Consider the following 71894-nt stretch of genomic DNA (forward strand, 5'->3'; position numbering starts at 1 on the left):
ACGTGATTGTTGGGGGGAGGGCGGCAATGGGGGGAGGATGGGGAGGGGAACACCCATAAAGAAGGGGAGGAGGAGGGGTTAGGGGGATGTTGGCCCGGAAACCGGGAAAGGGAATAACACTCGAAATGTAAATAAGAAATACTCAAGTTAATAAAGAAGAAAAGGAAAAAAAAAAAGAAGAAGAAGAAGACGTTCTTGGTTTCCTTTGTGGAGACTGAAGGTCTAGAGAGGAATGAAGCTATTCCCAAGGAACCAGAGACTGGAGTTAGATGTCACTCCGCTGCCATCAGAGCAGTCCGTGGGAAGAGAATACAAAAAAAAAAAAAAAAAAAAAAAAAAAAAAAAAAAAAAAAAAAAAAAAAAAAACTGCAGTCCCCCGCAGAGGGACACCAGCAGACAGCAGACCTGTTCTGAGGCCCCTGTGCGCGCTTGTGAGCTGGGATGGGGGTGGAGATCCAAGCCGTGCCTGCAGACGAGTGAAGTAGCTAGACTTCCAAGGCACCAGGATGACGTGGGGCAGGCGGACACGCAGGGATGCAGCCACGCACGGCTCCAAAGCCCTTTAAGGACACTGCACAGCCTAGGAAAAGAGGAGGCAACCCCCACAGTACTCCAGAGGGGTCTGCCAGAGGAGCAGCTCCAGCAGGCCTCACTCTGCTGTGTAAATCTCCCTCCAAAGCACTCAAATTAATTTCAATAAGAGCTCCCTAGAGCTCCCAACTGTGTCACCCAGACTCCTCCTGTCCTGAAGACAAACAAGAAAAGGAACAGGCAGAATTTGTCAAGAAATTAATTGAAAACAGCAATGAGAGGCTCATGAATTTGTAATAAGCCGGTAATTTGCTTTCTCAAGGGCAGACTTGAATGCTTGTTTCTCCCCATCTGGGGCTTGCTGACCCAGGGCCCCCAGGCTTCTGGGAAGAGACTTCCTGCCACCAACAAACAGCTGTTCCTTGGCTAGCAAAGCCACAGAAATGCACATCCTTACCCCTACCCCAGCCCTACCCCAGCCTACCCCAGCCCTACCCCAGCCCTAACCCAGTCCTAACCCAGTCTAGCAGCCAGAGTCACAGGCTGCAAGTAGTCTGTGTCTAGGGTGTCTCTTTCAAGAAAAGCTAGAAATTTTTCTCTGGGTGTTGTGTGAGTCGGAAACATCTATTCATTAAGTTTGGATTACAAATTTGCATTGGTAGTGTCCTTTTTGTGCTGATGGTTAAACCAAACCAGAATCTAAGCACTATAGAGCTAGAAGGTAACAGAGAGATTGGATCCCAGACCTAGGGCGTAGCAGAACACTCAGCTTATCATTTGATGCGGAGAAAAGGAGAGTGCTGGGAGCTCACAGAACTGGCCATTGCCACTCCTGACTCACTCTGCCCTTCCCTATTTACTCTGCCCTTCCCTATTTAACAAGCCAGTTACGAGGTGAGGAAACCAAGATGAACATGAGACACAGTCCCCAGTCCCAAGAGACCAGTGGGGAAAATGGAGCATAAATGACTGTGATGTTAAGAAATAATACTAATAATTCAAGCCCTGGCAGCGGGGCCATGTGAGAGAACTGCTTGTGCTGCCAACCTCATTTGGGGCATTGTTTCACAAGCCTACCCGGGAACTGCTTAATGACCTCGGGGAATGCGTCTCCCTGCGAGGCCATAAAGCCTCCTCTTTATGAAACTGCATGTTACTCTGTATGTCTTGTCCAGTAAAAAAATTGTAAATTGTTCTATGACTAGAATTACAGAGCAGATAACACCAAGGAATATGAATATATATATATATATATATTAATTCCTCAGTTCTGCTGCGTTTTTAACTGTTTAATTGTGGTAAATGCACCTAACATGAAAGCTCCCGTCACAGCTGCTTTCCGTGTGCCGCACGGTGGCGTGAAGTACATTGGCATCGTTGTAACAACCATCGCCACCAACCCTCGTGGGGCTTTTCCATCTTGCAAAAGTGAGACTCACTTCATTGAATAATGTGTCCCTGTTCCTTCCATCCCTCCCTCCCTCCCTCCCACAACAGCCCCTGGAGCCACCCTTGGGCATTGTGTGTCTGTGAATCTGATTACTGACTATTCTAGGTACCTCATGTTAAGGGAAGCTAGACAGTACCCGTTCTATGTTACTGGTTTATTCTATGTAGCCCAGTGTTTCTACCATGCTGTGGTATGTGAGAGAATTCTCTTCCATTTTAAGGGCTAAAATACATTTCACTGTACATAATATGTCAATTTTGCTTTTTCATTCATCCACTGATAGACTCTTTGGGGTGCTTCTTTTAGCTAGTCTTCTGATTCATTTTTGTCAATTCAACACAATTAGGGTCATTCTGGATGAAAAAAAAACTTAGTTAAGAAAATGGTTCCTTGGGGCTGGAGAGATGGCTCAGCGGTTAAGAGTACTGACTGCTCTTTCAGAGATCCTGAGTTCAAATCCCAGCAACCACATGGTGGCTCACAGCCATCTGTAATAGTATCTGATGCCCTCTCTTCCAGCCTGCAGGCATACATGCAGGAAGAACATTGTATACATAATAGATAGATAGATAGATAGATAGATAGATAGATAGATAGATAGATCTTAAAAAGAAAAGAAAATGGTTCCTTAATATTAGCAATAGGTAAATCTATGTAGCAATTTTTTAAGCTAATGGTCTCTGGAGCCACACCATCCCGGGGCAGGTAGTCCTGGATGTACAATAAAGCAGGATGAGCAAGTCAGTGTATATGTGGGGGATAGAAGCAAGCCAGTAAGCAGAACTCCTCCATGGCCTCTGCTTCAGTTCCTGTCTCCAGGCTCCTCCCTTGAATACTTGCTCTGACTTCCTTGAATGATGGCCTGTAAACCATAAGTTGAATCAAACTCTCTCCCCCAAGTTGCTTCTGGTCATGGTGCTTCTCACAGCACCAGAAAGCAAACAAGGATGGCTATTATGAGCAATGACTACATACATACATACTAATGTGTACATGGTACACACAAATATGTGTGCAAGACCTTTTTCAAATCCTTTGCATATACCCAGAAATGTAGTTACGGAGTCGTCGAGTAATAATCTTCGTTGGATTTTTCTGGAGGAAGCATTATATTCTCCATGGTGATTTATCATTTAACCTCCCCTCTAACAGTTTTTCCACCTCTTTGTAACAGTTCATTGTTTCTGAGTGTTTAGCGCTACAGCAGTGATTCTGACTGTGGTCTTGATCTACAATTCCCTAACCATTAATGATGTTGAAGGCCGGTCCACATTTGCTGGCTCTTTGTCTACCTTCTTGGAAGGAATGCCTATTCAAGCTCTCTGCCCACTTCAAACTGAGCGCCTTGTTGCTGAATTGTAGGGATATTTGGGGGGTATTCTGAACATCAACCTGTTCTTAGATATTTGACTTACACATACTAGCCCCCATTATTGGGTGGCCTTTTCAATTCTGTGGAGTGTCCTTTGACACACTAAAGTTCTTAGTTTGGCTGTGCTTCCACTCACCTATTTTTCTCTTCTGTTGTTGTTCTTTTTTTTTTTTTTCTCTCTTCTGTTGTTTACACAAAACATTGGAGCTCGAATGTTGGATCAGTGAGACCCAATGTCATCAAATTTCCATTGTTTCTATTTTTTTTTTTTGTAAGAGTGTCATAGTTTTAACATGTTAATCTTCGATTCATTTTGAATTTAGTTTAATATACAGTAAACAGGTCTGACTTGATTCTTTGCATGTGGATATCCAATTTCCCAACACTGTGGTGAAAAGACCATCTTTCCTGCTGAATCATCGTGCTGCCCTTGTCAAGATAATCAACTGCATGTGCAAGGGCAACCGGTTTTGGTTTTAAACTGGAAATTAGTTTCTAACAATTTCCAAATGCACCTTGAACAGGCTTTGCTCTCTTACTCATGCCTTCATCAGTCCCTAAGCCCTTGCTAAGCCCTTGTCACATATCCTGTTCATATCTGTAGGAGAATTGTATCTTTAAATTCTGGCACAGTGCTGTGGGAGTCATGGCAAAGCTCACTTCTTACTGGCAATTTGCAAAGCTTTCCCTTTGAGATCAGCCTTGTGAGTAGGGAGAAATGGGGTTATGGGCATATATTTCAGATGCTAGGGATGGCAGAAAACTGTTTCCATCCTATTTTTTCCTTGTCGTGCCCAGTGGAAGCCAACGGCCAACAGAGGTAAGTACTGGGCTGGCTGCTCCTCTCCTGGCTGCCACACTTCCCCTAACCCACAGGCTTAAAAGAGCCCAGCCCTTTCCATCACAACTCCCTCCAACTCCCATTCGGCTTTAGCTGGGGAACCACATTTCCTGGCTGTTTCTACCCACCACAGAGAGCATCCATGAAATATTTCCTGACAGACTCTAAATGTTACCAACATCAATCTCGGGATAAGCAGCAAACAAGCGTGAGACAGAGCCGCCATCTCTGTCTGGTCCAAGGTGGTAATAATTAGGAAACAAGGATGAGGCCTGTAGTGCAGGAGTGACCTTGGCTTTGGCCCCAGCCGGGCCCTTTCCTCTGGAGGGAATCCCTCCCCATAGTTGGTATGAAAATCTCAGGTATTCATATTACTTGTTTGTTTTATTTTTAAATTCACAATGTTGCAGTCACCTAAGCTTTTTATCCCATGGCCACAGCATCTCCTCAAGTTCTCAGAGGCATTGTCTTCTGTGGCTAGTCGTGCTGGAGGCTCAGCTGCCCACTGCTCCTGGTCTCTATTCTTCCCTTAGGAATCCATTACATAGGCACCAGGAAGAAGCTCACCTCGATGAACCCGAAAAGCTGCTGAAATCCTTGGCCTGTGGCTTTACCCCTGCTGGAGCTTCTGCTGTGCAGGGTCCCTGCTAAGGGACGTGACATCTAAGAAAGGGCATCTCCTCCTTGAGCTGAGTGAAGCTGGCTAAAGACAGCCAAGGACAAATGAGTGGAGTGGGAAGAGGACACAAGGTTCTCCACTTTGGGAGATGCGTTGTTTTCACGACTTGTGTGTGGGGAGTGGCAGGCTCACGGTCGACCATCTTTGTCTGGTTTTACTCTTTACTATATGATGAACCTTGGGCAAGGCAACCTCTTAAAATCTGTTTCTTGGGTCTTAAAATGGTGCAATTAACACAATAACACAATACACGAAGCTTCTGAAACAAACCCCGATGTGTGACACAGCAACAGGTAGACTATAAAGTAGCCCCACAATAATGATGGGCTTCTGGTTACCTGCTACATCATAGCCATCTTAACATCTAAGAACACAGAACATGTTCACAGGCCTGTTGTGGTGCTGGTGAGACAGGTGGGAAGTATATGATGTTGGTAGTCCCACAAGATTATACCAGAGCTGAAAGTTTCCTAGTGACATCATCGTCACCTTCGCATTTGAATACAGCATGCATGTTTGTGGTGATGCTGGTGAAAACAGGCCGCTGTGTTGCTAAGCATAAAAATACCTACAGTTTGTACAGTAGATTCTACTTGATGAAGGGGATAGATGAGCGTGTCGATTAGCTTACATATGCACCGCATCATACTTTCCCTTATTTACTTCATCTATACAGTCTGTAGTAAGAGGGCGTCTCTCTTGCTCTGCCTGTTGGGCTCCATGCACCTGGCATTCACCTCCCTTTTGAGCACATCACTTTCCCTCTTGCTTGGTTTAATCCCACTTTATTTTGTTCATCATGTCCCTAAATATACAAAGGACACTATGAATGGGGCCCATAAGGGGTCATATTATGACAAAATTAAAAGTGACTTAGGACAACAAAAATGAGTCAACACGAATCATTCACCAGTCACGCACTTTAGCTATGATCCTGAGGATCGAGAGGTATCACAAGCCTCGAAGGACCTGTGTCACTGGACGGTGACACAGACACAACTTAAGAAGGGCCCTCATCAGTGCTGGCAAGATGGATCAGTGGGTAAAGGCCTTTGCCACCAAGACTGACAACCTGTGTTCAGTCCCTGAGCCCACACAAAGGAGAGGAAACTGATCTTTAACCTCTACACATATGCAAAGGCGTGTGCATGCGTGTGCGTGCATGCGTGTGTGTGTGTGTGTGTGCGCGTGTGCAGTGCTTGACAATAATCACCACTTCACAAGTGCCAGCTATTTCTTTAGTGTCACAGAGTTGTTTTTCTTCTATCTGCATGTTTACATACATTAAAAAAAATGTGATAGCTCCTGCCTATAATCCTAGAGCTCAGAAAGCTGAGACCACACACACACACACACACACACACACACACACACACACACACACACGAGGGGGGGCTGGAAGAAAGAAGGAGGATGAGAGGAAAAGAGGAATAGAAGGAAAGGAAGAAAGAAAAATAGAATAGTGCCCATCTTGAGACAAGTGGAGAAAGGGCCAGAGAACTTGCTGTATATCTCTGACCCAACTCAGAAAAGAGGTTGCAGTGTGCTGTTGGAGGGCATGTGCTGAACAGAATACTTGCTGCAGGACACAACAGTGAATGATTTTGTTTTGTGCTTACACTGTGAGTATACAAACCAAGAAAAGCACAACCTTGAAATGATTTATTTATTGCATATTCTCTTGTCCAGGGAATGAAAAACTCTCTTTAAAGTGATCCACAGTTCCAGATCAGCCCTCTCCACCTTGACAGATGGGATTATCCTCGTCTCCCTTCTCCTCCGGCAACTGAAATACCAATGAGACATTAGTCTCCTTGCTTCTGACTTTCTCCTCAGGTAAAATGCCAATGGCCTAGAATTAATGTGGCAGTTGATTTACTGTGTGGTGTCTGAAGGCACCTGCTCAAATCCTCGGATTCCTGGGATGGGAAATGAGAAGACAGGTCTTGATCGCTTTATGGGACTGACTCACTGGCCTGTGATATTTAAGCTGGCTGAGTAGATGCAGTCAAGGAGAGGCTGACTCACCTCAGATCAACATCCTGAACAGTAGACAGTCCCAGCCTCTGAGTCCCAAGGCCAGGGGCACATTCACGTTCTATGCCCTTGCCTGATAACCTTTCCATACCTCAGTTAATTTATCCACAATTCAAAGGTGGATCTCAGGGAATGACTGTAGGCTTAAAATGAGATGAGAGGTATGAACAGGTCTGCTTTGAAAAAATCGACTTTCCTCTCTAAATACAAGAGTGGACACCAAGTTCACAGATACTAAGATGGAGACCTAAGTGTGGAAAATCTGTAGCCATTAAACATTTTAGAAAGAGTGTCTGCCTTACTGGGCATGGTGGCACCCATCTCTAATCTCAACACTTGGGAGGCAGAAGTAGGAAGATTGTTAAAAGTCGGAGTTCAACCAGGTGAGCCAGGGCTACCTCAAAAATAAAATAAAACAGACAGAATATTTGTGGTCTTCTCTGCTGTTGACCCTTGTGGTGGCTGCCCTGTTTCTCCTGGTTCCTAAAAGCTTAGAGAATGCAAGGTACCTTGTGTGTGTTAGGAGCATACAGTTATCTATATTTCCTTGTCAGGACAAAATCTCAGGGAAAGGTAGGTTAAGGAAGCAAGACAGAGCTAATTTTGGCTCACGGTTTGAAGGTACAGTCCGCCATAGAGAAGGCTCAACAGCAGGAACATGAAACAGCGGCTCACACCACATCTTCAGTCCAGATGTGGGGAGAAGAGCACTGCTGCTCAGCCCTTCCCCCGTTTCCTTCAGTCTGAGACCTTAGCTTATGAAATGGTGATGGCCACATTCAAGGTGGGCCCCTCCTGTCTCAGTTAAGTCTACTCCTCCATGGTCATCTCCTAGGTTGACTTTAAATCCTGTCAAGTTGACAGTGAAGATTAACTGTCACAGGGAATAGACACTTCAGTCCAGAAGAGATCTTTGGCCAAGATATCTCTTCTTTGTTATTCCTCCTTCTTATCCCTTCTGAATCCCTCCCAGAGGCAGCCCTGTCCTTGAAAAACAGAGGTCTTGAGCAGCACACCTTAGAATCTGGTGCCTGCAAACAGCAGAAAGGGACCAGGCTTTGGAACAGACACAGAGCCTGTTCTTCATATCACTTCTGCAAGGGTTGCTTACTCAACGCTCAATGGAGGATTTGTTTTCATTCTCTAGCTTGCGTGTGCGCACATGTATATATGTGTTTGTGTGTGCGCACACATAAAGGTCATCCACTACCTTAGTGTGGTCCCTCAGGAGCTGTACATTTTTCTGACACAAGATCTGGAGCTCAACAAGCAGTCTAAGTTGGCTGAGCATTGAGTCCTAGAGGCCTGCTTGTCTCTGCCTCCCTAGCATTGTAATTACAAGTGTGCACCACCACTCCTGGCTTTATGTAGGTTCTGAAAGCTGAACTCAGGTCCTCCTGTTAGGCACTTTTGTGACTGAGCCATCTCCCAGCCACATCTCTAACATATTTACTATGTAGAACACAAGCTCCTTGAGGAAGAAAATCTCACTTGCTTTCCTATAACCCAGCACGGTACTTGGCAAACTAGGAGCAAAAGATCCATAAAGTAATTAAGTCTGCAGCAAGGCCACAGCATGAAGCTGGCTCTTGTGGCTGGACACACCACTCAAAATGACCAGCTCTATTGAACTTCCTGTACAACTGGCTTTCCCCAACAGAGATAGGAGTACTCTCTCTCCTTTGCCTGCTATGCAATGCTGCCCAATAAAGTTGCTCCCTAAGTAGTGGACAGACAACGGACATCCAACCTGAGTTCTCCCCTTATCAATGCAAACATCCCTTTGAGGTGACCCTTAAAGTTTTCTTTCTTAGTCACCGTTCTATTGCTAGGAAGAGACACCATGAGCAAAGCAACTCATATGAAGGAAAGCGTTTAACTGGGAGTTCAATTCCAGTGTTAGAGGGTTAATTCATGATCATCACAGCAGAAAGCAGATAGGCATGGTGCTGGAGCAGTGGGTGAGCTTAACATCCTGATCCACTGAGCCTGGCATGAGCTTCTGAAACCTCTGAACCCCCACCCCGTCCCATGACACACTACACCCAACAAGGTTCCCTAATAATGGTTTCTGGTGACCATAACAATATGAGTCTACAGAGGCCATTGTCATCGAAACAACCACATTTGCTGACCGGAATCGTGTAAATGACCTGACAATCTGTGTCCAGGACCTCTTAGAAACACTTGCAGAAAGAAGAATGTCTCCTTCACCACCTCGTTTACCTACACCGGACCTCAGCCCAGAGGCTCTGGGAGCTTTCTGCTTTGCTGGCAAGGGCTGTAGCATAGAGTGGGTTATGTCCTGGCTGCAGAGGGGCTTCCAGTGCTGAGGGTAGATGTGAGCAATGCCACACCTGTGGCGAAGGTATGCCCTTCACATGTAGTTTGGAGTTTTGTGAGTAGGCATTCAGGCTGAGCTCTTTAGTGCTTCCAACATTGCCTAGGCCGACAAGGTCATTGCAGAGATCCGATTCTGTAAGCCACAGCCAGCTCTTAACTGCTTACAACCAAGCCTGATTCAGTTTGCCTCTGCTAGATTCCTTAAGATCCCAACAACAAAAACAGCTTTCATCTACTCTGAATTTGTAAAGCCCTTGAAACTGTGCTTCTGTGTGTACTCTCTCCTGGAATTCTAGAATATCAAGAGATAGGTAGCAAGTTTTGCAGGACTTGCCCAAGGTCTCACAAGAGGGTAACTAGATGCTGCGATGCACGTAAAACCCCTTGACACAAAATGTGGGTTGCAGCGTAGACTGGAAGTCGGAAGAAAACGTACTCTGCTCCGTGTTGGAGTGGGTAGAACTGAGCAGGCCATCTGTCTCTAGAGCAGTGGGTCTCAACCTTCCTAATGCTGCAGCCCTTTAATACAGTTCCTATGTATTAAACTTAGTTTCATTGCGACTATAATTTTGCTGTTGTTATAAATTGCAATGTAAATATTTTTGGAGATAGAAGTTTGCCAAAGGGGTTATGACCCACAGGTTGAGAACCACTGCTCTACACCACCCTTTCCTCTGAGGTAAGAATCAGTAGTTCTTTACCGGGGGTGTGTGGGTAGGCAGTGAAATAAAGACGTGAAGATATTTCCCTGCCAACAAGGACTCTGGCAGGGCAAAAGTAAGGCTGGATGGCAGTGGTAGCCAATTGTTACCCCACAGACAGGGTCTCCGGAACCCACCTTGGGCTCACCAGAGTCAATGTCATTGGGTAGAGTGACACGTAGCCAATGCAACATAAGCCTGCTTTAGCTAAAAGTCTCACTGCCCAGGCCAGCCCTGAAAATATATTTAATGCAGGTAACTTCCTTTCCATTTATTTTCAAGAACTCATTTCACTTACCCAATTCTAAGCCAATAAATCTTAACATTAAGTCTGATTTGATGTGTGATGCAGACAGTCTAATTAAGGCCATGTATTTTATCAGCTCCTCTAAGCTGTCTTTTCTCTGGTCTGTAATTTTTTTAGGCTGATGTTGATCATCTTTTTATTCATAAGGGCTTCATTCCCATTTGTCATGGTTGCATTAACTGGGCATCTAATGAAGGCTTGGATATAGAAGGCTGTAGCTCATTTATCCTTGGGAGCAAAATTAATAAAGCAAAGGGAAAATTGCTTCCTGTTCCAAAATGTTTTTAGCCCACCTTGACTCATCTAAAATATATTTCACTGTGTCTTCTAGAATCAGGACTCAGCTCAGCTTTAGGACACAGTGGCTAACTTTATCCTTTACTTACTGACAGCTGCACACCCTATGCCCCTGCCTACTCCATGGCTGGAGAAGCTTGGATAAGAGTGGCCATCACCCTATTCCGCCACCCATTTGCTCAATACATATTCATTGAGTTCCTTCTGTAGCTGAGGCTCGGATATAAAATAGGTTTAAAGAGATGAGGGAATGGCTCATTGGTGAAGCCTTGAAAGCATGAAGACCTGAATTCAACCCCAGACATGTGTAAAAATGCTGGGTGTGGTGATACATGCTTGCAATGAGTGACAGAGACAGGAGGATTCCTCGGACTTGCTGGCCAGGTAGTCCAGCCTAGTTGGTTAATTACACGACAATGAAAGATGCTGTCTCAAAGTAGGTAGAGAAGGTTCCTGAGCATGATAACACACACACACACACACACACACACACACACACACACACGCACACATAAGCACATGGCACATATGTCAATAAAAATTTTCAAAGAAGATTCAAAGCCCAAGTTAAATAGGTTGGCCAAAGTCCAATGAGTTTTTTTTTTTTGTTTGTTTGTTTGTTTTTGCTCATTATACTTTATAATTTTACATAAAACATATAGCTTTAGATAGAAAAATCTAACAATACAATCAATGTAAGCATCCCACCTGGCACAGCGTTATAATGAAGCTATGTAGATTCAGCTTCGATGTCTACAGCGATCTCTTGGCACTGTTATTTTCTCGTGTGTGTCATCACCCTGAGGAGACAAACAGATTTTCTTATTCAAATTGGCTCTTGTAATGCGCCAACCTCTCTTACATAAGTAACCCATGTAATCCTCCCTACACCTTGATGAACCAGCACCCCCATATCAAAGGCTCCCCAGAGAGAGATCCCATGGGTGGCCAGTGCCCTGGCCAGACTTCAATGTATGCCTGACTCCAAGGCCATCCACATTTGATATTTGACCCTTTCCTTACCACTCTCTAACAACTCAGCCGGCTTATACATCCTCCTTCTAGCCCCTACCTCCTACACATGCATTCTCTCTCTCTCTCTCTCTCTCTCTCTCTCTCTCTCTCTCTCTCTCTCTCTCTCTCTCTCTCTCTCTCCATTATGCAGTTTTCTGTGGCCTTGATGCCCCCTAGTGGCTCATTAGGGTCCACTGCACTGAAGGCTTGTGACAAGGACTTGAGTTGTCCACAAGTCTCAAATGAGGTTGGGCCCGGGATAACACATCTCTCTGTACCTAGCTGGACCCATCATTAAAGATCTCTCTGTCTCTCTGTCTTTTATTTTTTTATTAAATTTTCTGTGTAGCTCTTCAAACTTACTAGGTAGTTGAGGTAGGCTCAGATCCACAGAAATCCCGAGTGCTGGGATTATGGTGGTGAACCATGGCCCACCAATACTGTACCTAACTGAGTCCCTCAGGAAGGCTATGCAGGAGTCAAGGCAGAAGAAACAGCACCAAGATAGTAAGATTGGGTTTCTGATCCTGTACCACTCCCAGGGGGAGCATGTGGACTTTGGCATTCTCTGTTGTGCCTACTGGTGACTCTCATTTCTCAGAGCTTGTTTGCAGGAAAGGGAGAAACAAAAGAAACTGAAATTAAAGACTTGATAGTCTTTATATCAATCTCACTCTGCAAAAGACGCCATCTAAATTCTCCTCTAGAAAGGAGATCATGGGGGTGGGGGGATAGATTTAAAGGAAGGGCGGGGGGGTGCGGTATAGAATATGCGACTTAAGAGTAGACATTGGAATATTGAGGGTAGAAGGGTACAGAGAGTAGGAGCAAAGAAATGGGGTATAGAAGTTGGGAAGTTCACCAAAGCAAAGTATTGTTACAATACCACAAAGAACCCTGATGCCCTGCATACAAAGATGTTAACAATGAAAAGTGTCCCAGGAAGCCTGTTGCGTTTTATTAAAAAAAAAAATAGAGAAGGAATATGTTTGGTGGATGTGTGGTCAGGTGTGGGAGAAGGGGGTGCCTCCTCCGGTCCATGCTGAGCCATCCCTTCCCCGTGAAGGATCAGTCACAAGACGACAGTATAGTATGTGGAGGGGAGTTGAGGGGGTAGTAGAAACAGAGAGAAGCAGAGAGACAAAGTAGAAGAGTAGAGGTCAGCCATGAGCATGTGGAGAGAGGGGAGCCATGAACATGTGGAGAGGGAATGGGGAAAGAGGAAGAAGGGGCAAGAGGGCAGAGCGATAACAAGAAGGCAGGAGAGCGAGAGGAGGGGGCAAGTAGCCCCTTTACAGTTGAGTCAGGCACACCTGGCTGTTGCCAGGTAACTGTGGGGCGGAGCTTAGACAAAATGCTAATATTGACAGCTTCTGTTCCTCCGTGGCCTCACTCCCGAGATGGAGAAGGCATTGTACCCATTTCTGCTAAGTAAACATTCGGAAAACTCCAACCTATCGAGGCCGAAGCTCCTCCGTGGTAGGTGCTTGGAATTTCCAGCCACCACTTCAGAACCGGCTTTCAGCATTCAAAGCTGAGGATAAAGAGCCATCAAGTACCAAGAATGCTAACGAAAACGGAAAGCAACGCAGTCACAGCTCCCCTGTAAGCACCTCCCATGTTCCCAGCACAGGCTGCTTCCACAGCTTTACTTCCCCTCCACCCTGCTGTGCAGGACAAAAGAAGCAAGACAGAGACAACTGCCTGTGCCTGTCACTTCTGAAATGCCAAATCCCTCCCTCTTCCTGATTTCTTCTCTTCCCCTGAAAGGCCTACCTTAGACTTTAAGAAGCAGCTTAATGCGTAGGCTTTCCCAAAATCCTTTAATCATTTTTCTGGCTTCGAAATCATTTGCGATACCCTGAAGACATATTCGACAATACTGGAGCCAGTGTTCACTCAAGGGACTGAATACTTGAAGTGTGGTCAGTGTGAACTGCAATGTGTCAAAGTGCAAAATATACTTCATATTTAAAAGACTTAAGACAGGAGAAAATAATATTTTTTTAATTAATTATATGTTGAAATGACTTCTTAGATACACAAAGTTGTGTTAAAATTAATTTCTTCTGTTTTCATATGTGGCTCCCCGGCTGTTTAAAATTACGAAGATAGCTCACATTGTATCTGTGTAGACAGTAATGTGATTTAGAAAGCCAGAACTGGGTACTCCCCCTCTGAAAATCAGTCTGGAGGTTCCTCAGAAAATTGGCCAGAGTACTACCTGAGGACCCAGCTATACCACTCCTAGGCATATACCCAAAAGATGCTCCAACATATAACAAGGACACATGCTCCGCTATGTTCTTAGCAGCCTTATTTATAATAGCCAGAAGCTGGAAAGAACCCAGATGCCCTTCAACAGAGGAATGGATACAGAAAATGTGGTACTGAAAGACCTCTGGAGAGGACCTTTCCCTCAGGAGGAGACCCAAGCGCCCAATGACCACTCGGATGCAAGAGAGTTTATTGGAAAACACAGGTACCTGCGGGCACACAGTCTCTTTGGAGGACTTGTGCGCCCAGCAGCTCCAGCATGAGGCTTTTATAGGTTTCGGGGAAGCAGAAGTGGGCATACAGAAGCAGATGCATAGTTATGGGGATTGGTGGATTCAAATGAGGCACATAGACATGTTCACATATGATTGGCTATTTCATATGATGAGGTAATAAGGTCTAGCTACACACATTGGCAGGTTCGGGGCGTCCTGAATGTCGGGGACTGGGGGCTTATCTCTTCCTGCCAGGTGGCCTGTGAGTCAGATCAGGTACTCCTGGTCTGTTCTGCATTCCTTTCCTTTTATGGTCTGGTAGTTCTAGCGGCGGGCGGGGCTGCCTGGACTTGCTTTTCACAGTGTTTAGCCCTGAGTCTGAATTTTGAAACTTATTCTTTTAACTTCATATTTTTAAACCTTAAATCTGTATAATTTTCCTTTCAGTACATTTACACAATGGAGTATTACTCAGCTATTAAAAACAATGACTTCATGAAATTCATAGGCAAATGGGTAAAACTAGAAAATATCATCCTGAGTGAGGTAACCCAGTCACAAAAACAAATAAACAACACCCCCCCCCAATAAAATCACACATGGTATGCACTCACTGATAAGTGGATATTAGTCCTAAAGCTCGAATTACCCAAGATACCATCAACAGACCACATGAAGCTCAAGAAGAAGGATGCCAAAGTGGGGATGCTTCAGTCCTTCTTAGAAGAGGGAATGAAAGACCCCAGAGCGGGGAGACCCTCACTCAAGTCTCGGATGATGCGACCCCCAATAACTCACGTGAGACCATCTTGCTGTAATAAACATGAGGTTTATTGATAGGAATCAGTGCACTGGGGTCGAGACTCGTATCCCACGCAGGGGCAGTGGAGTTCGACCCCCAGTAACTAAGGCAAAATGTCGAGAATACCAGTGAAAAAATCACAAGGAGGAGCTCCCTGTTTCTCAAGATTGTTTACTTTATGGTCCATCAGTTCATGGGAGAAGTTTCCTGCTTCTCAAGATTATTCTCTAAGATTTTAATCTAACTTTATGGTCAGCTAGTACAGGTAGAGGGCAGGGTCTGGAATTTGAGGTATTTAGGGCTTTTTTAAACTTTTGACTTCTTAGCTGCATTTTTTATTCTTTCAGGAACATTCACAGGAGGTAACATGGAGACAAAGTTTGGAGCAGAGACTGAAGGAAAGGCTATCCAGAGACTGTCACACCTGGAGATCCAGCCCATATACAGCCACCAAACCCAGAAAATATTGCTGATGCCAAGAAGTGCATGCTGACAGGAGCCTGATATAGCTGTCTCCTGAGGCTCTGCCAGAACATGACAAATACAGAGGCGGATGCTCTCAACCAACCATTGAAAGAAGAATGGATTCCCCAATGGAGGAGTTAGAGAAAGGATTGAAGGAGCTGAAGGGGTTTGCAACCCCATAAGAACAACAATACCAACCAACCAGAGCTCCCAGGGACTAAACCACCATTTAAAGAGTTCACATGGACAGACCTATGGCTCCAGCTGCATATGTAGCAGAGGATCAATGTGAGGAGAAGCCCTTGGCCCTACCAAGGCTTTAAGCCCCAGTGTAGGGGAGTGTCAGGGCAGGGAGGCAGGAAGAGGAGGATGGGTGAGTGGGGGAGCACCTTCATAGAAGCAGGGGGGAAGGGGAGATGGGATGGGAGGATTATTACGGGAACCGGAAAGGAGATAACATTTTGAATGTAAATTTTTAAAAATCCAATAAAAATAAATTAAGGAAAAAAAAAAAGCCAGAACTGGGCTGAGGGTAGAGCTTAGTAGTAGAGTATTTACCTAGCATGAGTAAACTCCTCAGTTTCTGCTTAGAGCTTAACAGAACAAAACAGAAAGGTCAAACCGAGCAGTCTCAATTCAGTAACATTTTAACCACTCGGGACCCCAAGGAGGCAGAGCTGATACTGTTTCCTTCCGCAAAGTGTTTGCAAGGAGCAGGCTTTCTCTGAAGGGGCGGGGGGTGGGGGGGTGGGGGGTGGGGGGTGGGGGGTGGGGGGTGGGGGGGTGGGGGGTGGGGGGGTGGGGGGTGGGGGGTGGGGGGTGGGGGTGGGGGGGTGGTTACGCCAGCCTCCCAAGTGCTGGGATTACCAGCATGCTCTACGCTATGCAAGTCTAACACTATCTTTCAAGGGTATCTCTGAAGTGCTATTCTAAAACCTGGACATCCCACATCGTGTTACCTGATAACTCAGGTAATTTCTCCAAAGCACGCACCCCCCAAAGCCTGGATTACACCACATAAATTGGAATCCTAAGAAAGTTAGAATACTAGAACCAGGAGCTGGGGAGATGTCTCAGACAGCATTCTTACCTTGCAAATGTGGAGACCTGGGCCTGGTTTCCAGATCCCATGGGTAAGTGCCTGGACAAGGTGGCACACAGATAATCCCCAACACTGAAGAAGCTGAGATGGGTGAGATGGGTGAGGACATGAAGATTCCTGAAGCTAGCCAGTCAAGCAAACCTAATCAAAGCCCCAGACTATAGATAGATCTTGTCTCAAACAAACAAGGTTAATGGCACCTGAGGATCAAGACAAGGCTGACCTCTGACCTCAGAGAGCACATGCACATACATGCATGAAAATCTACAAACACAGTGAACCCAAGCATACACATGTATCAAGACACACATGAACATACATTCAAACACACAATTCTGGAAGCATAGCCAAGTATGTGGCTCATAGCTGCAATTATAGCATTAGAAGGCTGTGGCAGGAGAATCACACATTAGAGATAAGCCTGAGCTGTAAAGTTAAAAATAATAATTCTGCAAGTTTCATTTTAACAGTATGGTAAACAAACAGCGATCAGGTGACCGGGTCTTGGCCTCTTCTCTTATGGGTACCAGATCAGAAAACAGACTGAGTAAATGTCAGAGGTCAGATTGCTAGAGGAAGCTTAGTGCAAGGCATGCTGCACAGGAAGGGGTAGAGATGAGCCATGGATACACCATGGTTTTCATAAAACCTTCGCAGTGAAAACCTTCACAGTGTAAATAACACACACACACACACACACACACACACACACACACACACACCATAAAAAAAAAAAAAGCACAGTATCGGGCTATAAGAATATCCAACCAGCACAACAATGGTACCACCAGGGCAGAGGGTGGGGAGGGGACACAAGAGCAACTTAACTGGTCACTAATAAACAGAAAATTCACTTTAGGCATTTGGGGTGTTTTGCAGCTATTACAAACAAAGCAAATAAAAACTTACTGCCATGAAAAGATACTTATAATAAATTCTGTGAAGAACCCTGCTACAGAATTCAGAATTGTATATATAATATGTACGTTGCTTTTGCATTAAAAAACATTACAAATAATACATTTGCATATAGCCATATGGAAAAGATAGTCTCCAAAACACCCTTATCAGTCTGCACAGTAGGACTGCGGCGGGTGGTTAGTTTATTCTAAAGTGTTGGTTGGGGATTTAGCTCAGTGGTAGAGCGCTTGCCTAGCAAGCACAAGGCCCTGGGTTCGGTCCCCCCCAAAAAAAGGAGAAAAGAAAAAAAGAAAAAAAAATAGTTTATTCTAAAGTGTTTATACTGGTTACCAGTGAACCCAGCATTTGGGAAGTAAAGGCAGAGAGATCAGTAGTTCAAGGCCAGCTGCAAAGACTCTGCAAATTTGAGGCAACGAGGAGTTATATGACATACTGTGTCTAAAACAAAAAAAGGAAATATAAAATTTAAAACTCAGTTATTTCAAAGTAATAATACATGGTCTTCACCATCACCTAAACCTAATTTCTTTTCCTAAAACTTCCAACCACCTAGCTATCAGAAGTATCAATGCAAATTAAATTTGGCACATGGCAGTAAATCAGAGGACGGAGGTGGGAGGATTCGAGGCCAGCCTGTGCACCATTGTTGTTAAGATTCTGACACTTTCCCACCATTTAGTTTGGGGTTTCAACCTGTGCCATCTCTTCCTTTAGTCCCTTGTGTGCACCCCTCTCCATCGGTCCTGTGTGATCGGTTATTTCTCCGATACTGGTGAAATGAGTCAATTTAAACCAGACTAGATTATGTTAAAGGTAGGTTTATTGGGAAGTTGCTCTCCGTGGGCGATTCACATCCCCAAGGACCAAGGCCAGGGAAGTCTCCATGGGGAAAGAGGGGGTGGGGGAGGGAGGGAGAAAGAGAGAAGGGGGCATGCATGCAGAGAGAGAAGAGAGGGAGAGACCAAAATGTCTAGATTATGTAAAGAGGAATCTCTGGGGGAAGGGCAGCCCAGACCCTGGGTTGCAAAATTCAGGGCTGGGAATATGGCATGCCAGCTAGGGATTGAGGGATGTTGTGAGAACCTGAAGTCCAGGTATGCTATGATATGTAAAGTATACACCCCAGTCTCTTGTCCTGGAGTCAGAAACCGAAGACTGTCTTCTTGGCGATTGCCCTATTGCCTAGATGAGACCCTGCCGGATCTGCCTGGTTACTTTAAAACTTAAACAAGATCTACCTCTGGTTAGGACTGGACATTGTTTGAACCAAAATCCAAAGGTTAAAAATCACTAAGACCAAATGCTAGGCCAGGAAAAGGCCCTGGGGCCCGACCTCAGACCTCCTTGCGGATGGAGAATAATCTGAAGGCCCATTACACCGAATCAAATGCCAGCTAATGCCGGTTCTGTAGTGGTAGCTATGTCTTTTCGTAAAGAGTGCGAACGCGGCGCCACGATGAATTTGTTCCCTCTGGAGACGCCGTCCGCGCGCCCGCCTCGGTCAAGTCACGTGACCGAGGCTTGCTGTGAAGGAGGAAGTGTTTTGCCGAGGGGTCTTGGGCTGGGGCGGACAGTGTACGGGATGGAGGCGACTTTGGAGCAGCATTTGGAGGACACGTGAGTAGTGCGTGCAGCACGTCCTGGGCTCGGGACAGGGGGCTGGAGTGGGACAAGCCGCATGGACCGCGAGTGTTTCCGGATGCCTTCGGGGCGCTGGGCGGCGAGCAGGTGACTTCTGCAAACAACTGGGCCGCTCGTGACTGGATATTAAAGTTTTGCTAGGCTCTGTGAGCTTCTTTGTAGAGCTAGAGTCTTGCGGGCCCAAGCGAGAGAGGCCCAATCAGCTGTCGTGTTGAAGTTGTCCTTACAGTCGAGTAGCTCTTCAGAAGTTTGGGAAACGGATTAAGTTTGGGGAAGGGTGTCCCAGGTGTGCTAAACTGAGCCCCCGCGGTGCAAAAGCACACGCACATCGTCCTGTGTTTGTAACCCATCAGTTACTCAGCGCTTGTGAAGTAAATACATCCGTTAAGTTTTTCGGCTATCTCTAAAATTTAAAATTGGGAGGTCTTACAAGAAGACGCGCTCCCTTCAGCTTCTTAATCCCTTCCAGGAGCAATTTCTGTTACTTAGATTCGTAACAGTTTTCTTAATGAGTTGCTGTCCTAGAGCATGCTTTTATACCAAGGACAGAACCCTATAGATAACTGCATTGTTTGTGGCTTTGTGAAGCAGAGGTACCTGGCTCAGTCTGTTGTGAAAAAAAAAATCCTTTCTTTATTTAAACTACTCACAGTTTTTCTTTTGGAAGGGGAAGAAGTTTTTTTAAGGACTGATTTGAAGTGGTTAATACTCGGTGCATAGAAAACCTGTTTGTGCTACAATAATTTGAAGTATTTTCTTAATATCATCTGGTTCATTTTTCTTGCGCTCCCAAAATTAGAATGAAGAATCCATCCATTGTTGGAGTCCTATGCACAGATTCACAAGGACTTAATCTGGGCTGTAAGTGTCTGCTACTAGCCTCCCTTTGGAGTTCACTGGGAGTCTTAACTTACTTTGCTACTATTTTGTAGTTTTATTCCTGTTACTGTTGGGGTACAGAGATTATCTCTAATTAAGAGTAGATAATTGAAGCCTTTCAGTTGTTTTTTAAAGGCAGAAATATTCCTCCCAGTTCTACCGTTGGTTCTACTAAAATGGTTTTGAATAAATTTTAAGTGGTCTGGAAGAGGGCTTTAGATAAGGAAAATCATTGCTGAATGCAGTCTCTGTGCAGGGACTGTGCAGTAAGTTATTGTCAGTAAAAAAAATAGGGATTTCATAGTTAGACACATTTGACTTCAACCCCATTCTCCTATGCTGTCTGCTAGCAATGTGAGTTCAGAACAGAGGGAGCCTCTTGGGGCTTCAGTTTCTTCACTGGGTTGATTTCATATATATATGTGTGTGTATGTATACATATAATTGTGTGTGTGTGTATCTTTGAAGAGTTACATGTGTTGGGCTCTTAATTACCAGACACCCTTATTATTATTATTATTATTATTATTATTATTATTCCTCCTCCTCCTCTTTTTTTTTTTTTTTTAAACTTAACTCTACATGACCCTGACTGTCCTGGAACTCACTTTGTAGACTAGGCTGGCCTGTAACTCAGAGATCTGCCTGCCTCTATCCCTTGAATGCTGGGAACAAAGGTGTGCACCACCACACCCAGCCAGGCACCATTCTTAGTGTTTTGCATTCTAAAACTTAAATATCCCCCCCCACACACTCCCAGAGTCCTTTATGGTAAAGAAATTAAACTTGGAGCTTAAGTACCTCACCCTGGGTCATAGAACTAATGAATGGTTGAGATAGGATGTTTTTAAAGCTGGCTCCAAAGCTTGAAACACTCGGTACAGAACCAAGATGTGATGTTCAATAAATTGTACCAATTACAAATAAGGAACTAAGTCCAGAAAGGTAAATAGCTAAAGTTAATTAATGTCAGAAACTCATAAACCCAGGAATTCTTATGACTGATGCAGATTTTCAGAGCTCTGATCTTTTGCTGGTATGATAACTGACAGAAGTAATACAGTTATGTCTTATACAAAAAGCAGCCATTTGGAACTAAGGTAAAAATTTTGAAGCATTTGCCAAGCCACTAATGAAACATCTTTAATGCGCATGTGAAAAAAAACTGAGTAAGTAAAACCTTGACGGTGTGAAGTGAAGTTGCTATTTCCAGGAGCCTTGCAGGCTGCACCTGGGCCTGTGGATTTTTGTGTGGTGAGTGGTGATAGTGCAGAATTTCTGCCAGGGTGCTATACTGTCTGCCTCCTTAGGTTCAGGTGTAAGCAAGCACCTGGTGCCTTTATTTCAGGAATCTATGATCGGCTTGGTGGTTACCTTTTCTACTTAGAACCTGATCTAATTAGCAATACAAGCTAAAGCAGTAACAGTAAAGAATCGGGGGACGTTTGAAAGGAGCCCAGCTTATGCTAGCAGAAATCGTTGCTCACAGGTCTTCACATATGCTGGCAAGGTGATCTTACAGCTGGACTTCTGAGTAATGGCTTGTTATTTGAGGTTGAGCATAGGAAAAGAAACTCAGATTTCATTTCCCATAAGGAATTAATTAGTGTCAACAAGCCCCTTATCCATATCGAACGCTTTTTGTCACTCTCGCCTTTGAATTTCTTGGTTTCGGCAAGGTTCCTATAAAATGAAGTTAGGCCCATCAGCTGACTTGAATTACAGCTTCCTTGTATGCTTGAGAAGGTGTTTAGAGACAGTATAGTGATGGGAATGACTCTGGAAACTGCGTGTCATTTACGACTTTGCTGATTTAAGAACAACTAACTGCCAGACGTTCTCACTGATGGAGTCAGCTGAGGACCAGGTGGGATATCATTCCATGTTAGAACTTAACATAAAGCAAAAGGCTGTGAGCTTTTTAACAAATAATTCAGGAGAAGGTACTAACCTGTAAGTTCATGTTAATTTTAGACACTTTTCACTATTTCCTAGGCCGTGGTACCCTGTCGGATGAGCATGCTGGAGTGATATCTGTTCTCGCCCAGCAGGCAGCTAAGCTGACCTCTGACCCCACCGACATCCCTGTAGTGTGTTTAGAGTCAGATAACGGGTGAGTACGTGTCAGCACACCCCTTCTTTTTGTTCTGACAACCTGACTGGGCTTCCCGCGCATTCAACCGTGGTTCTTTAGTCAGTGTTCCACAGAGCCGATGGACATCCAAGCCCCATGACAGACAGACCTTCATTCAAATGAGAAGAACAGTCATGAGCAGTCAGTTTGCCCCCCCAGAGCAAAACAGTAAAAACACAAAAACTGATTAGTTGCATAGAATTCCCTAAAGTACTGTTTTAAAGATATTCCTAGATAAAGGTCTTTATTCAAATGCTAAGTGATACAAGAAAACAAAACTGTGGGGCTGGAGAGATGCCAGTGCTTAAGATGAGTGTGTGAGCCACAGTCCTGAAGATAGCAGCTCACATTCTACACCCCAGCCACACAACAGACGCCTGTGACCAAGCTCCAAGCCAGAGAGGCAGACACAAGGGTTGCTGGGGCTTGCTGTCTTCCAGTCTAGCAGAGAAAAGGCGTCTCTGGCTCAGGGATAAGAGCACACAGAAGTATCACAGCTCCAGGAATAGATGCAGAGTGATAGAGGACACCTAGCAGCTTCTTCTGACCTCCATGCATGTACATAGTTGTGTGTGCATGCACACACTTGTATGTGCACACTTGCACAGACATAGAATGTATGAACCTTTAAAAATGCATACTATGATCAGTCAGGGGGAGGGGTGGGTGGGAAAGAATTGGGTATTAATATTAATGTATATATAATGTATATGCAGATTAAAATTAGAACCAGGAGCCAGCAAGATGGCTAAGCAAATACACGTCCTTGCCAAGTGTGATGACTGGAATTCCATGCCTGGAACCCACATGGTTAAAGGAGAACAAACACCTGAAGTTGTCATGCAAGCAGCACACATACAGACACCGAAAAACATACAATAAAAATTAGGAGCTGGGGAGGTAGCTCAATGGTTGAAAGCATATACTGCCCTTCCAGAGGACCTGAATCAGTGCCCAGCACCCACATTTGAAAGCTCACAACCACTTGTAACTCCAACTCCAGAGATCTAACACCACTTTCTGGCCTCCTCAGGCACAGACAGACACACACACACATAACAACTTCTCAGGCACATACAGACACACACATAACTTTTTTTTTAAATTTTTTAATCTAAAAATTAGGACCAGGAAGGAAGCCCGGCTAGTGATAGCATATTCAAGGCCCCGGAGTCTAACTCCAAGGATTCCACAAAAAACCTCCAGAAAAAATCAGAATCATGTTGATAGTAGGGTTAAGGATTACTTTGTTTTTAAAAAACTTCAAATGTGTAAAGGATTGATTTCCTTTTTATGTTATATTTACCCGTGATTCTCAGATGTTTCATGCCCGTCTGTGGTATCTACTTGTTTATTTTATTTATCTTATAGGAAGATGTGCCTCATGGTTTGAGAATGTAGTTCCCTTATGGATGGGAAAGCAGGCAGAGGTTATGGCAGGAGGAGTCTGACTGCCACTTCTCAACAGGGACTGTTCATATTTGCTTTTGTATGTAGATATAAATTGCTGTTGTTTTAGATCTTAAACTAAATATATTAAATATATTTAATCTTATATTCAAGATACATGTATTAAGAGTGTGCTGAATATTTTCTATTTGGCTTTTCAGGAATGTTATGATCCAGAAACACGATGGCATCACAGTGGCTGTGCACAAAATGGCCTCTTGACATCTGATGCCAGCTCTCCAGTGGTCTCCCACCGGGATTCAGTCATGCCTGTCTCAGTTAACTTGTAAAACTATTAAAGTTCCAGAAATCGGGCCATTCACTTAATGTCCAATGTGGACTTCTTATTAATATGACAGTCAGTTACCAAGACGTCAGTTAGGAGTGTGGTGGCCTTGTCTGGGCTTTTGTCACTCTGCTCTTTGGTGACAGCCACTGTAGTCCAGGATCATATCCCTCATGGCCTAGAACTGTGTAGCCCAGGCTGACTTCAAATTTATGGTCTTCCTGCTTCAAACTCCTATATCCTGGGATTTAGCATTTGTCATGGTCTAGGTCACTTTGTATATAGAACTTTGTTGTGGTCAATAAACCTATTCTGAGGGAAGTTTGCTTCATTTCTGGTCTTTTAAAATTCTTATTTAATGCTCATTTTTCTTTTTTCAGTTAACAAATTGTGAATTTTTTTTTCTCTAAAAGTTCTCTATCCCACACTACTTGCTTCTCTTTCAGTGTCTTAAAATGTCTGTGTTCTTATGCAAGGGCACATGGACCAAACATTTCCCTCAACCTGAGTGACATGGGTAATATTGTAGAGTCCTTAATAAGACAAGAAACTATTTCTCATTATAAAATACAGTAGGTGCTCCTGGTTTTGTATGTAACTAAAGCCTAGGGGTTAGCATAGTCACCATCTGAACTCTTAACTGAGGGGATGCCTACATCCTTTGTTTGGTTATTTGTTTGTTTGGTTGGTTGGTTTTTCCAAGACAGGGCTTCTCTGAGTAGCCCTCACTGTCCTGAAATTTGGTAGACCAGCTTAGCCTGAAACTCAGAGATCTGCCTGCCTCTGCCTCCCAAGTGCTGGGATGAAAGATGTCTGCCACCACTGCCTGGCAGGGAGGGACTACATTTTAAACATCACCCAGAGCATATCAGAAATAGGCATGTTGGACAATTTTTTTTTTAACCATTTGAGAGTAAAAATAATCTTCAGCCTTCAGTGATTCTCAACAGAGTACTGCACAAGAAGGTGAAAAGGAATTTGTGTGTGTGTTACATTGCTCCATGTAAGCTGTGTGTGAATTCAGCTTATATGTGTTAGGACCAGAAGACAGCTGTGGGAGTTTATTCTCCTACCATGGGTCCTGGGGACCCAGCTCAGGTTGTTAAGCAGAAACTTTTACCCACTGAACCATCCTGCCAGTCCTAGTTTGTCTATTTGTTTAAATAGCGTCTACTGCTCTTTGGCAATTTAATACTTCCCTATATAAAATAAATTCTAGAACATTAGAGTAAGGTGCTGTTTACAGAATAAGGATTTTGAGTAAGATGCTTGAAGGTCTTAAGCTGGTTCTTAAGTAGAAGGGTAGTCTATAATGTTTAGGTATTCAATATATATGTTTTATCTGCACCACTGTCAAACCCATTCTGAGCATGACCTTTGTCTTACATCCGAAGCTCTGCTGACTAGGGGCCAAGTATTCAAGCTTCTGAGCCTGTCAGGACATTCTCTGTCAAACCCCCACACTGGAGACAGATCATTTTCTTTTTTTTTTTTTTTTTTTTTTTTTTGGTTCTTTTTTTTTCGGAGCTGGGGACCGAACCCAGGGCCCTGCGCTTCCTAGGCAAGCGCTCTACCACTGAGCTAAATCCCCAACCCCAACAGATCATTTTCTAGTCTGTACAGAACTAAGGCTGAAGTGTGGTTGCACAGGGTTTTCCCCTGATTTGATGTATTAACTTGATTAGACTATGAGAGGCCAAGATACTTGAGTTAAGCCATTTCTGAATGTTTCTGGCAAAGGCCACTTGAATCAATATGTTTGTGAGCTTCCTGTAACCCACTGAGTCCCTGAGTAAGCTAAAGACCTGTTCTTTCTCCCTATTGTTTGATTCTTTGACCTAGGGTACTGTTCCTCCATTCCTAGACTGACTGAAACTTACACCTCAGTTTTGGTGGCCTCATTTGGAATAGAACCTGACCATTGACTCCCAGGACTGCAGTTTGCTCATTGCAGATGTTGGTCTTCTTAGTGTCTATAATTATACAAACCAGTTACTTAGAGTAAAATTTACTGTCGCCACTTCTTCTGCCAACTGTTTCTGGCTCTGAAGAACATTATTTCTTGGGGAAAGCCAGGCAAATTCCTCAGTATACTGGATGTTTTATGTCAACTTGACACAAGTTGAGGTCATGAGAGGAGGGAACCTCAATTAAGAAAATGCTTCCACCTGGGGAGACTGCCTCTTGTGGCCAGGCAAGAACGCCAGGGGATCAAGAGGGACACCAGTCCACCTACAAATCTTTCTACTCAAAACCTATCCTGTGTATAAGAAATGCAGGGATTGGGGTTGGAGCAGAGACTGAGAGACAGCCGGCCAATAACCAGCCCAACTTGAGACCCATCTCATGGACAAGCACTTGACACTATTAATGATACTCTGTATGCTTGCAGACAGGAGTCTAGCATGGCTGTCTTCTGAGAGGCTCCACCCACCAGCTGACTCAAACAGAAGCAAACACCCACAGCCAAACAGTGAATGGAGTTTGGGGACTCTTATGGAAGAATAGGAAGGATCACAGCCCCTAAGGGGATAGGAACTCCATAGGAAGATCAACAGAGTCAACTAACCTGGACCCTTGGGGCTCTCAGAGTCTGAACCATCAACCAGAGAATACCCGTGGGCTGGACCCAGGCCTCCCCACACACACGTAGCAGATGTGCAGCTTGTTCTTCACAGTGTTAGCTCCCTAAGGACTGGAGCACGGGCTATCCCAAAAGCTGTTGCCAATATGTGAGCTATGTTCTTCCTGCTGGGCTGCCTTGTCTTCCTCAGGAGAGGAAGCTCCTAGCCTCACAGAGAATTGAAGTGCCATGGTGGAAAGAAAGGAAGGTAGGCAGGAGGACCACCCAATCAGAGGAGAGGGGATGGAGTTAGGATTGTGTGTGTGAGAGGGGGATGTAAAGTGAATAAGTTAAAAAGAGAGAAGAGAAAAGGAAGGAAGGAAAAGAAAATGCTTTCATAAGATATGGCTGTAGGCAGGCCTTTAAGGGCATTTTCTTGCTTAGTGATTGACAGGGGAGGGTCTAGTTCATTGTGGGTGGTGTCACCCCTGAGGTGGTACTGGGTTCTATAAGAAAGCAGGCTGAGGGTTGGGGATTTAGCTCAGTGGTAGAGCGCTTGCCTAGGAAGCACAAGGCACTGGGTTCGGTCCCCAGCTCCGAAAAAAAGAACCAAAAAAAAAAAAAAAAAAAAAAAAAGAAAGCAAACTGAGCAAGCCAGTAAGCAGCACCCTCCATGGTTTCTGCATCAGCTCCTGCCTCCAAGTTCCTGTCCTGTTTGAGTTCCTGTTCTGACTTCCTTCAAAGATGAATAGATATGGAAGTGTAAGTCAAATAAACCCTTTCCTCCCCAGCTTGCTTTTTTGTCATAGTGTTTCCCTAACTAAGATACTTAGGTCTGATGATCCACTAGGACTCAAAAGATTCAGCATTTCCCTGTAATCATGTTTATTATAGTAAAAGGAGGATTGACAAAGAGAAATGGTGTTTCAGACAAACGAAAAAAGAAACAGGGCACGAAGTTCCAAGAACTCTCCTTTAGTCAAGTCACATAGAATGCACTTAATTTCTCCAGCACTGAGTTGTAACATTTATGAAATATCTTCATCTGGAAAAGTCATTATACACTCAGTGCCCAGAGGAGGCTGATCACATGAGCATTTTCTACTAGCAAGTGTCAAACTTGCAGGTTCCCAGAAGGGAGTGTTTAGCATAAGTCAGATTGTTTGCTCCCTATAGGAACAGTGATGGCAGAGATTCCCCCGAAGGCTAAGTTCACAAATGCCAGCTCAGGCCAATTCTGTAACCTGACTTTTGTTATGGTATGTTATGTTTTATTTATTTATTGGAGGGGGGTTTAGGGGTTGGAACAGGGTTTCTCTGCATATACTTAACTGTCCTGGAGCTCCCTTTGTAGACCAGGCTGGCCTTGAATGCAGAGATCTGCCTGTCTTTGCCTCCTGAGTGCTGGATCAATGGCCTGTGCCCCTGTGCCCCTGTGCCCCTGTGCCCCTGTGCCCCTGTGCCCCTGTGCCCCTGTGCCCAGCTTTGTGAGTCAACCTTTTGTTTGTTTTTTGAGACAGGCTTTTTCTGTGTATCCCTGGCTGTTCTGGAACTCACTCTGTAGGCCAGGGTGGCCTCGAACTCAAAAGTCCACCTCCCTGTCTCTGCTTCCTGTGTGCTGCCTGGCTCTGAATCAAGTTTTTATACCTAAGGACTGAACAGGACAAGGAAAGCTGGGTGACTTTCTTAACCCAGTAGAGTTGTGCTAAACTCTGAGTCCCAGGGCTGAAAAGTATTCATACGTTATCAGATAGCGGAACAATGGTAGTAAGAAATTATGGTAAATTCTTACCAAATAGCTTTAGGGCCAAGAGTTAAGAGGTTATTGGCTGAGATATTCATATGTTTAAAGACTCTGTAAACACGACATTGAGTCAGTGGGTATGAGTGCTGATATATTAACTAATATCCCAGATAGCTTAATAATTCTTTCCTCTAGTTAACAAGAGTGATTCGCAATTTTTTCCTTTTTGGAGGGAGAGGGTGGGAGTGAGGGCAGGGTCTGACTTTAACCCTGATTTGCTCAAACTCAAAGCACTCTTCCTTACTTCAGCAATTGGTGTGCTGAGATTATAAGTGTGAGCTACCATAAACAGCAGTAAGAAGTATTATTAATCTTAAACAATTTTGCAAAAATAGTATTAGCAACATTTTATAGCGTTGGAAACAAATCGGAAGAGGTTAACTTACTCAGAATTTTCAGACTTAAAATGCAAAGCTGAGATTCTATCCAAACCAGCATTACTCACTAGCCCTTGACAGTTTCTATATAAAAGGTTTGATGAAAGGGCTCATCTCTGAGGACTCCAACATCCTCTTAGCCTGCCTACACATTCCTCTCCATCTCAAACCCTGCCTCAGGGCTCCGGGAGGAGCTATCATATCAAGCTCAATTCATCTCTTCTAACTAAATCATAGGTTTGCTTTAAAAGAGTAGCAATCCTGCCACCAAAGACCTTGAAAACAGTTCCATGGATGGTCACTAAAAACATTTTCTGGTGTGTATAATTATCACAAAGCTCTCTGAAAAGCATGCCTCTTCCTCTGGGTTTTGCCTTCTGCTGAACGTTTATTTGGTCTTTCCCACCAACACTACATATCTGCACCATCCATCCATGATTGTATTCACTAAGCAGTCTCCCTAACTAAGCCATCCTTCTTTAAGAATTTTAATAAAGGTTGGGGATTTAGCTCAGTGGTAGAGCGCTTGCCTAGCTAGCGCAAGGCCCTGGGTTCGGTCCCCAGCTCCGAAAAAGAAAAAAGAAAAAAAAATGTTAAAGATTTTAATTAAAAAAAAATTAGAGATGGGCTTTAAGAGGATGAAAAGTCCTGTGTTTAAAAAACAGAACAAGAGGGCAGATTTCCAGATCAAACAAAGAAATCATACTTTGGTTTAAAATACACTCTGGTTTAAAATCTGGAATGTTGGTATTGGGAGATCAAAGGCACTTTTTTGTTGACTTTTTTTTAATGTGGAAGGTGGAGCAAAGAAAGGAAATTGGATTGGAATGTTGAATTATTCAGGTAATTTTCTAGGACTCAGCCTTAATCATTTCCAAAATTCAGTAAAAAAAGAATCATTAAAATTACTCTAAGTATATATCTTCAAGGGAAGTTAAAGTAATTGGGTTCAAAAAAGTAATTAAAATGGGGCCTGAAACCCCAAATTAGTAACCATACTATTTAGTCAGTGAGCACAAAAGAGCACAGAACAAGCTGTGGGTTTGCGACTGTGGACTAAACCCAAGTACACAGGTTAAGCATCACGGAGCAGTATCTCCAGCCCCAGTGGTGGTTGAATAAAAAGCTCCCCCACCTCTGGAACAGTTTTGTTTCTCTTACAAAGCAGTCTTGAGACTCCCTGAGGAACTTTGGACAAGTGTTTCAAAAATCTGGAGTCCAATACGCCCCGCCCCCACCCCCACCCCAGACATGAGATGTCACCGGGAGGATTTTCTCAGTTTACTCCAGTGGCTTTTGGCCTGAGGTTTAAAAGAAAAAATCTACCTTGTGGGCTGGCTGGAAGGCTGGCCTGAGCTGCTCTCAAGTTACAGCCTTTCCTCCTCCCTCAGGAAGTAAAGTCCACTGGCAGGAGCGCCTAAACCTCCGTGCTGCCCTGCTTGACTGCAATGCCTGGTTGTTTTCACCAAGTAGCGGAATGAAAAAGAGTAGAAAAAGAGTAACGCTTTAGGAAAAATAACTTAATTTTTCCTCCAACATTTTCTTGTCTTCAGAGGACTCATTTGCTTAAAGGTAAGGTGAAGTGGAGTTGGGTGTTGGGTTGGTCTTCTCAGGGGCCTGGACTGACTAGAATCTTTCTATCCAGCCTAATTAATCATCTAAGAAACATCACATATCTCACACACACACACACACACACAACACACTACACACACACCACACACACACACACACACACACACACACCACACAACTGGCATATTTCTAATCTTCTAACAGACATTACTTTTTTTAGACACTACACACACACATATGGACTACACACACACACACACACACACACACACACACACACCAGCCAGCCAGCCAGCCAGCTTTCACAATAGAGAATGAGAATAGCGTCCATTCCTCAGGACACAGACATTTTTTTCATTCTTTCTCAATATGTAGGTATTTATTTACTCACTCCCTATTTGAAGGTCGCACACTGTGACATTCTAATCTTGAATGCTTAACATCTTCTCCTAAGGCGGAGACTAGTCTCCTGCAGATTCTAAGTCCACCATCAAAATCAAAATATTTAACCTCTCTATTTAGTACCCTCTATTTCAAATCACTCATATTTCCTAAATGGGTTTCCCAATTTATTTTCCTGATCTAGTATCCTGTTAAGAGATAAGTCACTTTGTTGGGGTATCTAATTCCTTAAAATACCTAAACCCCATATAAAAGGGCTGTCCAAACCCAAGAGCCCCCTCCCAGTTTACTTTTCTTTAGAGTTAAGGGTTACAGGACTGGACTGGTAACACATGGCTTCCTCCAAAATGGGCTTATAGCTGATGGTGACCCTGACACAAGTAGAGTGGTCATTCCCATCAGGGACATGAGATTACTAACATCAGGCAGATTTCACACAGAACTACGGAGGAACAAAAAAGTAAAATCAAAGAACAATTGGTTTTATACAATGGAGAAAAATAAAATGTACTAGTTTAACATGCACACCTATAATCAAAGCCTTCAGCAAGTGAAGGAAGGACAGCCATGAGTTCTAGGCCAGGTCAAGCTACACAGCAAGACCACATCTTAAGACCAACCAAAGAAACCAATAGAAACAATCCCCTTAAGTTTGCATCACTTTCTTGACTACTGGATCAACTGTTCTGGTCTGTCCCAGCAGTCTCTGTTCGTGACATAAAGGAAGTCTCATGAAGAAGAGGGAAGAAAAGCCCTCCCCTTACACCAAACCCCTGGATGGAGGATGGGGATGGATGGTTGTGCTTCATTTTTTCCTGGTAAGTGTTTCTTTCCCCTTTCCAACTACTGAACTGCCTGAAGAAAAGCTCAAAGCAGCTTAACAAGATCACTGAAGAAATCATGAGATTTGAGTAGACAGAAAACCACAAACTTCCCCAAATTGCTAAGATCAGAGTCCATCTTGACTGAACCCAGAAGATGAGCTGTTCCCCTTGAGAGAAAAAAGCATTCTAACCTAGTCCTCTCCTGCCTGCCTATCATCTCTTAATCCGCTCAGGCATGATTGGCAGCTCTACTTTGGCAGCATGGCAACTGGGATTTGGGGATATTGTAGTTTTGACTGTGTAAGAGCTAGCACAGGGCATTCCTAGAAAGTACTCCGCTCTGACAGGTGTGAGAGTATGCTTATAATTCCAGCACTGCGTGGGGTGTGGGGGGTGCTGAGTCAAGACGATTGCTGTGAGTCTGAGACCAGCCAGTTATACATGGCAAGACTTTATCTCAAAACGAAGTGCCCACCCACTCAGCATAACATGAACACAATGTTTCATGCTACTCATGCTGTTTTTGTCTGCTTGAGGCAAACCTAGATGTATCTGGAAAGAGGGACTGTCAACTGAGAAACTGCTTACATTGGACTAGCCTGTGGCAAATCTGTGAAGACATTTTCTGGATTAATGATCAAGTTGGAGGGCTGGGGAGATGGCTCAGCGGTTAAGAGCACGAGAGGTCCTGAGTTCAATTCCCAACAACCACATGGTGGCTCACAACCATCTGTAATGGAATCTGATGCCCTCTTCTGGTGTGTCTGAAGACAGCTACAGTGTACTTATATATAATAAATAAATCTTTAAAAAAAATGATCAATTTGGAGAGCCAGCTCACTGCCACACCTAGACAGGTGATCCTGTGTTGTTTAGAAAAACCAAACTGAACAATCAAGGGAAAACAAGCCAGTAAGCAGTATTCCTCCATAGCTTCTGCTTCAGACCTCGCCCTGACTTCGTGATGTTCTGTAACCTGTAAACTGAAATAATCCCTTTCCTTCCCAAGTATTTTATCATAGCAATAGAAAACCAAACAGAGAAGTCCCCTTCATTAATAGGGGTTGAGGATATTTCAGCCTGCTGCCCACACTCCCCGCCATAACTTAAACTCGAATTAAACTCTGTATCTGACATGTATTGTAAGGAAAGACTTCTTGCCCTTGCCTCCTAGCCACTGTTGGGGTTGCTATGCAAAAAAAGTGGTGATGTGCATTATCAACATGTCTGTTCTAGAACACCGGTGGATCCCCTCACTGTTGTGCTGCAAATAACCCTGTGTATAGTGGCACCAGCCCTATAATTCTTTAAGCACCCCTAGATCATTCTATTAACTATGAGACACACTGACAAAGACATTTTCTTCTTCACACTTGATTTACAGTAAGCAGTGCACACGATAGGAGCACAAGTCCAGATGAGTGACAGGCAGTATGAAATTGAAGGGGGAGGGAAACATAATGCATTACACCTCCCTAATGATAGGAAAGAGGGAGCGAGGGTAGATAGAGGTCCTAAGCTAGACCTGTGCATTATAAAACTTAACAAATAAAGTACCATTTGTTAAATTCTGGCTTCATTACTGGAGAACAGAATTTCTTCTCCCCTTCCATAGAAATATCAATAATGGGGAAACTAAAGATGCTTAAGCATGAAAGCCCTGCCTGGGTGGATCTGTCAAACAGTGTACACTGATGGCGTGGAAGTCTGGTTCTCCCACCCTTTTCTGCATTATTCTCAATGGATAACAAGTTATTTGATTAGTCACTGCTAATTAAAAGTACCCAATAGTTAGGTTACTAATGTTATTTGAGTCACATGATGATGGTTACTGAAGCACGAAAACGTTAGCAATGAGCTCAGCTAGCTCACTGCTCATAGAGGTAATAATCATCTGTACAGAGCAATGCATTCATTTCCATGTAACTACAAGAGTGCTCTTCTGTAAGATTTAAGCTCCCAAAAAGCAAAACTATTCTCAGTATGCTTTGTGAGCTCCTCCACCAAAGCAGGTCACACTGTAACTCACCATACATTATATATAACTGTTTCTGGGTTTAGTCTGTGTCTTAGGGTTTTACCACTGTGAACAGACATCATGACCAAGGCCACTCTTGTAAGGACAACATTTAATTGGGACTGGCTTACAGGTTCATAGGTTGAGTCCAGTATCATCAAGGTGGTAGCATGGCTGTGTCTAGGCAAGCATGGTGCAGGAGGAGCTGAGAGTTTTACATTTTCATCTGAAGGCTGCTAGGATGAAGGTCTTAAAAGTCCACGCTCACAATGACACATTTCCTTCAACAAGGCCATACCTCCTAATAGTGCCACTCCCTGGAGCAAGAATATTCAAATTATCACAGTATATCTTACCTAACTGTCCAGTGACAGTAGGGAACCACATTCATATTGCTCCTCAGTGTGTGTTCACTATTGTATGCCTACTCTGAATATCCAGCCCGAAACACAGTAGCCACGCATTAAAGACCTGCTTTGGCGGGGCTGGAGCAGGGAACAAACTCATAGACACATTTATAAGTAGCCAATGAGATGGATGAAGCCAGGGGTGGAGGGAGGCTACTGAAAACATGTTAACAGCCACGTGTGATGGTACAGTTGCAGGTCATACTCCTGTACTTGCAGCAACTGGGAGGGGGTGGCAGATGAGGCTACACAGTGAAATAATCTCAGAAAAATAACAGATAAAGACCATTGGTTGTTGGACTGGAGAGATGGCTCAGCAGTTAAGGGCACCGACTGCTCTTCCAGAGGTCCTGAGTTTAATTCCCAGCAACCACATGGTGGCTCACAACCAATTGTAATGGGATCTGATGCCCTCTTCTGGTGTGTCTGAAGACAGTGACCTAATATAAATAAAATAAATCTTTTAAAAAAAAAGACAATTGGTTGTTCTGAAGTTATGTAGTTTTAATGAGGCAAGTTAATTGGTAAAGTATTTCAGATGAAACCTGGACACAGGGTGTTTATTGGACAAACTACAATAAAGGCAAGAAAACAGGCCCAAAATTTAACACAGTAGTCAGAAGTAACTGAAAATACAGATCTGTGTATTTTGGGAGAACAGACCACTAAGGTTTGGAGAGGAATCTGACAGCAGGGAACATCAGAGTCCAGAGTTGTTAGTTTAAGTACTTTGGTAAGTTTTAAATGCCAGTCACTAGAATTAGGAGGAGGAGGAAGAAAAACTCTGAACAGTTTGACTGGCTTAATCTTGGACTGGCTTAATCTTGGACAGAGTCTAAAGGAATCTTCTTAGAACCAAAAACATGCTTGCTATAGTCTTTGTGCACCTGAAGTATGCTACCTGTGTGTCCAATATACAGAATTTAACTTTAAGGCAAAAGGGAAAAAACCTCCAGAGAAAAGGGGCACAAGACAAACTCATGGGGGAGATCAAAGTGGGGAAGAATGGAATCATCCACAGAGGAAACAAAAGCAGAGAACTAGGCAGATTGCTAGAAATTATCAGGAAAAATGATGTATGGACACTGCTGAGGTCACATGACAGAAATGGCAACAATCTGACTTAGCAACAAGGAAGTCTTTGAGAATCTTGGTCAGAACACTTAGATTCTCAGTGGAATAATTCAGTAAGAGGAAGTAGACACAGTAGACTTTGAAGAAACTTATCTATGAAGGTCAGGATAAGCTAGGATAACCTTACAGAAGGATTAGAAAGAAAAGAGAGCTATTATTTTTTTTAAATATTTATTTTTTTATTTATATGAGTACACTGTAGCTGTCTTCAGACTCACCAGAAGAGGGCATCAGATCCCATTACAAATAGTTGTGAGTCACCATGTGGTTGCTGGGAATTGAACTCAGGACCTCTGGAAGAGCAGTCAGTGTTCTTAACCACTAAGCCATCTCTCCAGCCCAAAAGAGCTATTATTAAATAGAACTAACCCTAACAGGCACTCTAATTTCAAAATGAGTCGAGCGTACACACAGACACTAGGGGCGGCGGGGGAGGAAGGAAGAAGAAACTTCCAACAGCCAAGGCTACACAGAAAACCTATGTTTTGAAAAATAAAAAAAATTGAAAAACAAAACAACAAAACACTAAAACTAAATGCTTTTAAGTTGGAAGTCAGGGATTGGACCATTCCTAGGTTTTTGATTGATTTGGAGGTGAGGCAATTACAATGTCTGATGAAGATGAAGCAGGACTGAGTCCTACCAAACTTAATGCAAGGCATGGGATCAAGACAAGTCATTGTCTGCTTGGTTAACTAAGGGAAAGTATAGATATTGGTAAAGATCTTTAGCATCTTTTTAAAGTCTAAATAGAAATTAATTAGAAAATTAAAAGAAAGAGAGCTAGCTGGGTAGACGGTAGAGCTCTGCCTTTGCTTTCCTGATACTCAGTGAATAGCCAACACAGCCTGTTACTGAGCAGGCCACACCCATTTCACAGCTGTCATAGCCAGACATCAAGAAGAGAACAAAGAAAAGTTCTGATTGGAGACCAATAACCAGCCAAATTCAAAAGATTAAGAACAGAGATAAACAGAAGTAAAATGGTAGCATATGTCTTTAATCCCAGTACTTGGGAGGCAGAAACAGGAAGATCTCTGTGACTTCAAGGCCAGCCTTGGTCTACAGTGAGTTCCAGGACTACATAGAGTGGCTGTGTCTATAAAAAAAAAAAAAAAAAAAAAAAAGCAATCACCAATCAACACACATAGCTCACACATACAGGACAACCCCTCACATTAGTGGTCCTTGTTCACTACTAGGTACACTGTATTTTGAACTGAAATAGGTCTAATACATTTGATAGTTATATTTGATAGTACAGTTTGATATTTTTTAAATTAATATTATATTGTGGGTGCCAGGAACTGAAACTGGGTGCTCTGGAAGTACAACAGGTGCTTATAACTGCTAAGCCATCTTCGCAGCCCCAAGTTTTGTTCTGTATTTGCTTTCAAGTGAGAATGAGAAAAATGCTTAGGACTCTCTTAACTTTGGAAGCATCCTAGGCAGTTACCAATTCTTGGTCTCTTGCCTCCAAATAAGAAATACCACTATTCTGAAATAAGACTAGAAATGATGATTAAAGTGGGGGTGGGGGTGGTCACAATTCTTTACAATTAGGAATTGAGGAATAGTTGTATACAAACAGAAATGTTTTCCCCCCAAAAGGCACCTGTAATAAATAACTGCCAGAGGTAGTATATTTAAAACACAGTAGTGGTGAGTCAAGTCAGCCTAGGGTCTAAGTCTCTGGGCCTGTACCATTGTCAGCAACTTTTTTCTTAAACTTCAACTCTCAATTATAAAACAATATGACATATCCTTTTCATAAGCTTGAAATGGGAACTAAATGAGATATTTTCATGAATATGTCCTGCCACTTTAAAGAGGAATCAACTGCTTCTCCTATCCCTATTATATAACCAGAAAGCACCCATAAGATAAATCGGTAAGTACTGAGACGCTGGAGTTCTAGCCCACTTTGCATCTAACAAGGGCTTTATGCTTTTAGGTGAATGTGTTTGTGATGGGAATGACCAAGACATTTGCAATTTTCTTTGTGGTTTTTCAAGAAGAGTTTGAAGGCACTTCAGAGCAAATTGGTTGGATTGGATCTATTATGTCATCACTCCGTTTTTCTGCAGGTATGAAGCTGGCAATAAGCTTGTCGTCTATGGAGAATGACCACAAAGGTCCATGACAACACTGTCATTCCTTTAAGGCTGAACTAATGTTAAAGTTCATCTGTTAATATGTACTAATATCAATATGATATAATGAGACGTCAGAATTTAAGTTCTATTTAACTTGGTAATTAAGTGGGAAAAACTAAGGTTAAGAAGGTATTAAAGACAGGTATTTGTGGTTTAAGCCATTAATCCCAGCACTCAGGAGGCAGAGGCAGGTGGATCTCTGAGTGGGAGAGCAAGTTCTAGGACAGCCAAGGCTACACAGAAAAGACAGGGAAAGGAAAAAGGAATTAAGAATCCAAGTATTTGGGCTGAAGAGATGTCTCAGAGGTTAAGAGCACTGACTGGTGTGTCTGAAGAGAGCAACAGTGGAAAAAGAAAAAGAATCCAAGTATTTAATTAATGATTGAAAATTTTCATGCCTTGTGGTTATTTGAGTTATGTCTGGTAAGGCTTTAAACTCAGTGAGCCAAGACTTCAACCTGAAAGTGAAATCATTCAGCTCTAATTATGTGATCATAGTCAAAACAAATATTAAATCGATTTCTCCTTTTAGTTCTAGTTGGTGTTGTAATATGGAGATTAGTGATTCAAATAGTGGTAGAGCGCTTGCCAAGCGCAAGGCCCTGGGTTCAGTCCCCAGCTCCGAAAAAAAGAAAAAAAAAAACCCACATGGTTTTATTTAAATTTTGAGTATACGGTATCTTAAACCAATTGTTTCCCCCCAATCAATCACATAACACACAGGTTCTAAGGGATGCCTGAGAATATTAACTTAGCAGCACTTTCCCTTTCTTTTCTCAAGGTCCCCTGGCTGCTATTATTTGTGACATATTTGGAGAAAAAACTACCTCCATTCTTGGGACTTTCCTTGTTTCTGGTGGCTATCTCATCAGCAGCTGGGCCACAGGCATTCCCTTTCTTTGTGTGACCATGGGACTGCTACCTGGTGAGTTCACTACTAACAGTCCCTAAAGGATCTAACAGGAAACCTTCCTACTTCCCATAGACCCTAACTATATTATCTGATCTACAACATTTCAATAATATGATCTAATTTCTAACTTCTGTTTTTAGGTTTGGGGTCTGCTTTCTTGTACCAAGTAGCTGCTGTGGTAATTACCAAATATTTCAAAAAACGATTGGGTCTTTCTACAGCAATTGCCCGTTCAGGGATGGGACTGACATTTTTGTTGGCACCCTTTACAAAACTCCTGATAGATCTTTATGACTGGACAGGTGAGTCCATCTAAATTTTTAAACTTTCAACATTAAAAATGTAATATTTAGCCCTCCCTTTGAATACTAGAAGTGTAGGTTTAATAAATTTCTTCTCGTGGATCCAAGGTCACTATGAGACTCTGGCAGGCCCAGAACTTGCTTTGTAGACCAGGCTGGCCTCAAAACTTGTGGCAATGCTGAGATTACAGGCCATCATGCACTACACCAAGATGAGAGGGAAAATAAACATGGTACTTAATGGAAGCACATCCCTTTCCTTAGGGAACACAAGGGAGAAATCTTCCTTAACTTTTGCTGGCCCAGTCAGAATTCTCTTCAGAATTCCATGCATGAGGTGCAACTAGAAACACTGTGCAGGAATAACAGCCTTAGAAAAACAATGTTTTCTTTTTCCTCCACTCTTTCGCTAAAGCATCATCCTTCTAAGAAAACAAAAAACAAAACTCTGCACTTAAAAACAAATCTAAGAGATTAAACGGAGTATTTGTAAAAAGATTATGCTCCTACTGGACAGTCTTTATATATATTATCAACTAGGAATTTTCATAAAGTCATTTCATAATTTTCTACCTGAAGTATTCTAGTGAAATGTACTTGTTTATTTCTACCTTTATAGTAATTTTGACTACTTTCCTATGTACAGCACTATTCAGTAGTCATACAGTAAATGGGAACCTCCAGCTGATATGCCTCTAGGAAAGCTTATGCACGCTTGTTCTCTTCAGAAACACTAAGTCATGGCTTTGTTCAGGGCACCATGAAACTAACCAAGTACTCATCGTCAAAGGCAATACTAGCATGTCTAGCATGTCTTCAAGGGAAAAAAAAGTCTAAAAGACTTTCCTAACATGTTTTCCCCATGATTCCTGTGAGCTAATTCTATTATTTCCTACACCAAAATCCAGTCACTAAGATTTATTTAAAATACCCATTTTAAATTAAATTTGTGCCATTCAGATTACCAACCCACCTTCCCATCCCCTCCTGCTTTTTTAGCAAAAACAGCTTCTTTCCAATTTCCTGTTTTTTCAATATCTAAAGTATTACTTCTTTTTGCAGCATGTATATTGTTAATAGATTTACGTGCCTTCAGTTAAAATTTGGGAGGCAAGGAAGGACGGCTCAGTTAAAGGCATTTTGTTCTTCCAGATGACTAGAATCCCATTCTCAGCGTTTACATCAGACATTTCACAACTGCCTGCAATTCCAGCTCAAGGGGATCTGATTCTCTTTTGCCTTCAGTGCCCCTCCCCCAACACACATACAAATAAAATGTTTAAGTAGCATGGGAGGTAAAGTAGTATTTTCAAGAATTATTGGTCTATGGAGGTTGGCCTTTTCCGAGCCTATGAATAGACAGACAGTAGCATGAACTGAAAGGTTGTTCTTTAAAAACAACAAACCTAGAGCATCCTGTACTTAGCTAGTCAGAGTTGACCAGGATGGGCTTGAAGTGGGGTTCATTTGCCTCCTAATGTTCAGATGCCCTAGAGGATGTTGGCACCCCCAGCCTCAACAGTACTTTTCTTGTTCCTTTTTCCTCCTTCATGACCTCTGTCCTCCCATTCCCAAAGCCTGGATGGGGAGTTCAGTGAAGACTTAGAAATTCTGTTCAGCTTCAGATCCATTCCCATTCTATCCTGTTATCATGGTAATAAGGATGACGAGGATCTAGGGCTGCTGGACCCCTGTGTTTCCTTACAAACTTGAACTGAATACAGAACTGATGGGTCATTGTTCACTAAACCTCAAAGGAAGTACTAGTGGCTACAGACCCACTTCAGGGGCTGCTCAGATGAAGATGACTGTGCTCTGCCTCTTGGAGCTGGCCATCTTGTTGAACAAAGCTTTGAAGTGTAGGAGCAAATGTCAGTTTGAAGATGACAATCTTGAGCTGGGGCAGAGTGATGGATGGCCTAGTATGCACTAAGTCCTGGATTCAATCCTCAGCATGAACTTCAGTGTGTGTCTGTGACCCCAGTACTTATAAATTAAATTTTCTATTTACTTGTAGTGCTGTAGATGGAACCCAGGGTCTCAGGAGAATACTGAATGCACCTGACAAGTCCTACCTTTCTTATGTTCTCAATTTCTCTCCCACTTAGGTGCTCTTATATTATTTGGAGCTATTGCATTGAATCTGGTGCCTTCCAGCATGCTCCTAAGACCTGTCCACATCCAATCAGACAGCAATTCTGATATTAAAAACAAAGGTAGCATTTTGTCTGCAACTGGACCAGAGTTATCACACAAGACAGAAACACCAAACCGCAATAAGGCACAAGAGTCTCTCATCAAAGACAGTGCTGTGAAGAAATCTGGACAACCTACTACAACTTTAACTGTCTTAGAAAATCAAATTGAAGAGATTAGCACTAGGCCTCATAGGAACAGGCCGTTACTTATGAGCAATGACAAAACTTACAAGAAAAAGTTTGTTTCATGGAACTGCAAAGAAAAACTTCTAGATATTTCTCTCTTTAGAAATCCTTTCTTCTACATATTTACCTGGTCTTTTCTCCTGAGTCAACTAGCATATTTCATTCCTACCTTTCATCTGGTAGCCAGAGCAAAAACACTTGGAATCGACATAATGGATGCCTCCTACCTTGTGTCTGTAGCTGGTAAGAAAAACCTATTTCAACCCTACCTACCTACAAGGAAAAATGAACTTAGCTTGATAAGTTTATTAAATTTTATTTTAAAACAGAAGGAAAGAGGGGAGAAAGCAAGAGAGTGTGAGTGAACTATGGAATGGCTAGGAAGAGCACGTTTTCTGAGGTTAAACAGTGTGCATTTTCTTATGCAGATTTAGCAACTGCTATCTTTCAGATTCTAGTGGACCCTAACTCGCCTTACTCACTTTCAGGTGTCTAACAAAGTAGTTATCAATTGTTCATTGGGAAGAAACGTTAATTTCAAATGCTGGTGCTTGCTAAGTGTCAACAGCTAATCTGGGAAGAAAAAATTCTCAGCTAGAAAACATAGTAACTTGAAGGATTTTAAAGCTTGATTTCCCAGGCCAGCTCTTGCTCTGAATTCTCTTCTCTTCTCTCCCTCCCTCCCTCCCTTCCCCCCCCCCCTCTCTGTCTCTCTGTCTCTCTCTCGGCTATGTGACCTTGGGCAAGCATTCTCCTCCATGCCAGGATTTCCTTTTCCCATCTATAAGATAGGTATAACACACTGCTTTTCCTCCCAGTTGTCACTATTATGAATGTAATGTAAATGTAATTTACTGTAGCACCAGGCTAGCATAATATTCTCCTGGTATTTGATGCTAAGCAATTTTCCTGTTGAAATAATTTAAGAGACAAATATGACTGTTGAGTTAATCACTAACCCATAAGCTCATGTTTAAAATAGAATATAGGCTTAAAACACAAAACTATTCTACGTAATCACAAAATGTTGGGAGATAAAATACTTAAGTTGTAGATTCTCTCAATTGACAAAGCAGGGAATCAGAAACAAAGAATGAAACTGGATGTTTTGCTCTAATTGAACAATTCTCAGCATTCGACTTACCTTTTCTTCTACAGATTTCTTGGGGAAAACAACTCACTAAGCACTTACAAAGCTGGAGACACCTAGTTTTAAATGTTCTCACTGAAGAGATGCTTTAGTCAAAAACTGCTGTTACACAAGAGCACTTTCAGTTAACCTTTGTCTTTTACTGTCTGAGAGAATCCATTTGGATCAAACTAAAGCCATACGGATTAGGCCAAATAGCATAATAGTCTCAATGTACATACTAGGAAACTACTGGAAAAATACACAGTAGCATCACTTTTTAGGTGCAATTTATGTTTGAACCCCTAAAATTCAAATCAACTGGAGAGGCTACTGTGTTGTTTTGTTTGTTTTTGTTTTTGCTTTAATGCAGGGCCTTACGTATGCAAAGGAAGCACTGGACTGCTAAGCATTCTATCCCCAGCAATATTCATGCTAATTTTTTTCTTTTGTGAGACACAGTCTCACCATGTAGCTCAATCTATCTTAGAACTTAACCATGCAGACCAGGGTGGCGTGGATTTCACAAGCAATCTACCTCTGCCTCTAACTGCTGGGATTAAAGGCATTCACACCACACCAGGCTTCATATTCTTGATGAAGACTATTTTTGGTATTTTTAACTGATATGTCTTAGAATAGGGTAAACAAACAAAAAAAAGTGCTTCTTAAACTTTACTCATACCACCTATGTCCCAAATAACATATTTAAATGAATTATGAATTTTCAAATTAACTTTAACAACCATTGGAGATCTTAAATTCCAAGCTTCATTAAAAAAAAAAATACAAAAGGGCTGGAGAGATGGCTCAGTGGTTAAGAGCACCCGACTGCTCTTCCAGAGGTCCTGAGTTCAATTCCCAGCAACCACATGGTGGCTCACAACCATCTGTAAAGAGATCCGATGCCCTCTTCTGGTGTATCTGAAGACAGCTACAGTGTACTTATATATAATAAATGAATAAATCTTAAAAAAATACAAAATTTTAATTTTTCTGATTTTACCATATGACTCCTCAGGACACTGAAGTTTCATATCACTTGTAGGATCTTTGGAGAGACTATAAGACCTCTTCAGATCATGGTCTTATCAAACAGGGATTCCACATACAATTAGAAAATGCGCATGACAACTTAACGGCTTCATGTTCAGCTGGAGGCAGCATTCTGATATTTTATTAGATATTTAGAGGAGAAAAGTAAGGTACATTTTCCCACATGTATTCTGGCCTCAGGATGGCGTCCTATTACTTGGGCAAAGATGCACTTACACACTCTCTTACCAAAGGGTTTAAGACACTGTCTGCCTTTGTATTCACTGTTCCAGGTATCACTGAGACAGTCAGTCAGCTCATTTCTGGATGGATTGCAGATCAGAATTGGATCAAGAAGTATCAATACCACAAGGCTTACCTCATCCTGTGTGGTGTTACTAACCTGCTTGCTCCTTTAGCCACCACATTCCCACTCCTTATGGCCTATACCATCTTTTTTGCCATTTTTGCTGGTGGCTACCTGGCACTAATACTGCCAGTATTGGTGAGTAGACTCATTCATTAGTAATAAGTGACTTAGTCCAAGTATCAGTAACAGCCTTCCCAAGAATTCAAATTTTGTATTAACTTTTATGATTAGAAATTATACAGGACTTCAGAAATCCTGCAGCTAGTTATATCCTGTCATGATTCACCTAACCATGTGAGGAATAGAAGCTAAAAGGACTAGCCACACAGGAAAAGGAGGAACACAAAGACCAGCAAAATTCCAACTATCCTTGTGTTTACTCCTATCAGCTCCAGGGGTCTCTAGCTCTTGCTAGAACACAAGTATCTAAGTCTGCTAACAAGAACTGTGTCTGTGTACTGCCTTGAGACCTGTGTACTTTAAGGACATTGTTTGAACAAGTTCTCAATTTTTACCTCAAACTGGCTTAAACCCTGAACTCAAATGGAACTAAAATGGTTTTTAAGTTATGTAGGATAGTGTATGAGGCTTAGGCAAAATCCCTGGTTCTCAAAGCTGAAATCAGCTCCTGTGTTACCAGATCTCATTTAAACCCATGGTTGGTAGTTGGCCATGGCTGGATTTAATATTACCTTAAGCTCAGATTGCAAAATACTATTTCCTACTTGAGAAGGAAGATAATTAAGGTTTGGGAGGTAAAAACACTCGAACCACATAAAAGGTTAACCTATCAAGACTAAACACCAATGTTCCCCCACTGATAAACTGAAAACACTTGTGTTGCCTAGCCAATCCTAGTTTCCTAGTTGACATCTATTCCCTTTCCTAATACTGGGGATGAAAAGCCAAATCATCCCAGGAGTCAAACTATTCAGTCTGAGAGTTTCCTTTTTAAATGGTATTTGCTACTCCCTTTGTAAACTAAGACACAGGAGAAGTTCATCCTTAAAATGGCTAACACTAAATTCTCATTCCCTATAGGTTGACCTATCTAAGAATTCTAGAGTACACAGGTTTTTGGGATATGCCAGTTTCTTTGCTGGGATGGCTGTTCTTTCTGGACCACCAATAGCAGGTAACAACTAAGCCACACCATGAGCAAATTTCAATGAAGAATATAGAAATCTACATCAATGGCTAAGGTTTAAATGCTGTACTTGATTTCACCATGTTTGCTCTACCCTGATCACCAAATCAGGAAAATCTGATAGTTAATTCTGTAAATGTGTTGTATTTTACTGAAAATAACCAGTTTCCTAAGTGATATTTTCTGTTTGCTGATTTAAAAATTTGACTTACCTGCATAGAAAAAACTATTCATTGGTAAAAGGCTTATATGGTAGATTCTCACAAGACTCAAGGTCTCATCTATTGATCTTACTGACTGCTACGGTGTTTCCATTGTCCACACACAACAGGGAACTCACCTTAAAATTACCTTTGCTATTTTTAAATGATTTGTTTTGTTTTTAAAACAAGGTCTCATTTCCCCAAGTCGGCCTCAAACTCCCTATTCACCCAAGGAACCTTAAGAACTTTCTGATCCTTTTGTTCCTTCCTGGGATTACAACTGTGAAATCAATTACCTGGTGTATGCAGTGGTGGGGAGGCAAATCAAGCTCAGGGCACTCATGCTAGACAAATCATCTGCCAACTGAGCCCATCCTCACTTTTGCTACGTTCAGACCATAGTTGAAAGCAGTGGTTCTACCCTATCATTTAAAAAACAAACAAAAAAATATGTATAGTGACATTAAGTTTGTACTCTTATTTGTTTTTGAGGCAGGATCTCATGTAACCTACGCTGGCCTTAAACTCACTACCCTAGAAGATGCTGGCTTTGAACTCTTAATCCTCTTGTGTCTGTCTCCCAAGTGCTGGAACTACAGGCATGTGCCACCATTCTTGGCTTCTATTTCCTTCCCTATTTTTTTTAATGAAAAAGAATAGACTACAACACAGAATCATTTTATTGTGATACTTTTATTTCATGCATACACCTAATGCATTATAAAATATATTTGTTTTTAGTTAAGTCAGAAAAAATGTTTATAGTTTTTTTTCTTATCCAAAGTCTAGAATACTTAGAACTATATGTAAGGATAAATGGAACTCCTTTAGCCACTAATCCTAAGAATTTCACTTGGGCAGTCATAAATTTTCTAAGTACTAACAAGTCAAAGGTGGTGGTTAGGCCACAGGTAAAGGCTCCCATCGATTTCTAGTCAGTGAGTTTGTTGCTCACAGTATCCCAAGTAAGACTACGATCAGACACAACTAAGACATCTCCCTGAGAGTGGTTATGTGGCTAAGCATCTTGTTAAAGGGAGAGGTTTCAGGAGGCTTTTATTTCTCTAAGTCATTCCTCTATGAAATGATAAAGAGAACTTTATAAAGACCATTAGGTCTCTTCCCAAGTTCCGACTTCAGCAGCAACTACCAGAGAAATACTGTAAATGTTGGCTTTCAAATTAACTCAGTTCTTCGGACTGGAGCTGTAGCTCAGTGGTGGACCACTTGCCTCACACACATGAGGCCCTAGGTTCAATTCCTAGAACTTAAAAACCTAAACTAAAAAAGAGGAAACTTGATTATTGAGAGGTATGGGAAAGTCACATAGTGACTGTTTTCCCTTTAAATCTAAACGTCTAATGGTAATCTTCAAAGATGTGAGAGACTCTCATTGTTACTTACCCATATCTATTAACAAATGAAAAGCTGGAATTCCTATAAAAGAATATAGGCATATTTAAGTAGGAATCTGGCAAACAGTAAATCCTCAGTCAAAATGTTTGTTTAAAATGGTACCAATGAGTAAATAAACAATATACTTCTCTTTCCTGTATGGGAATGAAAAAGAAAAGAAAAGTTAGTTCTTTTTTTTTTTTTTTCTTTTTTTTCCAGAGCTGGGGACCGAACCCAGGGCCTTGCGCTTGCTAGGCAAGCGCTCTACCACTGAGCTAAATCCCCAACCCCCGAAAAGTTAGTTCTTTACAATATTTTAATAATCCAGGAAAGAAAAAAAGCATAGGAAAACCATAGAGATCATGTATTTTTTTTAAAACATGCACAATTAAAAATCTATAAATAGAGCACATGGGCAATATTAATTACTTATATACTTTTATCATCATGAATATGACAAGAAATATAGCAGCAACAAAATTCCTTAAGAATTCAAAGGACAAGAAGCCAAAAGGCTACCCTCCCCACATGTACTTCTCCACAGAACACTCCCTTGGCCCCTTCCAACTAGATTCTTTCTATCCTTTTCTATAACTAATACAAATCCAATTGCAATTAATATGGCTCAAATCAGACCCAGTTTCTGGTTGAGGATGGTTACCAGACTAAGAGTGGGTTAAATGTCACACAGCACATTCAAACCTGCTAGTTTTTGCTGGTAGATAACATCCAGAATTATACCTTAGTACCAAGATTTTAACTTTGAAAGGTTGTGGGGATATAATAATTAATTTGAAACCCTGTCATATTTCTAGCATCTGCCTCCTTTAACATCCAATATTGAACATCTGATGAAATAGATAGAACCCTAACTCATCTATTTCCTTAACTTGAAATGTGTGTGGAACAGTTCAAATGTTGAACTCAAGTTATTTCATAAAACTAACCTGTTTTGGACAAACTCAAAGAAAACTTTAAAAACTTAAAAAAATTTTTTTCGGTTTTCTAAGACAAGGTCTCATTGTATAGTGCAGGATTCCTAGAACTTGCAATGTAGTACAGGGTGATCCTAAACATAGAATTCTCCTACCTTTTTTTTTTTTTGGAGACAAGATCTCAATTCTCCCAGGCTGGCCTCGAACTTCCTATATATAGCCATATACTTCCATTTCCAGAGTGCTGGGATTACAGGCATGCATTATTGTACCTGAGGCTGGGCTCGAACCCAGGACTTTATACGTGCTAGGCAGGCACTCTACCAACTGAGCCACACCCCCAGCTCTCCTACTTTTTTAAGTGCTAAGATTATGGGCATGGGTCACCATGCCCTGCTTCAGAAAAATTTCTCTCTCTCTCTTTTTTAAAGATTTATTTATGTATTATCTATATGTACACTGTAGCTGTATTCAGACATACCAGAAGAGGGTGTCAGATCCCATCATAGATGGTTGTAAGCCACCATATGGTTGCTGGGACTTGGAACTCAGGACCTCTGGACGAGCAGTCAGTATTCTTAACTGCTGAGCCATCTCTCCAGCCCCAGAAAAATTTCTAATCCCTAAACAAATATAAGTTGGTTGTGTTCCAGAAGAGGCTAAAGTCCCTAAAGAAATTCTCCATAGATATCTAAATATTCATACACACATTCACACACACACACACACACACACACACACACACACACACACACACACACACCCATTCTCACGTAACATATTTCAACCTTGTATGTCAAAGATCACAAACCCATCCAAGGAGGTTTCTGTCTCTTTAACAGGAATGCTGTTAAAGCTGTTATGAACTGTCAGGCCATTCCTAGTCCCACTCTATCTTCAGTTCAAACACAATACTGAACAAAACTTCTAGCTGATCCTTGCTCCACCATTTACCAAATTAACCTCAAAAGTTTTATCAGTTATGCTGACTGATAGAATTTCTTAGAATAAAATATGGCTCAATCTCTGGTCTGTTAATAGTTCCATTGTGGAGACTGGAATGAGTGGAAGACTACTGAGAAGGCAGAGCAAAGTTCTCTGTCTGTACAAATAAAAGGGAAAACATTAACACTGAAGAATATGTAAACTGTTCATTATCAGGTGGTTAATTTGCCTCAAACCATGCCACCCACCCAGCTTCACTCTGACTCAGCATCCCTAAGATTGATGAACATCTATGAAAACATCAAAAATACATTTCGAATACCTCTATTGTGGCTTAAAAGGAAGAAATTATCATTCTGCTGTTGGAAAGGCCAAGACTAGAGTGTCCAAATGCTAATCCTCTAATAAAACAGCAGAGCCAATGCTTAAGTGCGCCTACTAAATCTTACTGCAAATTTCTATTTTGGGGCCTTTAATGAGATCTTATCTTAAAAAGGCCCCAAGATTTTAATTTGCTAAAGCATATTTCCCAGTATTTATTCATATAATGGCATATACAGAACATTTAAATGGTTTACAACACAACCAAGGTAAGAGATAAAACTGCTATACCCAACCAGTGGCCCTGAGAGACAAAAAGATCAGGATCTTACCAGGCATGGTAGTATATACCTTTAATTCCAGTATTTGAAAAGCAGAGCTGATAGATCTCTGTGAGTCTGAGGCCACCCATGCTGGTCTAGACACCTAGTTCTGGGCCACCAACTGGGTTTGTCTGATGAGACACACATCTCAAAATAAAGAAATAAAATCACTGTGTCCATACACCTTGGAAGTTTGCCACTGTGCCTCTTACCCAACAGAGGAAGTTCTCATTAATCTGGCCATTTTCAGAATTTTCAATCTCATAATTGAAGTTTGATGGAGCTTTGGGATTAAGGACTTCCTGGATATATTTTAAATTCTAACATGATGATAAATGGAAACACAACAGCAGGCCTAATAACAGAAGCCTTCTCTTCTTTTTTTTTACATTTATTTCTTTACTTTGTGAGAACAGCCTATGGAGTCAGTTCTCTTCTTCCATCACGAGTCCCAGGGATAGAATTCAGGTGGCCAGGTTTTGCAGGAAGAACCTACCTGTGAAGCCATCTTATCAGCACCCTAAAAGGACTCTTAGCTCAACATTCTGAAACACATGGTAATGAGTACTGCTGAGCATATTAAATTCCCTTCCCCACGACTTCACTCATAAAATCACATAGAAAGTTTGTTGGTTGACTATCTTTAAATCCAAAATAATAAATCTTTGGGGTAGTGATATGTCGTCATAATGGCAAAATTTCCTACCATAAGTGATTCATGCACAAAAATATTAAAATATTATATAAAATTATCTTTAGGAAGATAGAGAGATGATGGCTCAGCAGTTAGGAGCATTTGACCCTTTCAGAAGGTCCAGATCCAGTTCCTAGAATCCATACAGCAGTTCATAACTGAAACTCCAGTTCCACAAAATCCAATGCCCTCTTCTGATCTGAGGGTACAAAGCATGTACATGGTGCACACACATATACATACATATGTACATAACATACATTTTACACACAGAGACACACATGCAAAATATACAAACATAAAAAGACGAGTACATTTTTAAAAATTAGCTTTAGGCTGTGTATATAAAGTATACAAAATATAAATAAATTTTCTGTTCAGACTTGGGTCCCATTCCTACCGTATTAGCATGTGTTAAAAACAAAATACTTAAAATACTAGGTATCTTGGATAACCCTTCTTATCCCTTAATAATCAAAGATTTAGATTTAAGTGGCCCCCAGGTAAGGCAAAAATTCAAGCTTGATTGGTATTAAAACTTGGAGTAGTGAACCTTTGTCTACCATTAAAAATTAAAGATTATATATTTGACTCTGGATCTCAATTAGAATTTTAAAGATGTTGGCATTTCAAATAACACGTATAAAAAGAGGTAAAACATTCAAAGCAAATTATCTCATCCAACTTGAAATATGCCAAGTGATTCCCTTTTCTGATAAAAATACTAAATATTTTAAGCCTTATGTTTCAGATACAACATTCTTTTTTAAAGGTGTATGCAAAAGGAAAGGGTATAATGATTTGCTCTTGAACCAACTGCTGTCTGTGCATCCTTCTACTAGCACTATCTACATCACTATCAAGAACCCTAGTCTTTTCCTATCATGCTAACATTTGATAACCATCAGAAATTCACCGGACATGCACACATACACAGAAGAGGAGGTGCTGCTGCTCCACCTCCCCTCCTTTCTAGAAAATCCCACAACTCAGATTAGTCACCTGTTTCTTAGGAGGTTATAGGTCATTCATGTCCACAGAATACAAAGACTCATCCTAGCTGACCTCATTCTACTCCCTCAACTAGCCCCTAAGAAACTTAATTTAGAGGTCACTAATCAAATAAAGAATCAGTAAACAAATTACTTAAAAGTTAGCTGAATTTAAAGATCTATAAAGCATGCCAATTCATGTATTACATTAAATTAGAGAACATAAAACTACCACAAAAGGAGCCAGAGTTTAGCTTAGTAGTAAAGCACAGGCTTAGTTAGCTTGTCTATAAATGAAGCCCTGGGTTCAATACACAGAACCAACTAATATAAACTCCACACCCCAGAAGTCAGAGCTAAATAAGAGAATAAGAAAAGGCAACAAACAATCACACTAAATGGGATTTGGGGGTGGGGAAAAAAAACCCAGAAAACAAAAAACAACAAAAAACATAGCCAACAAAAAACCCCGTAAGCACAGTATTTCCTCCCCTCTCTTCACCAGAATATCATCTGCAGTCCCAGAACCATACAAGCATACGTCACATCACTATCTTTGTAACACTAAGATGTTTCCAGAGTATAGACTTCTATATGAACTGTTAAATGTTGATTTCCTCCTATCACACAGTGAAAGTCATTTCTAAGATGTCTGACTTAGGTTCTGGTATGTGTCATTGACCAAAAGATTTCAAGGCTTCTCCCATTCTATTTTAAAGAGCATCCAGTTAGGAATGTAGCCCAGAGGCAGACTTTCAGGAAGAACTCATTTGCTTTTAAACTTAACATATTTATCAAGCAGTTCTTTCTCTTGTGATCACAGTCCCTACCCCAATCTTCTTCCCTTTATAGAATTTACCAAACATATAATTTAAATGATTAATATCTATTTTCTACTAAACTATAAACTATGAGGGCGGGAACCATGTTTATCTAAGCTCAGTAAAGGAAAGAAGGTTCAGTTTTTTTTTTTGAAACAAAACAACTTTTTTATGATTACTTTCCTTTTAAGAAGGAACAGTACCATGTAAGAATCACCATAAAATGAAGTGCTGTGTCCCTAATTTTCTCCAATCTCTACCCTAAGACATGTTTTAGAGACCACAATGATTTTTTTTTTTAAATATTGTTTCTATTCAGATGAAAACGATCCAGTTTCAAGTAACACAGTGAGAAGCTCTAGTCCAGTGGCTCACAATACAGACTAAGAACAGGAGGCACCTTCCTTCAAAGTCGAAGATTTGCTTGACAGTTACAAAAGGGTCGCTTCATTAACAGAAATCGTTCCTACCTTGCAGGCTGGATATACGATTATACACAGACATACGTGGGCTCTTTCTATTTCTCTGGCACCTGCTATATCCTCTCTTCAGTTTCCCTTTTTTTTGTACCACTGGCTGAAAGATGGAAACTCAAGCAGTCTGACCTTCTAAGGACTACAATCAAGTAAGAGCCTAACAAAAAAAATCTAAATAAGCTACTGTAAGTAAAAGCTTAGAAGAAAAAAAACTTTGTTAAGAAAGTAAACCATATAATTTTTAAGATTCCTTCCTACTTTATTAGCACTGCCAGGAATGTCCAATTGGTGGAAGGAGTAATAAATGAGTAACAACTTAAACTGTTAGTATTTAATCAAATAAGCTAAAAATTGAATCCATTGAAGCAGCTACTTTACTATTAAATGACCAAAGGAATATTCTACAATAAATCAATCCAATTTTTCATTTGTGCTATGGTAATTCTGTCATTAAAATATGCAACAATTGTAGACTACTTTTCTTTTATTTAAATATAGTAATTGGTTAACCAGAACTCTGGAATCTGAATAAAGCCTTACTTAGTGACAAGAAGGATAATACCCTCTCCAAAACATTTATTGTTGTTTATTTATTATAAGTACTTTATTTTATTACTTTGTCTCTTAAATTTCTATAATGTACTACTATCTAATAAAAATAAAATTGCTAAAATAATCTTTATTTGATCATTTGAATGGTATTACTGTCCACTTAAACAGTATTACTTTGTTATACTTAATTCCCTAAAATATATACATTAGGCATCTACATGACTCTTCAGAGTTCTAAGTTTCATATGGAAGCTGAAGAGGTGATTTAGGAGGAAATACATTTACATCAAAAGGGATGTGACATTTATGGCTAATTAATAATGGCTCTTACACTAAGCATTTACATGTGACTAGTGAACTCGAGGCTGTTTAAGAGAATAAAAAAAGGTTTCTGAGCAGGGCATGGTGGCATATACTAGAAATCCCAGCAGTCAGAAGACTGACCTGACACATAAACATCTTGAGTTTGAGTCAGTGTGGCCTACACAAGATAAACTATGTCCAAAATAAAAACCATTTTCTGGGGGTTGGGGATTTAGCTCAGTGGTAGAGCGCTTGCCTAGCAAGCACAAGGCCCTGGGTTCGGTCCCCAGCTCCGAAAAAAAAAGAAAAAAAAAAAAATTAAGGGCTCAAAAACCATTTTCTGTAACACAACCTCCTTTAATCTCTTTCAGAACATTCCAACTACTATTTTTGCACCCTTACTCTTCTCTGTTTAAAACCATCTATTGGTTCCTTAATAAAGAAAAACCCTAAACTGAAAGCTTGAATTTGTTCCCAAGATGTGCATTATTTGATATTTTCCAAATAAGCCTTTGTACAAACTTTACCATCTGTACAATTCCTGAGGCTGGCCTTCTTTGACCTGGCCCATGCCTACATATCAGTATAATCCAACCGACTCAAATGAACACTGTTCCCAACATGTGGAATTTCATCTAATGTCCTTTACAGTGCTGGAGACTGAACCATTAGCACCACAGGCAAGCACACTATCACCAAGCTGCATCTCCAGCACCCTGTCTAATGTTAAACTGGGCACAGACTGAGATGACACTTCAATCTTCTCTACTGGTTTTGTTGATACAATGTTGATGATGTGTCCTAAGGCCTGCTGTAACTCAGGAACCAAATGAGTATGAAATCTCACCTATCTCAAAGATAGTAAGTTGCTCTTATTTAAAAGGCCAGTTTTTACATTTTAAAAAATTTTACTTGTCTATTTTAAATAAGATGTGTGTATCTATATACACACACACACACACAAACGCACACCTGAGTGGCCTCAAATTCACAATCTGCTTAAACATCCTAAAAGTATAGGTGGTATATCATCATTACCAGCTACAGGTTTTTACATTAAGAAAAACTGTCTAGTATCCTTTTATTTTTTAAATTCAACACACACCATAACATAAATAAAAATAAGAATATGGTGCTAGAGAGACGAGAGGACCCAGGTTCTGGCAGGTACCCATTTGCATGCTCTCATACACAGTCTGGAGCTCCAAACATAGGGATCCTATGGCTGCTTCTAGCCTCCATGGGCACCAGGCATGCACAAGGAACACAGATACATGCAGGCAAAACACCCATGCATATACAATAAAAACAGTCTAAACAACACACACATACATGCACGCATACATGCACGCACGCACGCACACACGCACGCACCTTTTACAAGCAGGGAACAGGAATCAATCTTGGCTCTACTATTTTCTACCATATGATCTCCTAAATTGTTATCTGAGCCCCAACTTTCTCCTCTGCAAAATGAGGATATGATTACCTACCCACTTATGGATTAGTGTGAGGATTAGATGAAAATATACTTTCCAAGCAAAATATCCTTCATAAAGAGTAATCACTACTTTCCTTTCTTCTGCCTTCTATGTCAAAAGGATAAAACCACTAGGAACCAATCTCAGTTTCCTCTTTCATTTGAAGCAACAATTATTGTCAAAAGACTATAGCAACTTAGAGTCTTTCCAAACCTCAGGAAAATTAAGTAAGACCTACTGAAGAATCCCACATTGGGCTGGAGAGATGGCTCAGTGGTTAAGAAAACTGACTGCTCTTCTAGAGGTCCTGAGTTCAATTCTTAGCATCCACATGGTGGCTCACAACCATTTGTAATGGGATCTTCTGATGTGTCTAAAGACAGTTACAGTGTACTCATATATATAACATATATAACATAAATAAATCTTAAAAGAACTCCACATTGATTTAACTCAGAGTGGCTTTATCAATCTCGAACACCGAAGTTTTTCATCCTGCTAAATGATAACAAGGCCCTCAAAACCTTCAACTTCTGAACCTCCTACCACTACTTCCCTGGTACTGGGACTCAAGTATGTGCTACCATGCTTACCATAATCCTTTGTTTGGGAGGGGATAGGGGGAAGGATGAGGGAGGGGGTAGGATTTCTCAATGTAGCTCTAGCTGTTCTTGAAATTATTCTGTAGAGCAGGTTGTCCTTGAACTCAGAGATCCACCTGCCTCTGCCTCCATGCTGGGATTAAAGGTGTGAATGAAACATTACTGCCCAGCAGCCTAGCCTAATCTTAACCTTCATACGACCTTCAAAAGCATTGTCTATAGTGCCCATTCTCCAAATGAATATTGAAAATCAAAGAAATACAATATTAAGTAAATAGAAGTCATAGCTCAAATAACATAAAACCACCCATTCTTCCTTTTTATTATTCTATCCTTCATGGTACCAATAAACTATAAAAATTAACTTCACTGAAACAGCAATAAGTTTGCTTGGCTCAAGACTAACCTAAAATTATACTAGAATGAACCCAATCTTCAAAATAAAACCACACCCATTATCTGCTATAGAGGCTGGAGAGATGGCTCAGTGATTAAGAGCACTGACTGCTCTTCCAGAGGTCCTGAGTTCAATTCCCAGCAACCACATGGTGGCTCACAACCATCTGTAACAGAATCTGATGCCCTCTTCTGGTGTGTCTGAAGACAGTGACAGTGTACTCATACGTAAAATAAATAAATAAATCTTAAAAAAAAATTATTTTCTAGTCTCCCAGTGGTAAATGTTCTTGAACCATAGATTAAATCCATTTTGCTACAAATATTTACTTAGGTTGTTTCACATTTAGCACTTGTGTTCTTTCTTTTTTAATTTGTTTAATTTATCTGAATACACTGTAGCTGTCTTCAGATACAGCAGAAGAGGGCATCAGATCCCATTATAGATGGTTGTGAGCCACCATGTGGTTGCTGGGAATTGAACTCAGGACCTCTGGAAGAGCAGTCAGTGCTCTTAACCGCTGAGCCATCTCTCCAGCCCAGCACTTGTGTTCTTAACATAGACACAAAAGCAACAGTAACAAAATAACCAAGTTATGTACAATCAGCTTTTAGAACAATTTAAAATTAAAGTTTTATTATGGGGAGTGGGGTGTGTGTGTTAGGGATAATTAGCATTGCCTAGAATCACTAAGAAATATAGGAAAAGTCAATTAAGAAGATGAACCTTTAGGGCTGGAGCACTAGCTGCTCTTCCAAAGGACTTAAGTTCAATTCCCAGAACCCACATGGAAGTTTACAATCATCTGTAACTCCAGTCCCAGGAAAGCTGATGCCCTCTCTTGGCTTACTTAGGCACCAGGCACACATGTGATACACAGAAATACATGCAGACAGGTGGACAGACAAGACACTCATACATAGAAAACAAAGCAGAAAGACAAACCTACTGGTGTTACCTGGAATTTCTGAACTCTGACACAGGAGGATCTTTGAGTCCCATTCCAGCCTGAGTACTACTACATAATGAGGCTCCAACACAGATCCACTTCAGCAGAAGCCATTACACTACAAATTTTTCAATCAGAAAACAATGAGCAGTGATATCTTAGTAGTAGTGTGGTGATACATTCAGCATTCTGAAGGGTGAGGCAGGACTGTCAACAGCTTGAGACTAGCCTAGATGCAGAGAACGAAGTAGAATCGGGGTGACTGGGCTGGTAAGAGGTGAAGGGGTTCCCTAGATTTTTAAAATGTATATCTCTGTATCTATGAATGTTCTGCCGATGTGTATGTTTGCTCACCGTATTAGTACAAGGCCCATGGAGGCCAGAGAGGGCATCAGATCCCTTCTGACTATTTACAATGTTGTGAGCTGCTATGATGGATAATACTAGGGATGGAACCTAGATCCTCTGCAAGAACAGCAAACGCTCTTAACCACATCCAATCTGCTAAGATCCTTTTATTTTAAAACCAGGACAAACTTAAATAGATGTGTCTGGATGCTCGACAGCAAGCAGTACACTAACTTTCTAGATATTTTTTCAAATTCTTGCTTCCCCCTAAAAATCACAAATTTGATTCTGTTTCTACCTTATACAAGCCCAGCTAGCATAACAAAAATTAGTAAAAATCATATAAAAAAAATTAATAGTCCACTTTCAAGCATGAACTAAGGACCTGTAAAATCTTTTAAAATGAGTTTACTTTTCCCACTGATAAACTTCCAACTTCTTTCCAGATAGACTTTCATGATTTAGTCCAGGCTAGCTTCAGTCTTACAATCTTCCAACCCTATCCTCCAGCTGTTGGGATTATGTTCATGTGTCCAATACTTGACCAACTTTTACAGCACACACTATTTTCACAAGTGGCATATCTAGATGGAAATAAAGCCAAGGACACTCCTCTTTGGTCTGCATAACTTACATTCTGTTAGTGGGAAAAAGATCACTTTATCCCTTTAATAGTATGTAATATTACCTCTAATACCGCTTTTTAAAAGTGAGAGTTCAGAATGTCCTTCTACCTCAGAGCTAGTCAGATTTTAATGTTATTTAGATGCACCAACTTGTTAGTCACAAGTTTGTACTATCAAGTAAACCAACATCATGTCTAAATTCTACAGCTGTCTGGCAAAGTCCTCTGGAGCCACAACCATAGGATGACAATAGGCTCTGCCTAGTTGGGAACAAGTGCACCCAAGAGGCACCTCCTACTTAACTGAGAAGAGGCTAAGAACTTGTCAGTAAAGTAGAAATTGTTTTGCAATAGGAAAAAACAAACAAACAAACAAACAAACTGGACCTCTACAAATGAGACTTTTACAATGCCCCCTATAACATATTCTATATGCCATTTTTTCACTTTCCAGAAAGGTACAACAGAATAGGGTAAGTCAATATTGTGGCCCACGTGAATAAAAAATAAACTGAATATAATCATTCTAATGAGTTCATTAAATAATGAAGAAATATGAAGTCAGAGTCACTACTAGAAAACTAAATCCATATTTAAACCCTCATTATGTTTAATGACTTGATGTCAGTTTCTCTCAAATGAAAATTAGTAGTTTCTTTTTGAGAACACTTTACCACTCACTCTTATGTGGAAACTGATACCAGGCCATAGTTAGTAAGATATGGGTTTATAATATGGAATTAAAAGAAACTTACCCTTTCCCTCTGTGCAGCTCTGACTTCCAACCCAGTTTCTATAGAAACAGGAGGACAATGCCAGTGCCAGAAGTCTGGCAATTAGAACTCATCTTTTAGTTGCTGAGTTATAAAGCCATATCCAAAAGGCAGCTATAGGTTTTGTCAGTAGTTCCTAAAAAGAAACCCAGGAAGAAAAAAAGATGTTTAACTAATTACTGTACTTAGAAGGCTACCTTTAAACCTGGCAGTTAAAAAAGTAAGGAGAGGGATTCAATGTTCTTTCTCTATATAAAACATATATAGATGTGTATGTGTACACACACACACACACACACACACACACACACACACACACACACACAGAGTTTCAATTTAGTCATCCCTAAAGGAAAGTAAACAAAACAAGGTATCTCAAAAAAACAAACAAACAAACAAACAAAAACAACAAAACCAAAAACCAAAAGCCCAGATCTCATTCCCCACTAAAAACAAGTCTCTCATTTCTGAGGATAAATCACTCTATAATATCATAAATGAATCTTTGAGAGGTCCCCCAGAGATGCTGATATTACTGAGACTGATGAAAATTTCCCTTAAATCACATATAAGTTTAAAAATAAAAACTATAGAATATGAAAATAATCTGATTGTAATTTTTCATTGGATATCAATGTGGCTGCTTGGCAAATATACTTCAGAATCCTTTAACATTAAGAATCTACACATTAAAAATACCATTCTTGCACATAAAACTGGTATAATGAAAATTAAGAGTACCCTTTGAATACTATACTTGGCCATCCGCATGAATATTAATATTTGTTTTCTCCCTGTATTCTTTGGTATTATAGACTGAGTCTTGTTTCTATGTGAAGAAAATTAGCCTGTGAATTATATAATTTAAAGACAATTTAATTAGGAACCACTCCTCAATCATGCCCACATCCACCTTCCCAAACTTCTAGGTCAGAGGAAGGAAAGTTCAGTGATAGAATATTTGCTGCCCATGTAGGCCCTAGGTTCTAACCATAGCAAAAATAAAATAAAATAAATAAAAAATAAAACCACAAAATGAAACCCAAAACACTAAATCACAAGACATCAACGTGTGTGTGTGTGTGTGTGTGTGTGTGTGTGTGTGTGTGTGTGTGTGTCTGTCTGTCTGTCTGTCTGTCTGTCTGTCTTGGGGAATATTCTATCTCATGATATGCATGAGACAGCAGGAAAGAAAAAAAACCCTAACAACATATTCAGAAATCAACCAAGTAGGATAGGCAAAAAACAGTAATCCCTCCTATCTGTTAACTAAGGCTGGTTATTTTCTGTTGACCTTAAGCTGACCGCAATACTCTTACTCCTACTTCCCTTGCAGAAAATAAATAAATGTCTACTTTGTGTGTGTGTGTGTGTGTGTGTGTGTGTGTGTGTGTGTGTGTGTGTGTGTATGTCTGTGTGTGTGTTGGTTTTCTCCTGGTTTGTTATTGTTTTCCTGAAACAAAGCAAAATAATAAATGCTTCACAGTTAATTTTCACCAATGCAACTTTGAGACTTATACATAAGGAATAAGATTATAATTATTAATTTTATCACACAGAACACTGTATCTAGATCAAAAGCAATTTCTTTAATTTTTTTTTTGTGTGTGTACATGGTGCCAGTACCTCCCAAACCCAGGTAAGTATCTGCCAAACCTTAATGTCCGTATGAATTATCTGTAGATTTCCATCCCACCTACCAGGTCTGAGATGAAGCTCTACAACTCTTCATTCCTAACAAGTGATCCTAATGTAATGCTATTCAGCTGGGGCCATGTTTCTGGCAACAAGGATCCTCTATGTTCAACAATATACATAGTGTACTGAACCAAAATTCTGCTGGTTTTGTTGTTGTTGTCTAGCAATTCTTACAAGGTTGTATATTTCTGAGGATGTATAAACTTTGTCTCTAGAGCAGTGGCTCTCACACTGGCAGCACAGTACAGCAAGTGTTATTTGGCCAATTATACAAAGGAAAAAACAATTCCTGAGGCTTTGCAGAGTCACTCCATCCACCACAATTTAAATCAATCTGAAGAAGAACCTTAGCTATTGGAATTAAAATTCCCAAAGTTCCTCCAGGAGTTTTCATGTACAGTCAGGGTTGAGACCTTTGCTACAGAATGCAGAAAAATCCTACTTAAGGAGTACAGTTTAGTAATGTGTTTCTATAACAAAGATATAAAGGCATATCCCAAGTATTTGAGAAGTAGAGACATAAAAATAGAAGTTATAGGTCATCTTTTAGTCATATGGAGAGTTCTAGGCCTGTCTAGGCTATAAGACACTTTGCCTAAAAACAAACAAAAAGTGTATACTAAACTATAAGATATTCATCTTGGGAGACAAACAAAACTATTATATTCAACTTCTATATGATAAAATATAATTATCTGGAATATTGATTTTTAAACATTCATTAAAACATAAAAATATGTAACACCTCAGCGTTAAATTTGATGACAGTTCTACTGTTGACAGAGGTGCACTAACAGGCTTACCCATATTAAAAAATGTTATTAAGTCCTTTTCCTGGGTAAAAAAGTAATCCACTAGTTACCTGAAAAATAATATAATAAACTTCAACAATTTACACTAATTGCAAAAATCTGTTTTGCATAGATAATAACTATTTAATGGAAAGTCTTTCCTTTTAAAAACAGTCTCACTTTTCATACCTTGGATGGCCTGGAACTTGCTACATAGAGCAGGCTGCCTGCAAACTCAGGCATTCATCCACCTGCCTCTGCCTCTGCCTCTGCCTCTGCCTCTGCCTCTGCCTCTGCCTGTGGACTGCAGGGACAATAAAGGCATGTACTACCATGAGCAACTAGACCCTTCAAAGTTTAGAATAAAAATTTAGTTTGATAGCACTAGAAAAAAATATGAATACAGAAAGCGCATTTCAGAAACTATGTATGAATACACTGGAAAATGCTATACTAGTTTAATAGAACACAAACACTATGAAGCAGCAGATGATGTACCAGAAAGAAGACCATTCTGAAAGCTCAGGGTGGTCAACAGGTAAAAGCCTTAAGGAATAAAATCTGAATAACTACCAAAAAAAAAAAAAGCACTAAATGAACCTTCAATGGTATAACACATACTTAAAAATGCTGGAAGCTTTGTTTCAATATAAATTTTAAAACACACAAAAGAGGACCATCAAGATGGTTCAGTGGTTAAGGATACTTGCTGTTAAAGCCTGGAAACCTAAGTTGAGCCACATGACTCCACATGAAGGTAGACAAGGAAAAACAACTCCATAAAGTCATCCTCCCACCTTCATGTGTGCCCACACACACACACACATACCCCACATGCATACTTTTTATGTGTATGGATATCTGTGTGTATGTTTGTGAACCACACGCCTGCTTGGTGCCTGAGGCCAGAATAGGGCATCAGATCCCCTGGAACTGGAGTTATAGATAGCTGAGAGCTACCATGAGGGTATTGGGAATGAAAGCAGGGTCCTCTGGAAGAGCAACCAGTGCTTTTAACTTGAGCCTTCTCTTCAGCTCCAAAAAAAAGTAAACAAACCCCAAAAGAATATAATCATGATGTTTATAGAAATGCTAATTTCCTTTGCCCATTATGGCATGTATGTACATGCACACGCATGTGCACAGACATACACAGAAATGCTTTCAACTTTAAGATAGAATTCAGCCATATTATTCATATTAACATCTGATATTTCAATACCTCTCTAAGTTCCTTGTTATCTTTCACCTGTGTGTGGTGTGTGTGGGGATGGTGGTGGTGGTGGTGGTGGTGGTGTGTGTGGTGTGTGTGTGTGTGTGGTGTGGTGTGTGTGTGTGTGTGTGGTGTGTGGTGTGTGTGTGTGTGTGTGTGTGTGTGTGTGTGTGTGTGTGTGGTGCCCGGGGATCAGCCTTATGCACCGTATGCTAAGTGCTCAGCCACTGGACTACATACCCAATTCTTCAATTAAATAGTGGCCTTTCTTTTAAGGCAAAATTAAATGCTCAGCAAGAATTAGTACCTTGAAGAAATAACAGATTATAAAACTGCTACTTAAATGACAAATCTTTTGTTTCATTTTGAGACAGGATTCTGCCATGTAAAAGTGCAGACTGGCCTTGAACTTTATTCTGCCTCCTAAGTGCTGAGATTACAGGCATGTGTCACAGCATGCAGAACTTAGGTAGCAACTTTAAGTGAGAGTATTTAGACTTGTTCAGTTTGCTTCAAATAACAGCCAATGATCACAGAACACAGCAGAATTACCTGAGAAGCTTGTAAAGGAACAAACTCCCAGACCATACTGGTCCTTAACAAATCTCAAAGTAGCTAGAATGGAGGAGTAAAAAACTTACTTCCTAAATATTGCAAATGTTAATACAATATCATTTGCAATTATATGCCCAAACATTTCCTCAAGTTTACAGCTTGAATTCTATCTATGGCTTTCATAAACAAACAAACAAACAATCAAAAAACAGTGAGGCAAAATTAATGAGCATGAGAGCCATCTAGCCAGGACAAAGGCCTGGTTAGAATCCTGGGTCCACAGTGTCAGATTAGAATGTAGAAAAGTTAAATAAGGCAACGTGCATACAGCACTTTGCAGAATGCCTGGCATTTAGTAGTTAGGGGTTGCTATCAATGATTTATCTCCCATCTTCTCAAATTGGCTTGCCCTTTGTAATTCCCTATTTTGTTGACTACTTTTCCAGCATTTAGTTTATACATCTTTTCCATTCACCTATATTATTTATTATTCATGTGTTTCTCTGACCTGTCTATCAAACTCCTTCCACCATCCCTTATCCTCTTCTAATAAACTTTTGTTAAGCCTTTCTTATCTATCCCAACTTGAGAAACCTATTCATATAGTCATATCATTATTATCTATGAAAGAAAAATAAAACATTAGCAACTGACCTGTTACATCTTTTCTATTATCTTAAACTGCTAAACTTTTCCCTGGTGGCTGATTATTTATTTACTTTGTTATATCCAGTTCCTAAAGCAGTACAGCACTCAAGGGGTATAGCACCATTACAGTGGTATAAACTACCTGATATTTCTATTTCCTACTCTCTGAATCTTGACTCCTAATATACTATCAACATTCAAATTGTTAAAAACTTATGGAAGATAAATATTGCAATCAACTGAGTTGAAGCATGGTAAATTCTCAGCACTCAGAGAAGCAGAGGCAGGAAGATCTTGAGTTTGAGACCAGTCTGGGCTTCATAAGCAAGACCCGTCCCAAAAAAGCCTAAATAAACAAAAAGCTTGTAAACTATGGAAACAGCAATTTAGAAAATCTAGGTTGTTTTACTTAAGGCAATGGGTCTTTTCAATTTTAACCACTTCTAAGCTTTTAAAAGTGAACTCAATTCAGAGGTCTCCTAGAAGAATATGCTACATATAGATTATGCTAAAGACATGGAAACCATACAAACAAATTCAAAGAGCAGCTTCTACATTTTAAAACCAGAATATTCCACCAGTTAATTATCCTTCAATGCAGCTAAGAATACTAAATTTCATGAATACCAGTTTCAGAACAGTTGTTACACTGTGTACCTTCTCATTTTGCATATGGTTTTATATAATACATTTTAAAAATGCTGATTTTAATGTTTTCCCTCATTCTTGAGATGAAGCCTGAGACTTGCAACATAATTCTCCAGTTAAAATATTTGCCTACTAATTGGCAAACTACTTGATTAAAAAGAGAGAAAACATAATGAAAACTGGTATTACCACCAGGTAAGAACTGCTTGGAGATGCAAGGAGAGCTCAATTAGCAACGCCTTAAGTGAACTACCTCATGAGCAAACTTGGCTTAAAAACACTTTAACACACGGGGAACCTAAAAAGTTCTGTTTTTTTTTTTTTTTTTCATTTGTCCCTCTCACTTAACAGTGATACATAGCTGGGGCCCAAACAAACCTATCAGGGAAAGTAGCCAGTATGGACTAGCTACTATAGTTACCAGATTCCCTAAATCTTATGGACAGGATGAATAGTTCTATTTAAAAATCTCTAAACCCATTTAAAACAAAGTGAGGAAGTTGTATGATATACAAAGAACGTGCACTTGCTTATTTGATTATTATGCAGGGAGGATGCTCAGGCTACTAGGATAACTGGACAATGAAACTGGCAAGACAAAAGGCAGACTTTTCAACACTGCCCATTCATTTCCCTCAAGTTGCAGTTGCCTAAATTTTATAATCTCTTTGAGGGACAAGAAAACAAATATTAAGACTATTTTGGATAAAATATTTATCATTTCCAATAATAATTAAAAAAACTTAAATGATAGCCGCAAGTCCTCTAGTACCATTAAATCACATCGAATGTCAAAAACTTGAGACACCAAGACTCAAGTCTGTAATCAAATGCTAACACTTTGGCTCCCACATTAAAATATTTTTTTCAGATAACAAAATATACTCTAAAATAAAGCACAGAAGAATTACCAAGAACAAAGTTGCAGAATTTTATAAATACCTAAGTGAGGAGAGGGAGCTTAACACCCGCAGTGTCTAAAGACTTCCGAGAAACATAACCAAAGCATTAAATGCCCTCACCCTAGTAATTATATTTTTGACCTCTAAAAAACCCTCTTACCTGTTTACAAGTTTATACAGCTGTTAACCACTGGAACACCACCTTGTAGAGTATAACCGTGGCATCCTTGGTTGATAATCACCTGTTGCCTAGCAATCATCATCCCGCATGGAGACAAGACAGCACTAGGGCTCTTCCATCCGAGGTTAAAATTCAAAACAAGCCCAACAAGCCTGCATGTCAAGGTGGTCTTCGTCTGCAACTAAAGTTTAAAACTGGCAAACAACCATGGTGTCTGAAGCCAAAGGTGCAGAACTGCTGGCTTCCTCTTGAACTCCAGCGTTGTCACTGTGCACTGAAGTATCCTGCTGCAAACAGGGGAGTTTTTCTCCTGTACTGGGAACCGGCTTCCAAAGCTCAAGAGCCCCTGTACAGGATAATGCAGGAACTAAAGGCAAACAAAATCCTCCTTAAGGATGCCTCCATTTTTTCCTCACAATCTGTACTACCAACCGAAGTGATTGGGCCTGAGTGTGCGTTCGAACCTATGAAACCGTCACGGTGCATGCGCATCCAAGGCATGTGGAACCACAGGTCAAATAAGGCACAGATACCAAGTAACGGTTCTAATTACAAATGCTAGCTCTCAGGAACTCTTCATCCATTCAGAACTAAACCCATCACTGCATAACTCTGGTAAGAAGCCCCTGGAGACGGAGGAGCTCCTCAAATGTGTCAGGAAAGGCTTTATTAACATCATCATTAACATTTAAAAAGCAACCGGAGCATTTCTCCTTCTTTTGGCAATTTGGTGCAAATGTTAAAAGTGCAAGATAATGCAACTTCAAACTTTTCTTCAAATTAAAAAATGAAACTAAAGCCAAACGTGATGGGTGAACAAAATAAATCAAAACTTAAATTTCAGGAACTCCGGCTCTTCAACCAGCAAAGCCCCCGACTCGTGCACTGTGGTGGGAGGCTTAGAGTGCTTGCCCCGCTTCTTGCATGCCAGCAAACAGCACCCTCATCGTGTGTTGAGGACCGAGAAGCAAAGGATCCCCTTCACTGCAAACAAAGGGGGTCACTGTAACACTATGATCCTTCAGAATTGACACACCGTGATAGTCAAAATGAAATTGATGATCTCCCTGCTTCTTGCTCAAGACATACAAGATCTGAGCAGCAGCAAGTACCCCCTCCGCTGCAAACAAAGGGGTCAAGGTTTGCCGTCAATTCACTTCCAGGCAGAAAAACATTTTCCTCAAAAGAAACAATTTATTTAGAATAAAACAAAAGCAGCTCAACTGTGAGCCCATGTTTGAGTGACAGCTACTTTTAAGCTGTGTGAGCCATAAAAAGGGTTTTTCTTTACTTTTCCAGAAATCTTGTGTACACAGCACAAAGCAAAGAGGTCATTTTTCCACTTAAAACACCGGCATTGGCATCACAATAGCAGATACACAATGTTAAGCTGCCATTTTAGTAAAATGCACAAAATACTAAACAGATTAGCTTTCTTCCATCAGAGGCCCATGTAAACTCCACATAAGCCACTTCTCTTCAAAAAGGTCCATTAGAGCTTTGAATTCCGTATCTTCATCCGATGTTCACCAGTTTTGCTTGCGGGAGGGGGAAAAAAAGGTTATTCAGTACAAACGTTTACAGTATTAAAAATATATATATTTCCCCTATGCCATTATAGATGAACATAGTATTAACAAGACCTTCCTGGATAGTCCACTTTAACTTCAAAAAGCACCAATAATATCCACTGGCACAATCCTTGAAATAAATTTACTATGTGAATACACAAATAACAAATAAAACAATAGGGTGTGACTTTTTAAAAGACTTATCAAGGATTATAGGACTGAAGATATTGTTTATCCTCAAAAAAAAAAAAACAAAAAAAACAAACAAACAAACAAAAAAAACCTGACTAACACATGGCCAAATGTTCAGGAAAAAGCAAATTTATAATTAACCAATATCCTCTAAACACAACTAAAAAACTGGAATAGAAAGATGGAGTTTAGACAACTTTTAACCCCTCTACGCTTATTTATATTATTCATATGGAGTGATAAAGACTGCTCCATTACTAGGTAGATAGGGGTTAAAGCTACAAAGCCATTTACAAACCACCTTTACCTATGTTACCAAAGACAGTATAGGTGTTTCTGTTAAGAAAACACACATACAATTTGCTAAACAGTCAGAAAATACTTCAGGACTCATACTTTTCAATTCTGTTTAAGTCACATAAGAACTCTTCATCAAGCTTAACAATTTACTGTAGTTACCTGAAATCATTTCCCACCATTAAGGATATCACTTTAACCAGAAAGCTAACAAAGCTAACTCTGGTTCCTGTTCTCATACCTTACTCCTATTTCAAAACCAGACTTTGTGAAAAAGACAGGTGGAAAAAGGTTCAGAAATTGTCTCCATTTTCTTTTTACTTAAGTCATTAAGGCCCTCTTCAATAGAAGATCTCATAATTCTGTTACTACAGAAGTTTTGATAAATGGTTCTTATATGGATACAAACTGCAGTTCAAGCTGTGCTTGCAAAATGAGCAATTTTATCAGCTAAAAAAAAGCTAACTTAATTTAAAAAAAAAATTAAAGAAAAAGTCAGTGAACATCTGCCCATAACATAGTTTTTTAAGTAAACTACGACTCTGACCCTGAAAAACACCTTTTACTGCTATGTATCAAATGATCTAAGAGAGTCAGTCACATAGTTTACCATCTTCAAGATATACCAAAAGCTTATAGAAGCCAGAGGATGTACATTTTAAGAGGTTAATTCTGAAAGGAAAACTACCTTCAGTTTGATGGTGTACAAGTACACATTAAAAATTCAGGACTCTGAAAAATTCTTTACAGGAAAAATCTCTATTACAACCAGCAAACACTACTCCACAATTAAGTAGAACCATTTGCTAGAAGCTAAGTGATTGCTTAACTTTCCATAAACTTTGAAGCTGTGATCATAAGTTTTAATCTTATTTTTACCACTATATTTAACACATAAATAGCATACTTAAGAAATTTTCTATTCTGAAAAGATTAAAAGCAGTTACGCTAAAGTACTAAAAAAAAAAAAAAAAAAAAAAAAAAAAAAAAAAAAAAGCTGTTAAAATGAACATTCAGGGAGGCCAGAGGATGATGTTAGATCCCATGGGACTAGGTGCTGGGAACCAAACCAAGGTCCTCTGGGAGAGAGCCAGCATGTGGTATGCAGACATACATGCAGGCAAAACGCTCATACGCATAAAATAAAATTTTAGCAATTTTAAAAGAATATCCAATATAGGATTCTGATGTGGCTAATTAGAAAAACTTAGACTTTGCTGTCAATCAAACTCTGAAGGTTTTAAGTGGCTAATTGACAAATATTATGAACCTGCACAAGAGTAGGCAACACAAATAAGATGGCACTCTGTGGGTAAGCACCAAACTAATTTACATATTACATACATTTGGGAATGGCATCAAGCCACTCATGTTTCAAAAATACTGAAGCACTAATTGATCAGATCTAATAAAATGTAGCAGTGTCAGATAAGGGTTCAAATAAGCATGGAGCAAACCATTACAACACATTTGATTAATAGTGAAATTAGATGTCACAGACCACTTCAAAAAAAAACAAAAACAAAAAACAAAAACAAATAAAAAACTAAAAAGTAATGACTAGTGAATTATTTAAACTGGAAAAATCTACCTAGCTAACTAAAAACTGTACTTAAACTACATGTAACAAAGTGTTGCATTTTTGGAGGCAAAAGACACCTAAAGTCTTAGTTGGAGGATTTCAGTATTTTTCTTACAGCACACCTTTGTGCTCAGAAGGTCTAGTACATTCTTTTTCTCAAAAAAACAAAACAAAACAAAAACCTCCAAATTAAAATAAAAGTCATAAATATATAGTAAAAAATGGTAAGTACGATGTAGTGATGAGGTTTGCATTCTGACATGCTTTATATATAGCCATAATGAAAAACTAAAATTATGTGACCTTTTTCTGGGTTATTACTGATACCATTTCAAGACTACAAGCTTTGAAACAAAAAGAAAACAGTTGGGTTCTGCAAGGCTTTGAGTAAGTCATGTTCACAGAATAGAAAAATGACCATGATCCAAAAACTCAAGTTCCTAATCATAATTAAATACTGGGCCCTAGTTGAAGTCCTCAGTACTTAAATCAAGGAAGAAAATCACATTAAGCCTTAGAAATCACAAGTGGTAGCAGAAGGGCACATAAAACAAACAAAAAAAGTATTATAAAGTAACAGAAGCCCTTATTAAAAACCAGATGTCAAATCCTCAGCTCTCAATTTTGTGGGGAGAGGGCTTGATGGGGGTGGGGGTGGGGAATCTGTGCAGGTAAGTTAATTACAAGTACAAGAAAAATCAAAATTAAAAAAAAATAGTAATAATTAAAAAAAAGTTTTTCTAACACTGACATTTCAAATTTCTCCAGTCAGGCAACAGTTAGTCAAACATTAAATTTCAAAAATATTCAAAACAGTGTCACCAGTATAATGCCACTACTCTTGTTTAAGCAACAACAACAACAACAACAAAACCTGAAGGAATTTTCTTCAAACAGTTTGAAGGCATTTCACAATAATCTTTTAAAAATTCTGTAATTTGGATGTTTGACTAATGTCTACGAGGGGAAATAAAAGGATTACTTATAAACCTGCAGACAACTCTTACTGAAACCAGAAATTTCTTAAGTGGATACAAAAAAACTTCATTTTTGGTTTTGAAGTATGCACAATAGAACTGTATTAACTACACTTCTCAGTCAATTAGAACACTATCCTGCACCTAACTTACCAACAAATTTTCATTTTAAAAGCATTTACTCATTTTTTGCATACCAGTTTAAGATGTAAATGGTTCATAACACAAGTCAACTTTTACCAATTACTGCTACAAACATGGGATACAAAACTCAAAAACTAATGATATATTAAAGCAAACTTTCTGGGAATAAACTGTGTATATAAAGAAATATGCAAACACCTGATTAAAATAATTGGACTTTGCCAATACCTGATCAAATTTTAGTCACACAATGCTTCTAGTATAAATTATCTATGCACCAATCAAATCATTTTCAGTACAGTGTAAATATTTTCAGAAGGTTCCTTTCTCCAAATTATGATTTTAAAAATTGTGGGTTTATCATTTTGAGGATTTTTTTTTTTTAAAAAACTCAAGATTGAAAAAGAAAAAATAAAAAACCTGAAGAAAAAGAAAAATTATCAGGGTAAGAACTCCTAATTAAAGCAAATCTATCTTCCTGCTACCTTCAGGGCATCCCTTTCACTTAATAACTAAACTGCCCCATTATCTATTTTAAGGAGGTTTACAAAAATATATATATAAAAAAAAACCAACTAAACTAAATGAAAGAAATTTTCATCTGATGCTGTATCCCATTACACATCACAAAACAAGGAACCATGTCAAAGTAGTAAATACAAGTTACACATGGACTTTAGGACGCACCACGGACAATGATCATGACCAGGTAATCTTCTTCAGATTTGGCCAGTGCCTTGGCAGGGGAATCCAGGAACTGCTGAGAGAACTCACAAGGTGGGAAGGCATGAAGAACCCCGGTGTTTTCCTTGTCTTTATTGCCTCCCACAGGGAGGCTGATCACCCCAGCTGCCTGCTTTTGCTTTAAATAGGACACAAGGTTCCTAAGTGGCCTCTGAGTAGAGGCGGCAGTGTCTGATGTGGCTGAGGAAGAGGAGGATCGGCTGTCAGAACTTCCAGGTACAGCTAGGAGAATGGCATAACCATTAGGCCCTGCCACTTTGATGCGTCGAGTTACTTCATCCAACTTGGGCTGGTCCAAACGGAGCCGCTGAGTGATCTTGAGCTGGGCTACTTTGCCTCCAGTGGAACCCTCCACAAGTAGACTGCTAGCAACTTGGAGGTCACCCTGCAATAGATGCATGTTGGAAGGGAAGTTGCTGTTCTTCAGTAGAAGCATGCCCTGCCAAGCCAAACAGAGTTTGGGAGAGGATGCTGCCACAGGAGCTGTCCCTCCATCCTGTTTCTGGGAAGGTGGCTTCTGCTTTGATGAAGAAGTGCTGGCACTGGGTGTATTGCCATCAGATCGGTCTTCCTTTTTCAGAGGGGTTTTTCCCTCTGTGGGAGCAGCTGTCCGGTGCTTCCTATCCCGTTCAGCTGATGCAGAGTTTTTACGGTCTCGTTTGTCACTCTGGCTCTTCTCCAAACTGCCCCGTCTATCTCTGACTGGGGAAGGCCTTTCCAAGAGTAGAAGACGAGATGATCGATCATTGTCACTGTTGTAACGATCTCTGTTACTGCTCAGTTCTGGACTTCGGTCAGGAGAAGGAGTGCAGTGACGCTGTTTTCGAGGCCGGTCACTCTCGGGTGATCTATCAAGATGCCGTCCTCCACTTTCCTCAGGCAGCCTTCGCTTCCTTGGCTGGTCCCTGCTGCTAGGCAAATCCCGGTCACCTCTGTCCCTGTCCAGTGACCAGCCATCCCTCCTTCGATCCAAGCTATCCAGTGGCTCATAAGCAGTGACAGCACTAGTTGCAGCCCGAGCACTGCGTTCCCGAACCGGTGGCGGGGGTGGCACCCAATCAGAATCGGGATAAAGGTCCCTATCACGATCTCTGTATAGTAAGGGTGGTGTCCGGTCCCGAGCACTCCTCAAAGGGTCAGGTGCTCGATGTCCAAAAGTATCTGTCACTAGTTCATAATGGGTTAAGGGCAGAGGCTGAAGATACTGCTGCTGGTAACGATGTTCTGTGTCTGCAAAGTCTACCCTAAGGCGACGATCTGGGCCACCAAGTGGGAATCCACGCATATGGGTCCAGGCAGCATGAGCTGCATCCAAGCTTTCATACTGTATATATGCCCAACTGTCACCTTTTCGGTAGTCTATGGTTCGAATGGTGCCAAATCGATCAAATTCTCGTGCCAGGGCAGCAAGAGGCACCCAAGGTCCCAGACCACCCACCCAAAGTCGGGTAGTGGGTGTGGCTTTCCCATAACCAATCTTGATTGGATTCCGAATTATAATTTTGCCAGACATTGCTATTTTGGCCCTGTGAGACATGTCTAGGTTCTCAAATTTGAGAAAGCCGTAAGTACTGGTCTGGCCACGAGAAGGCCTCTTAATGTCCACTTCTGTGATGACTCCAAAACGATCAAAAGCCCTTCTCAGATCATTTTCTGTCACAGTGATATCTAAGTTGCCCAAGAAAAGTGTCCGGTTGGCACGCTGATCATCCTCAGGTGATATCTCATCCACTTCTCGGAATGGAGCAGCACCTGCTCCAGCTCCCACCCTCGGCTCAAGACTATATGCTGGCCGCACTCTGTCATAGAACGGATAGTCTCGTTCTCTTTCCAGCTCTCGGGGCAATGGTGGCGGGGGTGGAGGAGGCAGGCGGCCAAGAGCCAACTGCTGCAACCGGTAGTCTCTGTATCCCAAAGCAGCACCGCCAGGAGAAAGCGATCTCTGACCTCCACCTCCTCCAGGGGCGTGCCTGTGGCTACCTACAGAGCTTCCGACCACGCTGGACGACGGGGCGTAAGTATCTTTGTCTAACGGGGAGCGGCTGCGGCGCCGGCTCACATACACGGCTTCTATCTTCAGAGGCCGGTCATAGAGCACCAGGCGGCCTCTGGCATGCTTGGCCGCCCTCGCGTCCTCTGGCCTCCGGAAGTTCACAAAGGCTACCCGCTCATCCCCGCTGCCAGAACCTGAGAGATGACTGATTTTGACACTTACATCACCGAAGCGTTTGAACTCGTGAAACAGTCCGTCCTCCACCGCTTCGTCACTCAGCTGGGACCCCAATTCGCTTATCTTCAGGGTCTTGTACTCCACGCCGTCCCCGCCGCCAGGCG

At 40.9% G+C, this 71894-nt stretch overlaps 3 protein-coding genes and 1 long non-coding RNA gene across 7 annotated transcripts in view; 2 read left to right on the forward strand and 2 right to left on the reverse strand.

Moving 5' to 3' along the window:
• Nucleotides 1-18717: 18717 nt before the first annotated feature.
• Nucleotides 18718-24063, forward strand: Lamtor5 (late endosomal/lysosomal adaptor, MAPK and MTOR activator 5). Its single transcript, NM_001106462.1, has 4 exons — nt 18718-18971; nt 19795-19856; nt 21870-21987; nt 23619-24063. Exons 1-4 carry the CDS (start codon nt 18742-18744, stop codon nt 23677-23679), a joined length of 471 nt encoding a protein of 156 aa, NP_001099932.1. The 5' UTR covers nt 18718-18741; the 3' UTR covers nt 23680-24063.
• On the reverse strand, nt 23853-26658 carry LOC147996485 (uncharacterized). Its single transcript, XR_015676761.1, has 2 exons — nt 25321-26658; nt 23853-24565 (listed from the first exon to the last, which is right to left on the reverse strand). It is a non-coding gene; the product is annotated as an uncharacterized LOC147996485 (long non-coding RNA).
• A 3232-nt stretch (nt 26659-29890) lies between these two features.
• Nucleotides 29891-52068, forward strand: Slc16a4 (solute carrier family 16, member 4). Of its 4 annotated transcripts, none has more exons than XM_087620299.1 (9): nt 29891-30059; nt 31165-31282; nt 36801-36933; nt 37784-37927; nt 38056-38217; nt 40326-40844; nt 43059-43270; nt 44177-44270; nt 51231-52068. In XM_087620299.1, exons 2-9 carry the CDS (start codon nt 31196-31198, stop codon nt 51296-51298), a joined length of 1419 nt encoding a protein of 472 aa, XP_087476425.1. In that variant the 5' UTR covers nt 29891-30059; nt 31165-31195; the 3' UTR covers nt 51299-52068. The 4 variants fall into 4 exon arrangements, with proteins under 4 accessions (XP_087476425.1, XP_087476415.1, XP_087476422.1 ...); XM_087620289.1 differs by having other exon boundaries at nt 51389-52068; XM_087620296.1 differs by having other exon boundaries at nt 31168-31282.
• A 12627-nt stretch (nt 52069-64695) lies between these two features.
• Nucleotides 64696-71894, reverse strand: part of Rbm15 (RNA binding motif protein 15) — an 8542-nt gene continuing 1343 nt past the window's right edge. The window contains 2 exon segments of the mRNA NM_001399561.1: nt 64696-65591; nt 69504-71894. The exon segment at nt 69504-71894 is cut by the window's right edge and continues 1343 nt beyond it. Of these exon segments, the coding sequence (NP_001386490.1) occupies nt 65569-65591; nt 69504-71894 (2414 nt within the window). The 3' untranslated portion in view covers nt 64696-65568.

This window comes from Rattus norvegicus, chromosome 2 (genome assembly GCF_021556685.1).
Source record: "Rattus norvegicus strain SHRSP/BbbUtx chromosome 2, alternate assembly SHRSP_T2T, whole genome shotgun sequence".
Lineage (NCBI taxonomy): Eukaryota > Metazoa > Chordata > Mammalia > Rodentia > Muridae > Rattus > Rattus norvegicus.

What these genes read in the sequence shown, in the direction of transcription:
- Slc16a4 (XM_087620289.1), top strand. Translation starts at nt 31,196, where the DNA reads ATGAAGAAGAGGGAAGAAAAGCCCTCCCCTTACACCAAACCCCTGGAT. An exon ending in TTGTGCTTCATTTTTTCCTG is followed by an intron (nt 31,283 to 36,800) that starts GTAAGTGTTTCT and finishes TTATGCTTTTAG; the next exon opens with GTGAATGTGTTTGTGATGGG. An exon ending in ATCACTCCGTTTTTCTGCAG is followed by an intron (nt 36,934 to 37,783) that starts GTATGAAGCTGG and finishes TCTTTTCTCAAG; the next exon opens with GTCCCCTGGCTGCTATTATT.
- Lamtor5 (NM_001106462.1), top strand. Translation starts at nt 18,742, where the DNA reads ATGCCAGCTAATGCCGGTTCTGTAGTGGTAGCTATGTCTTTTCGTAAA. An exon ending in GAGCAGCATTTGGAGGACAC is followed by an intron (nt 18,972 to 19,794) that starts GTGAGTAGTGCG and finishes TCCCAAAATTAG; the next exon opens with AATGAAGAATCCATCCATTG. An exon ending in ACAAGGACTTAATCTGGGCT is followed by an intron (nt 19,857 to 21,869) that starts GTAAGTGTCTGC and finishes ACTATTTCCTAG; the next exon opens with GCCGTGGTACCCTGTCGGAT.